Source organism: Ruditapes philippinarum, unplaced genomic scaffold, assembly GCF_026571515.1.
Source record: "Ruditapes philippinarum isolate M1 unplaced genomic scaffold, ASM2657151v2 ctg2580_1_1_1_1, whole genome shotgun sequence".
In the NCBI taxonomy this organism is placed as follows: domain Eukaryota; kingdom Metazoa; phylum Mollusca; class Bivalvia; order Venerida; family Veneridae; genus Ruditapes; species Ruditapes philippinarum.
In genome coordinates this window covers 1-72,089 of record NW_026855060.1, presented here as the reverse complement: position 1 = coordinate 72,089, position 72,089 = coordinate 1, and the positions used below count along the sequence as shown (strand labels likewise).

Genomic DNA, 72,089 nt, shown 5'->3' with positions numbered 1-72,089 from the left:
AACACGTAAGAATATTAGAGGAAGGTTTGGTGAAAATGCTCTGAGTAACATGGTTTTATTTTTAAATTAATTGTTTAAGCAGATTATAAAAGGTTCAAGAACAACAAAATATTATACATAAAGTATAAATGTTCATACTTAATCACATAGATCATTATATCATTATAATTTTTCCCAAGCAATATTATATAAGAACCGATAAATGATACATTTGTTTCTATGAATATTTAAAATACTGTATTCCTTTATTGATATACTGTCACTTCTTACCTCGTTTTGTGCCGAGTCTTTCCTCTAGATCAGTTCCATGCTTGAAGCTCTCGCTGTGGTCTTGTGTGGGGTTTTGTTCTGCAAACTTCGATTTGTCTTGATCTTTGCCCTTGTATTTCTGCAGTTTAACAATAGCACGTTTGTGATTTAGTCAAAATATCAACCTGAAGAAAATACCGTAACCCAATGCTTACCACGGGTACAACACTTTTATTTAAATTTTGTTGGAACATTTTGCCGAGTCTTTATTACCATGAAATTGATAGTTCATGTATGTTGCACATTATCCATGTTACTTGTACTTTAGATATGAAACTGCCAATATAATTTCATTTTTTAATTGTTAAGTTCATCAAGCAATAACTAGATATGAATTTGGATTGCTGAAGGAACCAAACATTTGTAACATTTGTCCTTTGTGTGGATTCTGTTTGGTACGAGAACCGGTAAGTTACATCTTTTCTTATAAACTGGTTTTTAAAACCAGTTACAAAGGAGATTCAGACTTCACTGAATTGCAGCCGGGTCTGCTCTACAATTGAATCACAGCTTGCTTGTATTCATATAAATATATAAATCTTTAATTTATGCATTGATATAAATGTTATCAGTTTGAGTAATGTTAGTCTGGTAGGTACATTATGATATTTTGAATATTCAATAACATAAATAAATAAAATTATTTGTACCTTACAAATGTTTAAACATTTTTTTTCAGACCGGAGTAGGACGTTAAGCCGACAGAACTACATACATTGCATTTTCAAATGTAAATAACCTAACTGTGCAGTATAATATTTAATCAGTGTATATAGATTGTGTGCAATTCTCTTACAATCTAAAGGTAATGTGAAGCAATTATATATGACATTTGTTTCTCAGAAGTTCAACATAAACTTACGTTTGAGTTATTGACAATTATTTCCTTAGCCATCCATAAGTTGTCTACATTTGTTCTATCTTCTGTATTTATTTAAGGTCTCTTTTTTGTCCTAACATTTTTACAGAAGGTATTTTAAGTTTCACATTAATAACAATTAAATTTTCGTTTACATTAATGCTGCAATTTTAATGAGTGAGGAAATAGTAACTGTTGTTAATTACATATTAATATAGACGATATATATCAAACTAATATTAACACTACAGAATATATAGAAGCAGATGCCAATTAATTACATATTTTTAATATAAGTTCCGAGTAAATGAAATTTAACGGATACTATTTGTTAACGAAGTAAACATTTAAAGTTTTAGGCCATTATGTTTATGTTTTGCAGATTTTTTTTCTTTAAGTAGGTGAAGATTTATGTATATCGATGTAAGAATGATTTAACATGCAATTGAATATAAATGAGAAAATGAAACAATATCAATGTTTAGTGTTCACCAATTTTTTAAGCCAATCACCGACGAGAATTTTTCAAATTTTCAGGTTTCAAATCTTAATAGAACATATTTTATATAAACTGGACGTTTTATATTATATTATACAACGCAAGTGGGCGGAGCACTAAGCCGGTTCGAGTGCATATTGGATGTTCTTCGTAAATAAGAAAGCTACAGTCGCTTCGCAAGCTCCGCTCCTTTTTAGCTTTCTTATTCACGAAGAACACCCAATATGCACTCTAACATATACATTATATATGTCGTATGTTTCATATTTCTGTTATCAATACTAACTACTAATATTTTTGTTATCATAACACGTTATGTTTGCAAAACCTGTCAATATGAATACTTAGACCATAAGCATTATTTTTCTCAAAATCATTTTAATTTAACATTTTTATTTGTTTCATATTATGCAAATTTCATATTAATTGCACACAGAATGGATGTATTCATCTTAAATCCAAAGTAAATATTAAACTAAGAATATACTGAGGTTACATCCTTTCAAAATACAATTTTATAAGCAATTGCAAAGGAGTAAACTATTTATAAAATTAATGCAGTCAGTCATTATTTATGTATTATTATTATTATTTCAAATGGCCCGGCCACCCTTCAAAGCAAAGTTATTATATATTTTTTCCAATAGCTATGCATGCGTCTGATCAAGTTGAAATGAAAACTTTTATAGGATTAAGGATATTGTTAAGATGTTAAGGTTTTATTGAACATTATCGCATTATAGTTGTCGACACTGATATTAACTGAACGTTCAAATATATCTATTGTAATTCATGTACTAAATCTAGAATTATTTTTAACTAAAATCTGTTTAACGCTAAAAACCTGTTGTATTTTATTTTGTTTGTTTAACACTATAATCTTAAATGAGTTTTATATATATATTTACTTTAAAAAAAACGAGAAAGAAGTGTAATTGGAAAGGTGTTATAGCAAGTGTTCAAAATGATATCAGTGTATAATATGATGATTCCTTTAGGCGACTTAGGTTCGTGAAAAAACTGGCGAGACAATATTTCAGTTTACATTTTCCATGTATGTGTGTTTGATGTATCTAATAAAATTATAATCATACGACTTACTTATTGTATTTTTAATTTGAGATTAATAATAACAATTTGGTAACTAAGGCTGTGCTAAATATAAATTATTGATTTCATAACTTAAGGGAATAAATCAAAACTTCAAAAAGCAATCGGTAAGACAAATGGATGTCTTTATGGTTGCGATTTACTTACATTTAGTTAAGCAAGAGTATTGACGTTTCTCTTTAAAATGTAAATGCAGCTTTACGTTTCTATTCAAGTACCACATGTTTTAAATTAATAACAACTGGGAATATATCAAGGTCATTTGTGTCTCCAGGATTTGGATGCTAAATTAAAGGTATCCACTCATTGAATAAAATGTATCTTGTGTCAAGGGCATATACTGTGTCTTGAACAAAAACCGATTATACCTTAAAAGTGTTTTAGTATATTTTCACATATACGATTATTCTTCCCGCAGTATCGACATACTCATTGTGGTTGACTTGCATACCCCCAGAAGATATCATCATTTTAAATTAGAAAATAGTTCTTGCGAAATAGAGATTTCCCGATCTGCGTGTAGAATGCAAACATTGTGAAACCTTCTTTTATTTTCTGGAATAAAGAAGCTATCTATTTCAGGGTACTGCCAAACACTCTACTTCATGTCATGTTGTTTTATTCATAGTGTCGTCTTGTGTTCAATTAATTCAACAATTATGATATTGACTATAAATGTTTATCCAATAAAAAAAAATATTTCAAAATGTAGGAATTATAAAACCGTTATACTATATACATTATGCATTATAATGTAAGCATAATAGTATATAGAGTCCCGATAATTTGATTTTAGAATAACTTTACGCAGACAATTAATTGACTAAGAAATGCATTTAATAAAGTTGTTTAAGAATCAGATTTCGCCAAGGGAGATTAATCCGGATAGTAAATAAGTTGAGTTAAAACACAATTATCTCTCTTCGAATAGCTAAGCATTTCACATGACTAGTAAAATCTTTAAAGCCATACAGAGTCTAACTTTTACACTGAAATAAACTTGCAAACCACTTGATTATAAGTATCATGTTCCATTAGAAAATTTATGAAGTGAAAACGTACACAACATCTTAAGACAACTTGATCTTTCTCATGCAACTGTTAGAATCATTGATCTCCGCGACACTGTCAAATATTTCATTTCAACCAAATGCAAAGCTACGGTTTATTCTTGTACTCATTATCGGTTTAATATTTTGAATGAAAAACAAGGAAACAAAACCAATAAAGAAAAAAGTTAAATATAGCAAAAAGAATCAGCAGGATAACTAAACACTACTATTATAGATACAAATGAACGGCGGTTCTGCAATTACAATTTTATATATACTATTTTACTGAACTGGCATTAAGTTTGGCTAAAGATGATTGAATCTAATATGCTGTTCGCTTACCAACCCTATTACAAGTAGAGAAACTGATAGCGAACAGCATTGATCCTGATCAGACTGCGCGGATTATGTTGGTTTTGTCATGACGCGGCACAATTATCAATTATTAATTTTCTATTAATTCCAAAATTGTTATTTGCTTTAAATTTTCTAATTCTCCCCGGTTTAATCTGTTTCCGGCATTCATTGTCTGACGTCTTGATATGACATATTAAGGAAACATTCAATCCACAAGTTATTAATTTAAAACCGTCACGCGTACAATTTTGAGAGTGTAAAGAAACGTAGCTTTGATAGTCATAGCATAACTTTACATACATGGACACGGCATAAGTCATTAGAAATCACAGGAAGTCCCCAGTACATTATAATTATATCGAGCAACCCATATATTAGTTACTGTTTTAAGAATACGATATAAAACTGTACACATTGAATTACAAAATGGAAAGAAAATATGTTCAAAATTACAATCTTTTATTTAATTTCAGCATGTTTTGAAAGAGAATGACTTTTAAACTTAAATGAAAATGTCCTTGTTTTCCATTTTTCACATGTATATGTAAAATGTAAAAAAATACAGTAGAACGCCACGATCTCTTACATTGAACGTTGTAATGTACATGATTTACATTGTAAACTGTAAGGCCCAAAACGTCATCATCGACAATGTTGTTGGCTCCCTTTCATTGAGCCTGTTAGTTGTTATTTATATGTTCATTGGACGGTACAATGACAATATAATGATCTTAATCTGAAATCAAAATATGATAATGAATATTATAGTCATATTATAAATACTCATATCACATATAAATACATGTACAACTTGTTGAAGATATAAACTGAATTCTCATAATTATAATCATAATTCTTTTCTGAAACTGTTGATATGAAATAACCAGTTGAACAATTGGAAAGAGAACACGAAAATGAATAAGGATCAATCCTTCTATCCATCATGTAAACAAAAATTGCAAAATAATCTTAAAATCAGCAATGTTCTTTCAGACTGAAAGGTAGCGATGTAAAGCATCAATGCTGGTTTTGATGGAGTAGACACTAAAATCACATCTGTTATTTTGCACGTTTAGAATTCAATGACATTTAAATATTAGACACATTCAGCAAAAGTCAACGAATGATATAAAGACAACAACAACAACACAAAATAAATAATGATAAGTCAGCATTTTGTTTATCAAAAAATAATATGTAAAAAGTCCCAACTACTGGTATGTCTGAAGATTTAGTGTTCTGTATTCGAGAGTACGTCCTAATGCATAGACGTAAGAAACGCACGCCGACGTAAATCTTACGATTTGAGCTTGAACGTAGATCAAAATTTTTCGATACGATTTCTGTAACCGTACGATCGTTGATAAGACGAGCCCCTGTAGTTTGTTATGATATAATGCAACATTTTTTTTACTTGCATTATTGGAATATTATCAAAGCTCTGTGTATTATTCTTCAAAGTTGAACAATATCAATATATCAAGCGTAACAGATCAGACATTGTATTAGGTTTCTAAATATTTAGAGCAGAATTAAACCTATATAGAGATATATTCCGATTATATAGATCTAGTGTGGGTAATTTGCTCTTTAAACTATTTTCATGGGGCAAATATCTTAAAATACAATATATCATCAACCTTTAATATTTTAGCTGACGTTGGAAAAACGTTTTGACAAGGAGAGACTTAGTTTTAAGGTCACAGTAAAAGTCTATCAATCACAAAGCAATATGTTAGGTTATCCATATTCAGAGATTCAATATAATCAACTGTAAACTCTATGATTATGTGACTCGTACTTGTTAAACTGTTAAACTGTGAACTTTTTTCAATGGTCTGATATTTATAGGAAATAATTGCAGTGTAAGCATGTATAAGGACTCAGTTTTTCTGATCAGCCAAAACTTTTTAGATTTATTATGCACATATGTTTAATCAATAAATATAACGAATATGGTGTATATTTATTAACAAATGTCAATATGTCAAATATGATATTACTAAGCAAAATGTGCTTCATTTTGTAAGAATATACCTATAATATATATATTTTCATTGGTCCACCAGTTACGTAAATTCATAGATCGCTTTTTATATCTTTTTATAGTAAATCGCTATCCGAGAGTAAAAATGTGAAATCAATTTACTAGGACAAAATGTTTCTATTTTTGTGCACACTTAAAGTGTATAAAATTGTATATCTGATATAAAAATTATTTTAAAAAGGCTTGTATGAAATAAATATCATATGGTAATTTATTGCCTAAAGCGAATGGCGCATGCACAAAATCATTGCTAAACGGGTAAACCCCTACTTAAAATAGCAAAATATATTTTGTTCCGGAACATTTTATTCTGCTTACGTTCATTATTCGTGTGTATAAAATAACAGAGACATTCTATGTTACAACCTTTTCGGGAATTAATCATATTATAATGTAATTAAAATAATTCTACTGTTGATAAATTTTATAACAATATTTCATAAGATATAGATTATTACCATTTAAATGTATAATATTGTCTACATTATGATGGGATTAATCAAGTGCTCGCTCAGACTGTGGTAAGCTTAGGTATATTAACAGTCCGAGAAACGAATGAAATTACTGTTCATGTTTGGATCCGAATCGTTGTTTTTCTTTTTCATGAAAGAAAGTTATTCTTCAAATTACAATGTCGGCTATATAGAATAGTCAAAGTTAAGTATTGACACGAAACCAGGGTCTCCGTCTCTTCCTTATAAAGATTTCGAATGACTAGGTGTAACATGAAATTGCTTATGAACGGAAGGGCATAGACCGCCATGGGATTTTTATGGTAAGTTTAAATATATTTAAACTGTATTGTTATATTGTTTCGGAAACACCGACGCACATTTATCCAGCTAAACAAACATTATTGCATAAGAACTGCACACTAAATTATAATATAATTATAAACGGAAAAGACAACACGCATTTACAAATAAAAACATGTCATCAAGTACAATTGTTACACGCTTTAAAATATGCCATATGTACATGTAATAGCTTACATGAATAAAGAACAAAACATAACTGGTATTATGATTTTTGATATTGGCTTGAGCTTTTACACAAATATATAGAATAAACAATATTGTACTTTTGTTGACACAAAATTTCGGCTACATGCACTAGCTCGGAATTAGCTACAGAGAGATTTGACGTATATCTGTATAACAAACAAACAGATGGTCCTTCTGTTGTTTACCAGACGTGAAAATAGCAATTCAACGTTTGTAAAATCAATCTTAAACATTCACTTTTCTTTATAAAGCATTATTGTACAGACTTTCATTTCCAGAATGTATTGTTGCAAACTAAATATTATCTTCGTTTGGTAGTGTTATCTTACTTTATTTGTTAAAAAGTCCATGTCTTAAATACAACAATGAATAAACACAGATAAACTCACTGTTATTACATTTCGTATCTTTAATACCGACAAAGTTAAGAATTAATTATGAACAATTAAAAATCAAGGTATCTATTGAAACTTCATTTTTTAACAAGATTAAATTTAAAATTAATTTCGGATAATGTCTCTTTAAAAATGAGAATTAAGCATCACCCCCCCCCCCAAAAAAAAAAAAAAAAAAATAGTTAAGACACTTATATTTAACAATAATTTTGTAAAAATGTTTGTGTCATGCACGTGAAGCAAATGTTAATACTAGAATTTATGTCCCAAACAGAAGCATCTATGACGTTTACATGGAGACTTATGTCATAAATGTATCCTTGTCAATAATCTTCATCCTGTTAACACTATTTACAACTACTTAGTGCTGTTACCTACAACTTGCAAAATTGTTGTTCTTAGTTTTCCTTGCATTATTATAGATTTACTCAATCTAAATGTAATCACCTAAAATATGCAACTTTTCTGTATCATAAAATGAGGTAGAAAGCAAACGTCATATTTGTTTGACTATGAAGCGTAACAGATAGCTCCCAGGGATAATAATATAAGATTTATTGTCAGATAGGAATGACGCCTAATAAAAAACAGAAATATTGATAAGGTAATTGGAACTGTTATATTTAGTAAAAAACTATCAAACCATAAACCTGAATTAGGAATTTGACATTAAGAAGTAGCTCGAAATTCAAATAAGGTCAAACAGCTATATATGTGTACGTTTGTACTATTACAGATCAGATAGCTTTTACATGTGATATTGAGCTTATGATTACGAGACATAAGTTGCCTTATAATGGACGACATCGGAAGTGAATTAAATGAGGTCGTTATATGTGTTTGTTTAGAATATCAACACACTCTCATTACCGTAAAACCAACATGGTTCCAGATGAGCAGAATATTTCATCAAGGTAGCCTGAAGGACAGCTAAATCCTTTTTCGCAGCCGACATTAATATGTACTTTTTACATTTAACCAACCATGACCTTGATGTTGTGCCATGCATATAATAAGTACATTGTCCCATGATGGCGATTATTTGTGCCAAGAAATTAAAAATCTTCCATAAAGTCAAAAGGTTATGGAGAACATATAACCTTGACCTTTGGGGTAGCAAACTGATGTACGTGCTTTGTTGTACCTTTCTGGAAAATATTGACTTTTGAAGGAAACGTCTCCCGACCATATGAATTTTCTAAAAAACATTAAAATCTCGCGGATTTACCCCACTATTACAATGGATTATCTTGTAAATGCACTAATATCTGGAACAAGTGATCCCTCGGAAGTCGATCAAAGCATAAAAATGTCATAATTTCATATGGAAAAAAATATTTGTGATCTGTTTCAATTCATGCAAGAAATGGAAAAGTCACGGATAAGTTGGCTAAGGAATCAATAAGAAATTACAATACTTTTCTTCGGAGACCTCTGTTGAATGGTTACCGCAAATATCAAACTTAATATGGCTTTCTTAGTCCCATTTGAATTGTACGAAAATTAATTTCAAGTCTTCACTTCAGTGTTGTTATATTTTCTGGTCCTTCGGGATCATTGATGCCAACACTATAAAGTGTTGAGAATTGAGTACCGCTCTTGAGTACCGCTCAAGCCGGTGCTAGGGGGCGTGAGGGATGTTGCACTTATTCATTATCCCTCATGTACAGACTCAATCAAACCGAGTCTGCAATTCTTATGTTATTTTGTTGTGATTAATGCTTCCGAGGGATCACTTTGTTTCCAGAATTTTATGTATTGACCTACTTACAATAGATTGAGATATGATTATATCACTATGTTTGGCAGGATAAGTGATATCAATTCTCTAAGGCAAATAGTTTCAATTTCTGTGCACACCCATTTAACACAATAATGCCTTTATTATTATTATTATTATTTAATTGATCTCTAAGTTGCTAAATATATCCAATCTATGTCCCTAAGGTGACATTTAAATAAAATAACGTTTTTTTGTCTTAAGAATAAATGGCATGGCTCTTTAAATACAAATTGAAATATATGTATTTATAAATAAAAGATACTTTCAAGGGATAATTCAATAATAATAAAATTGAAAATATTTAGCTTATTACTAAATAATAACAACAACTGCAGAACAAAATGTTAGACATTTAAGTAATTAAAACATTTGTTGGAGGAAAACATCTAACGAAACATTGTTATTATTACATCGAAATCACAGTTTTAAGCAAATTTGATAAATGTCAAACATATTAATTCAATAACTATTTCAATAAAAAGTTTATTCTGAACCAGCCCAAATACTGACATACAATATCACTTATCTGAATATCGAAGATTTTTAATAGCATTTAGTATTGTATTATTACAAATAATGCGCTACATATGCAATTCAGTATTGCTTATTTTATAAAGCAATTTATAGAAAATCAATGGCACATGCAAAGGAATAAATGAAAATGAATTGAATTATTTAAAGCATACACAAAACTTTATAATAAAGTCGAAAGGTTAAATATTATGCGTAGGCGTACACAAGTTATCAATTATCGCATTACTTTAACATCTTTTATACATGTATACATGGAAAAAACTATCTCTAAACGTTAGAATCTTATTGCTGTTTTGAAATAGTGAATTTTGGGTTCTTTTTCATTAATTTGGACTTTAAGATTGGAAATATTAGTGATATAATTGTTTACAGTGTCTTTTTCGCAGGCAAAACTTTTAGAATACGCATTAGTACTATTAAGTTGGTTATGCAAAACGTAAATGTAATGGATACATCATACAATTATAATATTATAAGGCACCTTATCCGCTGGCACTAATACAAATTTTGAGTGAAATGCAAGAATAACCTTTCTCAGATGTTTAAAAGTAAGTTTTGGTTAAGGTTGCAGAAGATGTTCATTTTCACGAAAAAAAAAATTAATACGTGAAACAATAATTTTAAAAAATGTTACGTTTCTATGTAACTATGTAACTGGAGCATTTCTATCCGCACTATTTGATCGAAACATTCTTAAGTAGACTCAGCAATCTGACTACGAAAGGCGATTAAATCAATTTCAGAAGGAAGTCTGTATTTAGGTCCTTACAAGAATATTATTATGTTTGCAATTATATCAACATTACCAGTTATAATATGGCCAAAATCTGAACTACATTATTAAGAAGTATTGCAGTCTCAAGTTGTTGGAGTATGAGACTGAATATGTAAGTCAGACATCACTTTGTTATAATTAAATATAATATTTTTAACAGGTTTCTCATATTTATAGCAAATAATTGGAATCTCGTAGTTTTTGGATTATAAAGGAACTGAATCAGGACATCAGAAAATGCCTGTTTTTACCGATATGAGGTCTTAGGACGTGAGTATAACGTTGAATAAGATATGCTGCTGTTACAGTATATAAAGGATTATCAGCCCCCCGCGTCTAAGATTTTCAGAGATGATAATGAAAGGGAAGTAACACACACAGAGGATCTTTAGAATGATTTAAAAAGCGGTTTTAGATCACGCTTGCTGCTTTTCAACTTTTTAACTGAAGATAGAAGTGATGAATATTAAATAATTTGTCATAAAAGAAGCGAAATATAAACATAGCAATTATTTTGACTACTATACATAATACTAAATCACTAAAAGAGAACAACAGGTTTTGAAGCAAACTATTCAGGTTTTCGAAACTAAAACATCAAAAAGCAAACTTTTGAAAAATGAAAATAAAGGAAACATTTCCGTGGCGCAATTGATCTATTACAGCAACAAAGAACGGCTCATAAAAATGTCTATTTCATTTTATTTTTTTATATGTCTCTTTATGTAATTATACATAGTTAATTAAAAGCATTAAATGTGCACACATACAGCGATAAACTAAAAAAGAATGTTTTTTTTGTTTGTTTGTTTTGGGTTTTACGTCACATCGACATAGTATAGGTCATATCGCGACGTTCCAGCTTTACTGGTGGAGGAAGACCTCAGGTGCCCTTCCGTGCATTATTTCAGGCACGAACGGGCACCTGAGTAGAAAAAGAATGCCCGTATTAAATTTCAAATACATTATATTCATAGAACATACTCTCTGAACTGTGTCTGTCATAAACAAGAACACGATTTGAACCGGATGATGCTCCCAAAATAGTTTTTTGACACAGGAAAGTTCACCTCTTGTAGTTTCAGAGTTATATCCTTGGACAAAGTTCAAAGTGCAATAATTCCAAAATAAGGCAAGGCAGATATAAGGTTCTTTGCACTAGACCTCTAATAACTTATAATCGACATCTATCTACCTACAAGTGTCTTGTTGATACCATTTATGGTTTCCGAGTAATGTCCCTGACAAAGTTTAAAATTTAAAAATAAACAAAGGACAATAACTCCAAATAATGCAAAGCATAGTTACCTTTCTTGTGCAATGCACATTTACCTATTGAGATCTTTCTACCTACAAAATTTCATGTTGAAATAACTTATGATAATAGTTATGTGTCGGACAAGATTTTTCTAAAAGGGGAGATAATTCAATTACAGGGCTAACCAGACTTATGGTTCTTTTGCACTGCACTTCTACCCAATGAAATCTGTCGACATACAAAGATCCATGTTGATATATCTGATGTTTTAGAGTAATATCCTGGACAAAGTTCAAAGAGTAAAAATAATGAAAGGGCAATAACTCCAAAATTAGGCAAAGCAGAGTAACTGTTCTGATGCATTGCACATCTAGTCATTAAGATATCTATCTTCAAAGTTTCATGTTGATATCTCTTCCAATTATATTATGTGTTGGACAAGATTTATCTCAAAGGGGAGATAATTCCTTTACAGGGCTAACCAGAGTTATTGTTCTTTTGCACTGCACTTCTACCAAATGAGATCGACTTACAAAGTTTCATGTTGATATCTCTTATCATTTTGGAGTTATTATCCGGACAAAGTTCAAAGTGTTAAAACAATGAAAGGGCAATAACTCCAAAATAAGGCAAAGCAGAGTTACGGTTCTTATGCAATGCACATCTACTCATTGAGATATATCTACCTACAAAGTTTCATGTCGATATCTCTTTTAATTATAGAGTAATGTCTCGCACAAGATTTTCCTAAAAGGGGAGATGATAAAAAAAACGGGGCTGAACAGAGTTATGGTTCTTTTCAAATGCACTTCTACCAAATGAGATTTATCTACCTACACAATTTCATGTTGATATCTCTTATCATTTTAGAGATATGTTCCGAACAAAGTTCAAAGTTTAAAAATGAACAAAGGGCAATAACTCCAAAATTAAGCATGGCAGAGTTACAGTTCTCATGTACTGCACAGCCAGCTACCCATTGGGTTTTATCTCCCTGCAAAGCATTATGCCGATCTTTTATAGTGTTAGAGTTATATCCCGACAAAATTCTTCTAAAAGGGGAGATAATTCAAAAACAGGGCTAACCAGAGTAATGGTTCTTTTGCCCTGCACTTTCACCAAATAAGATATATCTCCCTACAAAGTTCATGTATATATCTGTTATCATATTAGAGTTATGCTTCGGACAAAGTTCAAAATGTTAAAATGAACAAAGGGCAATAACTACAACATAAGGTATTGAATCGTTACGGTTCTTATGCAATACACAGCTACCCATTGAGATATATCTCCCTGCAAAGTATCATTTCGATAGTTTTATATATAGTCGACAAGGTGGCGACTATATGCTCTCTCTTTGGGGAGCATAAAAAAGATTGATTGGCTGATTGCCTGATAGGCAGAGTTTGGCATTTGATAGAAAATGCTCCTCCAAATATTGCAGTGTTGGACCAGCAGGAGTTTGATATTACCCCCTTAGCGTCAAGAGAGCTGCCTTTCATCAGGTCTGGGTTGAATATCTTCCTCTTAAAAAGGAAAGGAGGAAGCGACTGACAAAGGACGTTCACACAAATCGAATAAGAGTTGTGATTGTGCTTCTTGTACCTTAGAATATGGGTTAACAACAACATTAGAAAGACGGTGGTATTGATGCAAGCTTGCTTCATCAAGGTTATAAATAAACCGTCCCTTCCACCTTTTTAGGAATCATACAACTATTTGTTGTGCATTGGCGTATTTGATTTTTTTTTTCAATCCATTTAAAAGGCAATCTCTCAAGCTAGATGCCTCAACTTGTTTTGGAATATCCGTATCCCAACTGTGTCATAGTCTCAACATGACTAAAAAGGACCTCTTCCTGTTCATGTATGAGGGTAGACCAGTTCTTCAATTATTAGGTTCAAAAGCACCATACATACGATCTCACAGGGTCTGAGCAGGTACGTCAAACATTCAGACTTTTCTCTCTACAGATTTGTATTTAGTATTTTTCTAGGTTTTTTCATACTTTCCGGTGAATATTTCCTGTATTCCCGATTATTTTTGTAGGATTTCCCTGGAAGAAAGAGTGTAGAAATAATTGGGTAACAAATGTTTTATCTGGATTATATTAATTTAGTTTACTTCATTAAGTATGAAGAAATAATTTTCAAGGAATTATAAAGTGTAAATAAGCATAAAATTGCGCACTGGCAGTCAAGTAGTAAAATTCTTAATATACACCAAAAAGGTCTATTTGACATTCTTAATTGAATTTTTATCGGACATAGATTAATATGATGCGAGAAACCTGCCCTGTCCTGTTTTTCTCTAGGGTCGGACTGGGCTCCTTGCCACTGGTTTTTGTTGCTGGGTCGTGTGGGTGTTGCGTTCATTGAACGCCACCTTTACTTGTTGATCTTGTTGATCATATTTCGTGGCGCAAAATACAAAACCAAGTATTCACTTAAATGATATTGCAAGGTAGACAACTGTGGCAGATGAAGGCTGTTGCTAATGTTGTTAACTTGTTGTCCAACCCATTTGCACCATATCTGTTTGTGAATATTTTTTTTTGTATTATTCATGTAACCTTACATGTTTTTATGTAAATGATATTTGTAATGAAATTTTACTAATCTAAGAAAGAGGACAGAAACGGAACGAACCTGAAAGAAAACAATTGACGTGATTTCACAATGTAATCAACGTGGCAATTAAATAAAAGTTGTTTTTTTACGCACTATAATACTCATAACTTGACTTTCAATAAACATTTCAACATGACATCAATTGAAAATAAATGAATGTCTAAAAACTGATTTCAAATGAATTTCACCAGATTCGTGATGCTTAAACAAACACAATAAAACGATGTAAAACTAAATAAAAGACAAAAAAGGACAAATGCACGGCAGATATGACAAAATGGCAATGATGGCGCTTACATAGCTCGTCTTATAATGAAGGCTCAATTCAAATATCATAGATATTTGGACTGGCACTGTATTCTCTAGAGTGCAAAATCGGTTTTCCATATTTTGGCTGTATGACCTAGTTCTTGACACAAGGTGGCACATATTTAAACCTAACCTTTAAATCATCATAACTTTCCTGAAGAGGAAAATTGGACTAAAACAGAAGCACCTAGTGCGTTAACAAGTTTTTTTCATATTTGTACTGTGTAACTTTTTCCCATGATGAACTATATTAAAAGTTGACTTGCAAATCACCTAAACAACCTTTCTAATGCTATGTTTTCACCGCCGATCAGATCAACTTGATCGTCCCGATCACATTAATTCCCCTATGAAGCCCGACCAAGCTGGATAAAATGCACATTTACGACTCCTACACGACCTCTTGTTGACCCTACACGACTTCTTCTCGACGACAAGCCGACCAACATCCCAACTTCTTCTCGATCACCCTGACCTATACGCGAGTCATACACGATCTCAACTAGACTAACTGGACCTCTGCTCGATCGTTGCCAGATTTCCATCGGAAAAGATCGTAAAGATCTTAATCGAGTCGTGAATAGTCGTGAGAAACTAGATCGTTACACGATTTATTCTCGATCAACAATATCTTCTACTCGATCACTATACGATCGCTTCCTGAATTTTTTTGACATGAATAAAAATTCGGGTAGGAAGCCCGAGCCATGCCGACCAAGGTAGACCGCTCCGACAACCCCCGATCTCACATGCAGACCGAGATACACCGATGCCCGATCGCTTGATCGTGCTTGATCGAGTTGATCTGATCGGCGGTGATAACACAGCATTACCAATTTCCAGGATATTTTTGATCAAAACAATGGTCTTAAGAGTGTTCACAAGTTATTTTCAATATTTGGGATATGTGACCTAGTTTTTGACCCTTAGTGACCCATATTCGAATTTGACCTACAGATCATCAAAACAACTTTTCAATTAATTTCAAGGATATTTGGACTGGAACAATATCGGCTAGAGTATAAACAAGGTTATTTTCAATTTGGGCTTTTGTCTTAGTTTTTGACCTCAGGTAACCCGTATTCGAAGTTGACCTTGAAATCCTAAAAAACAATCTTTCTGATTAATCTTCAGGAAAATATGGACCGAAAAAGAAGCCCCTTGTGTGTTAATAAGTTTGTTCATATTTGGGCTGTTAGACCTAGTATTTTACCGCAGGTGACCAATATTTAATTTGACCTAAATATTACAAAAAACAAACAACCTAATTGACCAATTTCCAGGATATCTGGATCTAAACAGTAGGCTTTAGAGTGTTTACAATGTGTTTTCTTTATTTGGGGCTGTGTGACCTAGTGATTGACTCCAGATGACCCACTTTCCAACCTGACTTAGAAAACATCACGCAAGTTTTCTGACAATTCTCCTGGATATTATGATCAAATCAGTGTTTTCTAAGTGTTTTATCATTGTTTGTTTTCAATAATTGGGCTATGTGACCAACTTATTTTACCCAATTAACACGTTAAACTAGTAAACGAGGGAAGTATCACGATAGAATAGGAAAGATTAACAAGATTGATCAACGGTCACTAAATGTAGCCACACAATGTCAAGACAAATGTTTAAGTTCTTATTCATGCCCATTATATTGAAACTCCGCCTTTTTCCGCCCACTGACAAACATTCTGTTTTCTAATGAATAACAACTTGTGGTAAACAATAACTCAAGGTTGAAGGTTTGGTGATAAGTTAAACATTTGACTAATCCGTTATCATAAGTTTAACAGCTGTAAAATCTTAAAGAAGGATATCGGTCTATTGAAAGTTTTAGAAACTGGAAATGAAAGGTGAGCTTATAATTTCCAATTTTTTTCTTTCTTTGTCATATAGAATACAATTTTAACTAATATTGAAATATTGGAACAATTCATTTTATTCACGGTTAAAAATTTTATGTCGTACCACAAAACAGAGATGTATTGTCATATTGTGCATATGACTTTCATTTGTCATAACACACTTTTTTCTACATCAAAAATAAGTTGTTTTTTGTTTTCCCACGTCAATGACACTGTGAGAAAAAGCGTGAAATGACACTTTAAACTATGTAAAGGATCAGACACTTAAACTTATTTACAGATTAGTTTATAGTTATTTATAAACAAGCTTAATATGTTCAATGTACCGATTACATTTTTTTGCTGATCGTGAATTCTATTGAAATGGACAATTAAAATACATGTAGTATAAAATATTTTCAATTCCTCATGTCTTTATCAATTCTCATGGTACGCAGAAAATATCCGTATTATCTCTTTAATATGCATGTTTCAAGCATTTAAAAATAATGCTACCAATAATTATTATTATCTGTTTATAATTAACATGCTTCGTTACATAACTATGTAGCATAGTTTAACGCAATAAACCGACATGAAACGACATTGTATAGTATAATTTGTTCATTATAAATATCTTTAATATACAAGGTAAAACCCAATAAATAATTCAACGACTTAGTTGATAATGTACTCAGAATTGGGACTTTCTTTCTCTTCTCTTTCCTCTTGAAAGTTATTAAAATCCTATATGTATGTTCCAGCTTTTTATATTTAGGTTGTTCTGGTATAGTTTATAGCTTGTTTCTGCATATCATACATTATATTGATTTAATGCATTCAGTTATCTGAAAATAATACTATTTGATATCCTCTTTTGATCGCATACTTTACTAAGTGTGAAACATTTTGTAATATTTTAGATTATTGGAACAAAGAACTATCAAGATGTTAAGGCAATTATATGTTGTTCTATGCTGTCTCTCGACCGCCTCTGGGTAAGTGTTCCAAGTATAAGGAATCATATAAAGTGCAAACCGTCCTTAAATAAAATGAATCAATTATCACAATCGTCAACGGGACATTTCGATCAATCGCTTTTAGCCCTATAAATGGTTCCAAAGCGTTACACTTGTTAATAATATACATACTATACAGCGATACCTTTATGTGAAGCACACACAATTCAGAATGATTACTGATTTCAGCTGATGTACATATCATCTTAAATGATATGCTTAAATTAACGAGTCCTTTTGTTTTTGAATCTATCAAGTTATAATACAACAATACAACATTTTGACAAATAATGGTGATATTGTCTCTAAATGACGACTTACGAAAGAGCATAGGGACGGAATGTTGTTCATTTGATTTTTTCCTTTAAGGACATATGTGGCATATCTTCCAAATTCTCTGATACCTGGTATTCCGTTGAAATTTCGAGTTCTGGTTCAAAACTCTGGAGGTCCAGTTTCAGTTTGCGCCGGTTTAAAATTTGCCAACAACGACTCAGTTGTTGCAGAAAAATCTATCTCTATGAACAGCGGTAAGTTCATTTCGAAAACTTTTATTAAGATCTTTAAAATATATTGTCATCGATATTAAATAATATATTTATATAAAAGTAAAATTGGTCTAATTTTCCAATGTTTTAAATTTTGATAAAATATTTGTATTGTATCATGTGGATATTCTTTAAAAATATTACATAAAAATGTATACATTAGAAACGCTTCGTGACATGGATTAAACTGAATCAGTTAAGTACGTAAACGCATGCGAAATTAGTATCATAATTATTAACAACGTTGCTCACATTTATATTTTTATAATCAGTTTATTATACAAACTTTGTTTGAGTTTATCGTGTCAGTTTTAAAATATAGAAAAACAGAATCCCTAAAGAAAGCCCAACACGGCAAAATTGAAAATGTTGCAGGCTCGGTTTGATTGAGTCTGTTCATGGACGGTACTGGAAAGTGCAAGTTAGCACCGGCTTAAGCAGAATTCAACATTTAAACTCGAAAAACCATCTTATATGTTACGACTTATTGCACGAATAGAAATATACAAGTACGGTTGTCTTGGTCAAATGAAACGCTGAGTGAAAATTAATGAAACCAAGCACTGAAATGCGACCATTTAGTCAGAATCACTCAATTTTTATTCAGTTTTACCTGATTATCATCCATTTCCGGGTTCTTTCAGCAACTTAAGATGCAACTTGTGACCAAAACTTGCATTTTCAATAAACGAGTTTAACAGCAATTATTTTTATAAAACAAGACAAAATATTCGTTTTGTTTTACACCTAAATTGTATATAAAGCAGGACAAAAAAAAAAACAAAAAAATTTCAAGCGTCTAACACACTTAACCACTTCACATAACACTTTTCTATTTTGAGTGTCCGATATATTACATAATGGTATCCACGTGATGTTTTATCTTCCTTATTCCATTTACATGAAAGTGTTATTCTGATTTATATATATCAGTCTAGACATGATATAATGGATAAGAAGAAATACTTGAACAACATCTTGACACTCGAAGTAAAATTATAATTATAAGAATAAATGTGAATACTTTTTAAGTACTTAAAGTAAGCAAGCCCTGAAAGTGTTTCCTAATGCAATATGTCAAGAGACGTTTGAATAGATGAAATTAGATTTGTGAACAATTTTCCTTCAAATTCTCTTTTTTATGGTACTTGAAATATGATCGAGCGAGTGTTAAGAGGGGTTCAATGTTCAACAAATGAGTTTAACAACGGAAAAAGGCCAACATTGCGGTGATTTTCTTTAGTTCAGTTTTTGTCTTAAATTGAGAAATACACTTAACGGAACTAAGGACATGTACGGAATAATAAAATATCATAAAAATAAATAAATATAAATAATAAAATAAATCAAAAAAGAAAAAAAGTAAAAATGAAAATTGTGAGTGATATACTCTGAGTAATACTTCGCAACAGCACGTGTCAAGTGCCGTGTGGCCGCTGTAAAAAGTTGCCCCGTACTTTACTTCAGTGTTATTATATTTTTCTGGTCCCTCGGTATCATTGAAAGCGGCACTATTAAGTATTGAGAATTGCGTACCGTAGTGTGTACCGCTCACGCCTATGCTAGGGGGCGTGAGGGATGTTGCATTTATTCATTATCCTTCATGTACAGACTCAATAAAACGGTGTCTGCTATTTTCATGTCATTTGTTGTGATTAATGCTTCCGAGAGACCATCTTGTTTCGAAACCATTATACTTAACAACAGCAGGTGTCGTGTGGCAGTTGTAAAACGCTGTGCCGTACTTCACTTCAGCGGTGTTATATTTTTCTGGACCTTCGGGATCATTGATGCCAAACACATTGATGCCAACACTACCGCTCAAGCCGATGCTAGGGGTCGTGAGGGATCTTGCATTTATTTCGTATCCCCCATGTACCGAGTCTACAATTTTCATGTTATTTCGTTGTAATTAATGCTTTTGAGGGATCACTTTGATTCCAGATCTTTATCTCACTTAATAAAATCCTAAATTATCACTAATAAGCATATTAAACTATTACAACAGTTTGACAGAGTATATCTCAAATAACAATGATATCTGATATTGGTAGCAACAGTATTGTTTGAAACTGTAGCGCAATGGGATTTGGATTAGTGAGGTACGATTGGATTCTTAAGTTAATAAACATCTTTTATACTGTATCTCTCTTTTTAATAATCACTGTAAAGTATCATTATGATAAACATAACAACAACTTTAAATTAAATTTAAGAGGATTCACAATAAAAAGAAATAATAGAGAATATAAGAATCCCTAACGAAAGCCAAACACGGCAGAATTGAAAATGTTGCAGGCTCGGTTTGATTGAGCCTGTTCATGGGCGGTACTGTCAAGTGCAAACTACCGTCCACGCCCCTAGCACCGGCTGAGCAGAATTCAAAATTTAAAATTAACTGGTACAATTTTGACAAGCATACATTAACCTTTCGATCACATCTTCCATCGCAATCGTTCATTATTTGCTGTTCAGCCAAAAGTATGGTAGAAGGTGTTTTGAACATTAAAAAATACAAGAACAAAGATCGACAAGGCAAAGACAACGTTCACTGGAAGCAGCCCCCCAACACACCCAAGTAGGGCACCAAGAAGGTAACAAACAAAAATCCGGAGCGGACACAAGGGTGGCGAAAGGAGACGGACATGTAAAATGTGAAATAATATAAACTTAATCGGGCCCATATGGGAATTAAAAGGATAAGGGATGTAAGGGTGAAAAGGGGAGGTGGTGAAAATGGGAGAGGAGAGGGGGTAAAATGGGAGGGGGGTGGTTGAGAAAATACCTACCGTAAACGACAATCCAACAAGGCAGATATCACACAAGATAACATTTAAAAACAAGTAACAATACATACATGAAAAACACGCGAAGGAACACAGAGGGGTACCGCCTTGGAACAGTCAGTGGTAGTTAAACCCCTTGAGAGTATAAATCGGTTTAAGGCGCAATATGTTCCTGAATGACACGAAAGTGTAAATAAAATAAATCCCCGCCAAGTAAAATTCTTACAATGGTCATGGTTATATTAGACGAAATAAATAAAACACATAAAAGAATTGTGTAACTATGTAGAAAAAGGTACAGCCTTATGACCATTACCAAAGTATTCGATGCCTTAGAGGAAGGCAGAGCAACAAGAAAATCACCTACAAGGGCCCGACGAAGCAAGACAGAATACGAACATTAAGACAATTCAGTCCCAAAGGGCTTTAAGAACTGTCCATCATTAAGTCTCCCACTTAGTGTGTCTGATGTAATTAAAAGAGGAAAACGTAGCGTCCAACTGTAAAATGGTTGAACACCAGGCATGCAGTAAACCTTGCGTCATAACCTTTTTTAATAAACCGTTTGATAATGTTAGTCAAGACGGCAGAAAAATTACTATGACTGACCCATGATCTTACAAACTTTGTGAACCAGATCTCCATAGAAATCAGGTTTGCTAATACCTAGTCGTTAAAGAGTTTTCAAATAACAATAAAATTTTAAAACTAAATCTGAATTACGATGGTAAACTTAATAAAATATTTACGCAATTTATGATAGCGATAACCTTGTTTAAAAAGTTTGTTAGTTATAAATAAATTGCGTTCATTAAAATCATCAACACGACTGCACACCCTAGCAATTCTAATTAATTGAAATAATTGCACCCTAATGATATTTAATAGATATTTATTGTTGTTTGAACATGCTACAGACTCTTTTAAATATCCATCGATGTTTAACATGTTCTGTTCAATGGCGGTATTATCACAATGCATTTGAACTGTAAATAAATACGGACATTGCATCGTTTTAAAAGCTTATTCCTGCAAATGTCTAAAAATGATAGATAAGATGTTTTATTTCCTGAAAACTGCACAGCGTTGATGGAAAAGCGCATGTCACATCATAAAGAAATATTGGCGTCAACTTTGACGTCGTGTTTCTATGATTACGTGATTTGATCATTTGGAAATGTCTTGTCACGGCTCATAAGCGTTTAACAATGAAATCAAAAAGATCTATGTGTCATCATGCGTGAAATGTATTTTTAGAGTGTATTGTTACAGTATTAAAAGGTCTAAGTAAAACGGCTCACTTTCTTTGAATAAGCTGAACGAAGAGCTTGCTGTTCTAGGATGCTTATTCATGGACTGAATATATTAAGCAGAGTAGCGCCGGAAGGTCGGCTCTCAAAATGAATAATGGCCCCGAGACCGATAATCACTATCAGGTCCGTCTGTGATGTGTATTAATGTCTTTTATACACTTGAGCATAAAAAAACTCGATATTTATTTACTTGAAATTCCTGACTCTGTAGGTATCTACAAAACAGTACAGTAATTTCTACATAGTTTCTTCCCTTATTTGTATTGATAAAAGTCCACTACAAATAGGAAGAACGTGTTCTTTTCTCCGAATGAATATCGTTTTTATACTTCATATTTCAATAAAACTGTGTGTACAAATAACGCTTAAGTTTATCATAAAATAAAGCGATTCATACTTTAAACCTTCATTTTGTGCAAGCAATCGTGTTAAGAGGGCCGTTTATGATAAGAAGTTTACGGCCCCGGGCCTTAGACTCTTAATCGGTCACGTGACACTCATATCAGTAGAAATATACTGTAATAGGTAAATTAGTTACTAAATATGGTAACATCTGTTTTTAGACGATTTGTATCATGAGCTATCAAGTTCTCATTATAACCTTTTGATTGATAACCATAAATAAATAGTATTCTTATAATACATCCAATATAAAAAGGAAATATAACTATCGAATGCTTTCTTTAGGTGCTAGACACAAACAAACAGAGCCTGCAAGTTACATAAAATTTGATGTGATTAATGCTGCCGAGGCATCACTTTTTGTCAAGATTTAAAAAATGTAGAGTCCTCTAAGATCATACATACAACTTAATTGTACGTGTATCACATAGATTATCGTTACACAGGTCAAAATGCACCACATGTTTAACGTATGTGACACACATTGTTTACATATGGTAGAAACATATGGTGTCTCCAAGAAATGTACCCCATATGCTCAACTATTCCTTTTTCTCATACAATCAAATTGCCTTATTATCAACATCATCATCACAACCAATATCATCACATGATGATGATGATCCTGATGAAAATATTGACCGTCATCATGATCACCATTTATATCATCTTAAATAACACTAGCAGGGTTTCTATGTTATGGAACACACACTGGTCACAACTACCATACAAAAACAAAGCACAACTCGGTACAAACTATTAAACATTTATTTACAAAATAAATGAATCAAGTGAATGTGAATGGTATGAAATGAATGAAAAGAAAAAAAATAAATAAAAGTTCCGTGTCACGTTTCTTATGTCGAAAAGCACTTTTTTCCGGTGGTGTAACTCAAAACAAATATTCAATGATGCTCGAGATGTGACCCATCAAAAACAGAGAGATCGATACTGTAACTGTCTACAAAGTGTAGATCCAAGACTGTAGATGTGGGATCGATCGCTACATCACAATCTCCAGATGTGACTCATCCAAAGCAGAAAGATCGGTTCTGTACTGTCTACAGAGTGTAGATCCAAGACTGCGGATGTGGGTTCGCGTCGCTACGTCACAATCTCCACTATCCTCGCTATGTTGAACACATGCGTGATTCAAAATTGAGGGTGAATCCTCCGAGTAGAAGCTACAAAATATTAAATATGGTAAATATCCATGGTACACAAATATAAGGGTATAAGTATGTCCCTTTGGAATAGCCGGACCTTTGACGGATTGCTATAAACAAAGCTTCTAAAAAAATATAATGTCCCTTATGGAACGCCATACACACTGATGAAACAATTTCAACGTTGATTATATATCGTAGCACGTTGTAAGATAAAAAACATGAAGCCAGACCGGATGGCACCTAAATATCGTCAAAATCTTTCCTTGAATCGAACCCATATTATTTCGTACAAAAACAAAAATAATGATGACGATGTGATATGAAAATTATTTGAAGAAATAAGAATTATATAAAAACGAACATCTGCAGCAGACTTAATCATAAACTGACTTTTACTGTATTAAACAAGAACATTAAAACTTATTTTAGTAAATATAAATGAAACATATGCATGGTAAAATAACGTGCACGCAAGGCGTTAACGTAACGGCCTTGCATATATAATAATAACTATCAATGATAATGAACAGATTATCACTATTCAAGTAATGAATGAAACACTAGAGTCATAAATTTACAGGTGACGAAAAATTAGAGAACGAAAAATTACTGTCAAAATGCAAATTAAAATTTCTATGAAACGAATTTTTAATAAAAAAATTAACTGAATTACGATCTTCTGAAATAACAAAAATTTACTAAATAAAACAACAAGAAAAAACAAATTTACCTTGTGCAAGCTTCAAATTTTACACAACAAGAGTAAATATGTCGGTCATTATGACCTTGTGTGTCTTTACACATATATATGTGAGTCCCCAAAGAAGATTTAAAATTCGTGCATTATATAGGTATAGTTACCCTGAGTGGAAAGTGTGAAATATAACTTTCACGATTTTCTTGCATTCCAGAACGCATGAATAACAAAATATACAGGGCCGTAATATCAAATTTATAGAACATAAATAAATTTGCACTTTATCACAAAAATATAACTTTGTTATTACTGGACCGAATTTTATGAAAAATATATCATAATGCTTGAAATGATACCAAGAAATTTTAGCAATCAGTGAAAACACTGAAATAAGTAGTCTCGATAACTCTGAATTTTACAAAAAAATGATACAATAATCTATATTGGATTTAGTATAAAACTGAGGTTCGGCATGAAAATAGAATACTACAAAATCAAAGTATTGAAAGTACTTCTGAGCATTTATGAAATGGTTTACTTTGTGACACTTTCCACATAGATTTACTACATTTACAAGCTGTACGTAGATGCAACAACCAATAATCTTTTAAGAATTTATGGACAATCAAGTAGAATCTAATTAAGACTGTTCAAAGTGTAAATCTTGCAGAATCTATGATCATAAATTTATCATATGAAAAACACATGAAAGTTTACATATATTTAACATATGAAAACATCTTCATATGAAAAACATGTGATAACCACGAGTTTAACATATGTTTGTTGACACATGTTTTTAATATGGTCCTGTTTAACATATGTTAATCTTACATATGAAACACATATGTTCTTAAACACATGTTTTTCAAAACGCATTAAACATATGGAAAACATACATGTATGGTGTACCAAACATACAACAAACATGTGGTGCATTATACTTGTAGCATTACTAGTTTAAGCACAATCATATGTAGCATGTTACAAAATGCCGACAAATAATTCAAAAACGATAATAATAGTACCGGTTCACTTATCATTTCCGATCTTAACAATGATTTATCATTACAATGTGCAGAGATACGAACAAGGGTTATGTTTGTTTTTTAATTTAAACATATACACATAGTTCCTGTCTTAAATTTATCTTCCTCCACACTTGCTTTGTACCTACTTTAATTCCTATTTGCTGTACATTTGGTAATTTTCGTGAGAAACGGTCTTTCATCTGTCGTTACTCAATTACAGATTAATCTATAGTAAGAAATACTTTATAATGTGCGTCGGTTTAAAGAAAACAATTAAAACTATATTAACCATGACCTTATCTAATTATTATTTTTCTTATTTTACTAAAACTATTAAAACAGCAATAAGTAAATTATTATACAACATATAGATTTCCATACATGACATCAATTTCTGATGTTTCTTTGCACTCCATAAGAGTCATTCTGTAAATGACATCACTTGAAAAAAATGTTTTTGTATAACAATAAATTAGATTCCGACTCGGTTGTTTACTTTATACATTATCTCTTTTTCTAGGAATGTATTCGAGTATATCTATTAACGTAAGCTTTATTTTATTTATCTACCATACAAGAACTTGATAATAAGAATATTATTCATTATATTGTTATTGAAGGCTAATTTATTGTTTCCAATAGATTTATGATAATGTTATTCCTACACGGATTTTGTTATCGCTTGCTCACATATCAAAAAACTTACATAATGTTGTAATAAAAATATAGCGTCCGGCAATATAAGAATTTATTTTTACATTTTATAATTCCGACTTTTGAATTATTTTGATACTTGTTGTTTGTGTTTTCAATTGAAACATAGGTATTATTATATTATGTTGTTTATTTTTTACTAAGGTTCCAAGTACATTGCTTCCCTCAAATTATCGAGCATTTATAACGGGATCTGGTGCATTGGTCTTCACAAATAGTTCAAGTATTCACTATAACGACAGGAGCTTGATGGTATTTATACAGACAGATAAAGTTCGTTATTCTGCAGGTCAAACAGGTACGAATAAAGTGCCTCTAGATGTACCATGCATTGAAAATTTGAAATAAATCTATACTGCACTCCATGTTATTACACTATATTTCATTAACATAAATAAAAAGGCATGTTAAAACAACATATCTATGAAAAGAATTGACATTTAGATGTGTAAAATGTTAAGATCTTGGTTTCCAAATAACGCACATAATAAAAGTTGAAGATTTACTTATGTATCTCTCGAGACGTGCGTTTGATGACCATTACTGTGCATAATTTCAGTGAGATATCGGGCAGTGTTTCTTCTTCCTAATCTTATGGGCTTTCAGGGAGAAGCCACCGTCATAATTCAGGTAAAAATATGATTCTTCGTCATCGATAAACACGAAATGAGTATATATACTTCATATATATATGTATATATAAACATACATAAAAAAGTATGTTTTGGGAAATGCAGAGTACAAAGTTCGTTAATTTTTTATACGTTTATTTCTGTAAAAAAAAATTAACGAACTTTGTGTACTCTGCATTTCCCAAAACATACTTTTTTTATACATGAGATCCACACAAGGAATCGAACTTCTTTTTTTGTAAACATACATATATATATATATATATATATATATATATATATATATATATATATATAATATATATATATATATATATATATATATATATATATATATATATATATATATATATATATATATATATATATAAACATGTCCGCCTCTTTCTCGAAATTCAGAAGATATATGTAAAAATGGCGTCTCGTTCATTAATTCAAAACACTGATGTTACGTTTGTAATGACGAATATAGAAATATTTAATTAATAATTTCAGAACAATTCTTTAAACTGTACAATACAAATTGATTAAATGAAGTCATACAAAAGTATATAAAGTTGTAAACGTAAAAAGTAAACTACATAAATAACAAGTGCATTATATGCACCATTATAGAAAATAACATTTTTTGAAAATGATTGCTCCAGGTTAATCTTAAACAAATTTAATATGTACAATTGAATAATTGGTAATGAAAGTCAATGAAAGCATTTGAAGCTGAACATATACACATTTACTGTATCATAAAGGATGGACAGGACCATAAAATCGAGACAAGAGGGCCACATTTGATTAAAAATGGGGTTATTTCTGGAGAAATAGAGCTCAGCAAATACCCCGTGTTTGGGAACTGGACAATAGGCATTGATGTTATGGTAAGTTGTAGAAACATATATATAAGTAAGATATCTAATCAGTTTATATATACATACATTTGATTAATTTCTTAACGTGACAGGTATCACCCATATACAAGTAATCACTATACATCATTCAAAAATTGTGTTTAGAAACAAAGAGTACATGTATCTATCATAGTTATTAAGTTATATAGTTACATGGAAGTCAGATATATTCTTAAATTGAATTGAATACATAGAAAGAAAGAAACATAGAATCCAAAGGAATTGCTTACAGCAAAGGACAACATTGTTAAAATATTACGATATAGTGGATTTATATTGTAGGGGAGAACGCACACCAAATATTTTGAAGTCAATGAATATGGTATGTGCTAATTTTTATTTAAGAGAGAGAGAGAGAGAGAGAGAGAGAGAGAGGGAGAGAGAGGGAGAGAGAGAGAGAGAGTTAATTGCTTGTTTTCTCTCTAATTTCAAATTTTATTAGAACGCCGCATTACTTGATATATATTTTAGCTGATAGCGATTCAAAGATAAATCTGAGAATATGTTAAGTTTATATGATAATTGGAGGACGAGAACTACTCTTTCAAGGCAATAATCAACTTAAAACATAACTATATAGTAGCATCACCTATGGCGTATCAAAAGTTTAACAAAAATATAAGAAAAAAAAAGCAAATATCACATAAATGTTTGAAATTTATCAAAAGTATCATAATGTGGTACAAAAAAATAACAAGCAAAAATCAAATACAACGTATCACATAATATGTTGACATTTACAACTAATACGAATATTTATCCTATTTTAACCATGAATTTAAAAAAATAACAAAGTAAAGAGATAATCATCAGGAGAATATAAGATAATATCGTTGATTTTTTTTCTAAAAGATAAAATGAAGTTGGTAATGGAAACCCTCAATGAACATGAAATGCAATGAAAACAAAATACATTTTTTTTCTTTCTTTTGATAATATCAATTTATATTTTTGTGAAGTAATATCATTTCCTTTTTTACTTACAGTCAAGCAAAGATTTACCGTTGAGTTGTCAATACCTCCTACAATAAATACAACACAAGAGATTTTCGTAATAGGTGTCATGGCAAGGTATGCTTGATTCCTTTTTTGAAATCCCTTTGGTCTAAAATGGCCTCGCCCCAAGGGGCATTGAATTTTCTGATAAGATAAAGTATAAACTTTTAAAACATATCATCTGAATTAACAGAGGATAGGTAAGACATTTGGCATGAATCATTGAGTAATCAACCTCTGTCAAGATTCTTCAGATGATAGTCCTGGGGTCAAAATTAGCCCTGCCCTTGGGGTCATTGATTTTCTTTGCATACATACAGTAAAAACTTAAAAATGATCTTTTTGAAGATATATGTCTTAGAGTTTTTATATTTGGTCAATGATATCATCTACATGTCCTCTAACAAAGTTATTCAAAATTTGCCTCTAGTGTCAACATTACTTCCCCCGGGCAATAGGTTTCCAAATATCCAGGATATTGGTAAGAAAGGTTGTTCTGATGATTTCAACGGCAGCTTAGAATATGGGTCATCTTGGGTAGAACAACGAGGGCACACAGCCCAAATATGAAATCCCTTGCTTACACTCTAGAGGTTATTGTTTAGCCCAAAGAATCGGAAAACCTTGCAATACTATTGAGAAAACTGTTTATATCAAATTATCATAGAAATAAGTAAAAATTGTTGTTTATGTGCTTTAAATATCATGTTTGAATATGGGTAATCATGGATCAAAAACAACCCAAATCTCGAAAGAATATTGTTTACAATCTAGAGGTTATATTCTGAAATTTTGTCAGAAAGGTTGTTTTGATGATTTCCAGCTCAGCTGTGAACATGCGCCATCCATGGTTAAAATATAGTTCACACAGTCCAAAATTGGTAAAACCGTGTTGTCACTCTAGAGGTTACATTTTGAGTTCAAATATCCTGGAAATTTGTTTTTATGATTTCTAGTTCAAGTGTGAATATGGATGTCAACAAAGGTCACAACACATGACAAGGCATTTATGGAAACACCTTATTGACAATTTCAAGTGCAGATATAAATTGTATTATATCAATTTTAGTTTATGACATTTTATCTGGCTAACAACATCAAGTAAAAGCCTCAATAATCAGTTGAGCTATATAAGGGCCATCATGGACCTCATATTTGTAATGTTAGACTGAATAATATGTGTAGAAATAAATGCGAACGAATGAACACAATGTGACGGCAAGTTTTCGATATTTCTTTATTAACACCTCTATTAAAAATTACATAATTTTGAAAAGTAACACTTTCTATCTAAAGTTAAAACTTATGACAACATCTTAAACACAGCTACTATGGATGCTTTTTTGCAGTTTTACATTCAAAGCAGATGTAAATGGAAAATGCACTATTCAACTGTATAATGAAGGGAAGACTTCGAGGAAGTTTCAGCTCTCAAATAATGTAAGTTTGCTTACAATGCAACATATATACCTAACATAGCTAACATTTCATTCACATTGCATAGCTCAAATGTCTTATAACATAGCTTAAATTTGTTTAAAATACTTCGGTGAAAAAGCGTTGACTATTAAAATAGAAAACAAGATTGCATTTGAGAAAAATGCTATGCCACCGCATTAATACAACACTAAATAGTAGTGTAGGAACAGATTTTTTTTTTGTTTCTGTACAATTTTGAAGATTGTCATAATGCATAGATCCCTGATCTATCTAATTCTTAATATCAGATTAGTAGTTAAATCTGTTGTTAACTCAATAAAAGATCAGAGTAGGAATATATCAATGCACTCGAGTCTAGTGAATTTGGTGGTGAAGGTCATATTTCACACAGCCTAAATTTCATGACTACATCAAAGGACAACACAGTAAGACACTTTGTAAAAATCTAGGTCAGCTGAAATCAAAGTTCACTTTACATCTTAATCTGTGCACATGGTTCAAATTTCATAGCTGTACATCAAAGGACAAGAAAGTAGGTCACATCATCAAAATCTAGGTCACCTGATATCAAAGTTCAATTTTACAACTAAAACTGTGCACATGGTCAAAATTTCATTGCTGTACATCAAAGGACAAGAAAGTAGGTCACTGTCCCCTTGGGCAAGGCAAACTTTTGGACCCATGGATTTCATTCAAAACAATCTTGATACAGTCCACCAAACAACATTTCAAGTCAAATATCTAAGTTGTAGCTTTCCCACATTCAGAAAACATTTGTTTTATTTTCTGTTTTTACTATGACTTGTGTACATAATGAGAATCACTGCCCATGGGCAGGGCCAATTTTGACACCAGGGGAAAATTTGAACAACTTTGGTAGAGGACCTATAGATGATATTATATAGCAAACATCAAAGCTCTATGCCATGTACCTTTAGACAAAAATATGTTTTTATTATTTTGACTATATGTACATAATGAAAATCAATGACCCCCGGGGCGGGACCAATTTTGACCCCAGGGCTATAATTTGAACAATCTGGGTAAAGGTTCACTTTGCAGTCTCGTGCCATATATTTAACCTCTAGCCTTTGTCAATTCAGAGAAGAAGATTTTTCAATTCAGAGAAGAAGATTTTTCAAGTTTTTACTTAATACATATAAGGAAAATTTTAACACTAGGGGCATAATTAAAACAACTTTAGTTGAGGACCCATAGATAATATTCTATACCAAATATCAAAGCTCTAAGGCTTACCTTGAGACAAGAAGATTTTTTAATTTTTACTATATGTACATAGTGAAAATCAATGACCCCCTTGGGGGGGGGGGGCAGGCCAATTTTGACCCCAGGGCTAAAATATTGCTAGAGGTTCACTACATAATGTTTCATGAAAAATATCTTAACTCTAGCCTTTGTAAATTTAGAGAAGATGATTTTTTTTTAAGTTTTTACTATATACATATAAGGAAAACCTATGGCCCATGGGGCGGGGCTAATTTTGACACTAGAGGCAAAATTTGAACAACTTTGGTAGAGTACCTATAGATGATATCATTTAACAAATATTAAAGCTCTAGGCCTTGTACCTTCAGACAATAAGATTTTTTATTTTTTACTATATGTATATATTGAAAATTAAAGACACCCGGGGCGGGAAAATTTTCACCCCAGGGCTATAATTTGAACAATCTTGCTAGAAGTTCACTACACAATGTTTCATGCAAAATATCTAACCTCTAGCATTTGTGAATTGCTAGAAGATTTTTTCAAAAAGTTTTTACTATATACATATAAGGAAAACCAATGACCCCCGGGGCGGGGCTGATTTTGACCCCAGGGCTATAATTTGAACTATTTGGGTAGAGGTCTACCAGACAATGCCTTATGCAAAATATCTAAGCTCTAGGCATTTTTGGTCTTTAAAAGAAGGATTTTAAGTTTTTACTATATGCACATATAGTGAAAATCAATGACCCCCGGGACGGGACCGATTTTAACCCCAGGGCTATAATTTGAAAAATCTTGGTAGAGGTCTACCAGACAATGCCTTATGCAAAATATCTAAGCTCTAGGTCTTTTGGATCTTTACAAGAAGATTTTTTAAATTTACTCTTATAATTCCTTTTGGTTGCCATGGCAACCAGATTTCTGCATGGAATGAAATTCTTTGAACAACTTTGGAAGCCCTTCTCCCAAGGATCAATCCTGCCAAGTTTGTTTGAAATTAGACAAGTGGTTCTTCACAAGAAGATTTTTTAAGTTCACTATATAATCTATAACACACACACACACACGCACGCACGCGCACGCGCGCGCGCGCACACACACACACACACACACACACAGACAAACAAACACACACACACATACACACAGGTGAATCGCTATATGCCACCGCATCGCAGATGCTGCGGTGGCATACAAAAACAGATTAAGCTTTCACTACTGCACGAATCTTTCAATGAGCAACGAGGGATCACTTTCTTCCAGATATTTATACAGCACAAAAGCAGGTGTCAATTGTTGTGTGACAGCCGTAAACAGTTGTCCCGTACTCCACTTCAGTGTTGTTATATTTTAGTGTCTTTCGGGATCATCAAGTCCAGATTTTGAGTGTTTAGGAATACCGCTCAAGCTTGTGCTAGGAGGCGTGAGGAATGTTGCACTTTTAATAATCCCACTTGTACAGACTCAATCAATCTTGGTTTGCATTTTCTTGTAATTTTGCTGATTTTAATGCTTCCGTAGGATAACCTTCTTCCAGATATTTATCAGTATTTGTATATAGATATAATTTTGATGATACCGAAAGGTATATTCTTTTAATCTTCAGATAAAAGGTTCAGCAGAGTTTATCATCCAAATGGCGAAGCTTACCTTGGAATTAGATATAAACAAAAATATAAATGTCCGAGGTATGGTTACCGATAATGCTACAGCACTGACAATGGTGGCTGAACGAAGATTGAAGATAGCTTCAAATAAACCACACCCAATCACTATAACAAAAATTAATGCTTATGAAAATACCTATATACCTGGAATTACTTATCGTACGAAGGTAATAAATGGTCCTATAACGTTTCAATAAAATGACAAAAAATAACAGAGAACTATTCTGTTCTTTAATAGATAAGACAGTCAACAGAAATATAAGTACGATCAATAGTATTCTTATATTAATATAATTGTCGAATAACTTTTTTTGCAGAAACATTCATAAATCGCTGATATTGATATTTATTCAGTTCGGTATGTAAAGTCGTTTATAAAGTTATAACTTTTCTTTTGTTTTTCAGATCTTTGTGGGAAGAAATGGTAAATCACTAGGAAGAAGCGGCCAGCTGGAAGTGAATCCAGATGTTGTAACGGCAATATTGCTAGATTGTGATAACCACACTGAAGGAATTTTAGACACAATTCGCAGAAAGCCATTTATAATCCATTTTAACGAGTCTGGATACTCTGACCTTGCATATTTGGATAACACTAAAAATGTACAGGAAATATCATTTTATGTTAGTATATCATATGATGTCCTTTACTTTTTTTTCTAAAATAGACAGATTAAACGTAATAATGGAATGCTTGACAAAATTGCTTGAATCGAGCCAGTTCATTAACCACGGTGGTTTATACATGCAAATGGTTATGTCACTTGCCAACGGCGTATGCATAATACCGCATAATGAAAATAACTATCAAATTTGGTCCGAACACTCGACCCATATTGATGGGGCTTCAAATCCCGCCATGGATTTAAATGTTAGGAAAAATGTCCAGCTCGATTACGGCTTATGTGTAGTTCTAAATAAATCAGTTATGTTCGTTGTCCTTTCTGAACACATGAGTGCTTTTTCTTTAACCGTTTGATGCTTCCTTGAAATTAACAATTAAGTTTATCGTGATATGGATACCTTGTTTTAGATCGTATCGTCTAAACGAGAAATTCTGCTAAAACCAGTGTTACTGAACATGTACCAAGCCAAACCTGTAGTAGTTTTAAGTTTGCCATACGGAACGACTTTTAATGTTTCCTTTTAAATTTCAAAGTTGAATGATTAAATAGAAAGATCATGAAATGTCCAGGTAGTTAAAAGGCCATCTTCTAAGACCTGCATTAATTATTGCAAAAACCCATGTACAATGTAATACTTACTTATTTTGAAAAGGCTTTTACGCCTTTAGTATATTTTAGAATATTACTAATAAACCATTATTTTTAGATCACATTACAAGACGCAATTATTCAGCGTACTATTGCTCATAAAACATTTGTCATTTATCCTATTTCGGATCATACACCTTTTCTACGGATGAATGTTAACAAGTTCAGGGCAAAGGTAAGGTTCAATGTATATCTTTATTTTCTAGTTGGGTTTAATTTATTTTTCATGAACAAATAACTTACATGTTTTTATCATTGTTTGTAGTACTTACATGTTTCCATTATTATTTGTTTGCAGTAAAAAGGTATTGGTACTTTTTGGCTTTTTTGGTTTATATTTAAGGTCGGAGAAAGGATTGTTATTGACGTATCGGCAACGGAAAACCTAAACGGAGCGTTGACATTTGAAGTAAGATTTCTAATTTAGGCTTTAACAGTTTTGATGAAGATAAGCACTTATGAAAACAATATTTTACTTGATAACTAAAGGGATACTTAAAATAAAGTCAACATTTTATTAATCGTCATTTAATCATGTGTTCCCAAAATTACAAAAGACCTATTACTCTTACATGGTTTAATTTATTTTTTTAAAAATGCATCATTGTAGGTGTATGCAAGGGGAATGCATCTTATATCAGAACGGGTAGCCATAAACGATGCTATGACAACGACACATTATATGCCAGTAACGAAGGATATGATTCCAAATGCGTTTATTACAGTTAATCATTTGACACAAATTGGTCAGCTTATCGCTGACTATGTATATATACAGGTTGAAGGAAATCCATTCGAAAATAAGGTATTTCTCTGTATTCTAATGTATCGCTTTTCTGCTCCTTGTATTTAGTATTAGATGTTCTTGTATTTAATTTATCTATTTCGAACTTGACATTAAATTTATTTTTATTCTTATTTATTATTTAAAACAAGACAGTTGACATTATCCTTATTTTTATGAAGAATTAAATCTTTTGCCTTCATATTCCTGACTCTGTGAGAAAAAAACTTGCTTTTTAAGGTAGAACTATCATTCAATGACTCACAACCACAGCCTGGAGAGACGGTAAACATGCACGTATCTGCCGATCCACTCTCAACTATTTATGTCTTAGCAGGGGATCTTAGGAACCATGTCTTTGGTGTTGATAACGACATATATTGGAAAGACGTGTGTTATTTATGCCATTTTATCATGATCGTAAAATCAATTAAAATATTAAAATTGCAATCTGATATAATTTCACAGTAAATTATTACTTTAAAAAAAAACAAACAAAAACAATCTATTTCTGCTTCTCCTCTTGTAGTATTTTACTTTAATGATGTTAAATTTAAGGTTGTACAAGAGATTGTGGATGCAGGTCAAAGTTTAATGCAAAATATTGGAAATCATGGAAACAGAAAAAAGGTGTACTTCATTTTAATTTTATCCTCAATTATCAAAATGTACTTTATCGACTAGCCACTGCTTTTATTTATAGTTTGTTTGTTTGCTGTACATGTTTATATATATATATATATATATATATATATATATATATATATATATATATATATATATATATATATATATATATATATATATATATATATATATATATATATATATGAAAGAAAGTCATGAGCGGGAAATTATACTTAGAAACATCGCACAAAAAATCGGCACGCCGCAGTCGAAAATCGAACCACGGGTCTCTGGATTGCCGGTCCAGTATGCTTACCACTACACCACTGTCACAGCGACCGTTACTTTTTCTTCGTGCTAATTGGCCTTATATATTTAAGTTATTTTAATATATTTATATATATTTTAAGCTCATTAATAAACGTATTCAAAATTTCTTAATATGAATTTTTTTTTTTAAATTCTAAACAGTAACATTTTACATTAGACGTGGTTATTACTTATGTTCTTTTGATCATCCGTTTTTGTACTAAAATGTTTATCAACATTATTTCCAGCGCGCATACCATATTAGACAATTGCCTAAGCGGTCAATTGGGGATCCTGGAAACTTACAAGACACATATATTGTATTTATCAATTATTTATTATCGTTTTTTTTTTTGCTTAGTAATTTACAAAATAATAGCTCATCCTCTTCATGGTATTAAATGATTTATCTAAAGTATACAAAATCAAATCAGTCTTTTATTATTTCTTCCAATAAACCTAATTTTCAAGATTTAGCGATTGCGTTGCATTCAAGATTGTACAATCATTTCTTAAAACTGTGCCTGCAATCATCTATTTCTATGTAAGGGTCTACCTATATCAGAATTATATAGTTATAATATGATACATCTATTTGCTTTAAACTTATCTTGAAACATCAATTTAAACAGAAGCGAGATAATGATCATTATATCAAAAGATTTTCTGACATCGGTACATTACCAAGTTAAAAAAGGGTTCATTTGCAAATTATCAATAATAAACTTCAGCTGACTATTTTATTTTAAGGAAAGCGGATTGATAGTTCTTTCGGATGCAACTGTTTTCGGGAAAGAGCAAAACTTACTTACTATAAAAGGGAGAAAAGAAGAATGTTATAAGAGTAAAAAATTTGATTTTCATCGTATTGTGGCATCAAATGCTATGATTTTCCCAAACTGTTATTGGAAGTACCATGAAGGAGATGAAGATAATCTTGAAACAAATCTTGTTTCTGTTAGCATATGGTGCAGGCATGATGCAATGATATAAAATGATAAAAAACTTAGGCTATGAATTTCTCTATAAAAAAATACAAAATTAAAAATATTGCTTCATTGACCTGTACCTTCACAACAAAGATATATACTTTACAGACACTATAAAAGTGCTCAGAGTCCATGTTGACAAAAATCTTAAATTGAAAACACAAATTCATATAACTACTTAAATGCCAGGAAATAGTTCTATTTGTCTTTTACAATCGAACAGTACATCGTTTTTAATGCATATACTCCCGTACATATTTACTACTTTTGCACTATTTAGAGAAAATGCACAAATTGTCAAATTTACAAGTTGGAAAAAAGTTACTTTTCAAGCATGTTATTCTAACAAAGCTTTTTATTACTTACGGCATTGTAAAACATTATACTATGTTGACCTGTGACGAAATTTGTAGAGCACTCTCTTTTATTTTAGACAACATTTATGTCAGGTTTGGTAATACTCTATTTAAACAGATCATAGGAATTTCTATGGGTACTAATTGTGGACCCCTGGTCGCCTATTTGTTTTTGTACTGCAATGAAAGAGACTTTATATTGAGATATTATAGTCGCATTTAATAATACTTATAATAATACCAGATACCTTGATGATATTTTTAATTTAGATAATTCTTATTTTGATCAAGTGGTGTCTGACATTTATCCCCATGAACTACAACTTAATAAATTTGGATGGCAACGAATACCAAAATCAATACTCGAGTACTCGGTCATTTTTCCGATCGAGTACTCGGTTACTCGGATGATTTCCAATGATCTTTAAAGTTTTATCACACAATATCAACACCGTCTGCATGCTACTTTCGTTTTCTATTTTAATTCATAGAACTCGTAACTATAAAAAGGACTGCAAGAAATACATATATAAATATAAACATAAGAAATATCAATGACAGCATTTATTATATACCTACAAATTTTCTCTCTAAAATACAGGATGAACTTGAAGCGCAAATACGCTTCAACGGATAGAAAATTCCGTATTATGTTAGTGCATATATGGAAGTGCCGGACAATTTTTGACGCTGGTTCCGATCTTAGCTGTGTATAAACGTAGCATTTGGAAACGGAAACCAAAATTATAAAAGGCGTGGCCGGTTTTGCAAATATTACGTATTCATCCGCCGGTCATATTTTATAATTTATTTCTTGAGAGCTACATTTCATTTTCTGAAATTTATTATAGAAGTGTAGTATAATGAAAATCATTTATAATTCAAACGAAAAGGTATATAATAAAAGGAAAATTATGTTGTAGCCTATGCATTTTTCTACTCGCAATATTGGAAAATTGATATTTCGCTCGACCTTCGGTCTCGTGAGATATCAATTTTCCACCGCTGCTCAGCTACAACATAATGTTCCGTATATATTTACGTTTTTATAATTAACAAGTTTCGGCTACAAACTGTCAAATATTTAAAGGTGATTAAATATCATAAGAGGCCGAACGACGTAAACGACACAGGACTGTGTTTAATCCCATACGCGTGTCGAACTGCTGATCGCCTCGTTAAACTTACGATAACATTTTCTCACCTCTGCAAGGATGTTTTGATTGCACTTAACAAGTATTTATACAGATACGTGTACATTTCCGAATTTCTGAACTAATCTTTCTAAATCGCAAAAAAGTAGAAATTAAATATTTTTTTCCGAGTAATCGAATTTCAATTTTGTTAACCGATATTCGGACGTTCGATCGAGTACTCGGGTAACCGGTTACTCGTTGCCATCCCTAAATTAAATGAAATGAACTCTTGAAATTTTGTACATTATTTTTAGATCTTGATATTACTATCAACAACAATTCTATTCGCACGAAAATCTATGATAAAAGAGATGAATTGAATTTTGTATAGTAAATTATCCGCATTTAGATGGAGACGTACCCCATGCAACATCTTACGGGGTGGGGTGTATGTTTCTCAGTTAATAAGATTCGCTAGAGCTTGTAGCAGCGGAAAAGTTTTAACGAGCGGAATATTCTCATTACCAATCAATATTCTAAAACAGGACTACTGGGATCCTTCATATTTACCGGATAATCAGTTTATCGGACAAAATCTATTCCTGTAAAATAAGGCTTTATACACTTCCTATTTCAATGTAAATAACAACAATACAACTCTCAGGTATATATTATTGATTCAGTTCTTTATTTACTAACATACCCTTTTTGTGTCGCATCTACGGAGTAGTGGCGATATATTGGGATCACTTCTCCGTCGTCTGTATGTCTGTCCATCTGTCTGTTCGTCCGTCACAAAACTTGTCCGGACTACTCCTCATAAACTACTGGTGCAATTTCATCCAAACTTTACAGGAATGATCAGTACCAAGTCTAGTTGTGCATATTGTCAGCATTTTCCGGTTCAATGATTTTTTTCAGAGTTATGCCCCTTTAATAATTTTCATTTTTAAAGTTTGTCCGGACTACTTCTCTTATACAACTAATGCAATTTCAATGAAACTTTACAGGATTGATCTGTAGCTAAAGTCCTTGCGCACAATGCACGGGTTTTCCGGTTGAATGATTTTTGGCCGAGTTATGGCCCTTTGATACAAAGGTGTTTTTCTGTGTGTTGCCAGACACACAAAAGCTTGTCTGGACTACTCCTCATAAACTACTGGTGCAATTTTATTCAAACTTTACAGGAATGATCAGTACCAAGTCTAGTTGTGCACTGTCCGTCTGTCACAAAAAGTGTCCCAACATGAAATTTGCCATCATGAGGCGACACATGTGATCACTGATGGCTCTTGTGTTTACTAATTATTTCATGACCTGGTTATGCGGGGGAAATAATCTGTTCTGCGCATGCCTGAATATTGAGGCCCTTAATGGGTTATCTTATATAGGTTTTACTTTTAATTCTTCTCAACGTTATCACAGGAGGCAATCGGAACATATTTAAATGATAAAAAGTAATTTCAAATTTTGTTCAAACAATATCACGTTGTTGTCTTTTATTTGTTTGTTTGGATGTTTACGGCACGTCAACACATAACTGGCCATATCGTGCCGAATGCTATAATAGGCTTAAAATGTCATTTAAAACTTTTTAAATGACAATGAAAATGAGCCAATTAGATCCTAGAATACAAGTTTATCTCTTTCAAATAATCAATGATGTTTTTTGATGGAATTGTATTAAAAAGTTATAAAATCTATTACGGGCCTGTGAAAAATCATGACATTCAAGAAGAAAATGCTTGACAGAAAGGGGCATTGTCATTCGTGAGGAGATAAGTGGGTAATTTTAGTGTGTCCAATTTGGCATCGAAGAAGAACTGTTTGATTATGGCGGTTTGACAGTGATAGAGATGGTGACACATCAAGAGATGGGAAAATGTATGGCAAAGAACAAAATTCCATTTGAATATCAAAATGTTTCATACGTTAAATGATCATGAAGAATCAATACGTTAATAGAGTTAATAGTTTTAAGTTCAATTTCACCCCTATATTGGCCTCTTCGTAACAAGCATGGTTTAGTGACATACTGGTATGGAATGCCATAGCTGCCTCATGTTGTTACATTTCAATTTATTTTTCCCTAAAAGAGTCTTTTCATGTATAATAGAAGAGTTGGCTTGAGAACATGTCTTAATGAAGTCTTATTAGGTCAAATATTCATTCTCTCTTGTCAAAAAGTAGTGCTGACTTGCCTAAACACTGTCTAATTATTTCAAAACGTCATGTTATCATGTGCAAATCCGGTGTTAACATTCCGAATAGAAGTCTTAATATGTCTAAAATGTACGCCATCTTTTCGAATTAAGATTTTAATATGTCTGAACACAGACTTGTTTAAATGTCATGAATTGTCTTGAAATTGTCTCATCATGTGAAACAGTAGTGTTATCTTGTCGGAAGTTGGTGTCATCTTGTCCAAATGTGATCCTGGTTTGTTATCACACTGTTGTTTTATGTTATGTCGTTTTGTGGTATTGACTTGTCTAAACACCGTCTTATTTTGTCAGACTGCCATGTCATTGTGCTCAAATTCGGTGTTACCTTGCTTAAAGAATGTCTTTTATGTCAAAATAGCATGCTGTCTTGTCAAACTGTGGTGGTTATTTGTCTAAAATTGTCTTATTATGTGAAACAGTAGTGTTATCTTGTCGGAACTTGGTGCCAACTTGTCAGACTCATGTCCTATTATGTCGGCTAGAAGTGATATTTGTTCAACCGTTATATTGGCCTGGCTGAGTGATGCCCTGTTTTGTCAAACTGTTATGTTGCTTTGTATGAGGTGGTGTTATTCTGTCTTATTGTGCCAAAATATCATGCTTTCTTATCTAAAACTGTTGTTATTCTGTCTAATATATACGTATTATGTGAAATGCTAATGTTGACTCGCCAATAAATTTTGTTTATTTGTGTTAACGTAATTTCATTATGTCAAACAGTATTGTTGTTTTGTCGAAACATGGTATTGACATGTCTAAACACTGCCTTATTTTCTCAGATCGCCATGCTTTTTATCCAAACTTTATGTTAACCGGCCTAAACACCGTCTTATTATGTGAAATAATGGTGGTATCGTTACAAATTATGGTTATGAACTGTTAAAACGCTAATTTTAATTTGTCAACCTGTCATGCTATTATGTCCAAATGCAGATTCAACTTGTCTATATTCGTCTTATTATGTCAAATCGTCATATCATCTTTTCGAAACGTGGTGATGACTTGTCTAAAATTACTATCTTTTTTACAAAGTGTCCTTTTATTTTGTCAAGGTTCAGTGTTAATTTTACTAAACATCGTCCTTTTATGGCGAAGTATCATTTTTCTTTTCAAATGTGGAGTTTACTTGTTGAAACACAGTATCAGTATGTAATACAGTGGCGTTGACTTACCAGTTTATGACGTTAACATGTCTAAATACCGTCTCATTATGTCAGATAATTGTGTTATCCTATCCAGATGCGATGTTTTCAAAATTTAGTATCACGTGACAAGAGCACGCGCGGCGCGTGAAAAGATAGAGCAAAAAAATAATAAAAATAACGGGACAGTTTAGCAAAATCAGACAGCGCTTTCTCAAGACAGAACTAAATTTGAACCAATTTACACTATAAATAGACGCTGTCTGATTTTGCTAAACTGTCCCGTTATTTGTTTTTGCTCTATCTAGCATTTAAACACCGCATTTTGACAAAATAACAAAGTAAAGCTGTGCTTTTACAAGTCAACACCAAATTTCGACAAGAGAACACTACTGTTTCAAATGATCAGACATTCTTTTGACAAAACAGCTGAACAATTTGACCAAATAGCGCGATTAGTTGACATAATATGACACATTTCAGACAAGCCAACACTAACACTATTGTTTGAAATAATTAAACAATGTTAACACAAGTCAACATCAAATCTTAAAGAGATAAGACTACTGTTACGCATAATAAGGCAATGTTTAGACAATTCGACAACTTACAATGGCGTTACAACGCTTATATTTGACATAATAAGACGCATTCTGGGCAAGATAAAAAGAAATGTAATATCATGAGGCAGCTATGGCGTTCCATATACTGGGGTTTTCCAGTATCTTAACCTTGCCGTTCGTTACTCGTAGTTTCCTTGCTGATTATTTAAAGATTAATTTCAATTCACGACTTCAAAACTTTTTGAAACACAATGTCCTGTAAATTGAGTTGTTTACACGATTTTTTTCCTCTTATAATGCCGTACTTTTAAGACACATTTCTCAGGTCAAATGTTTAATTTCATGTTTGATAAAGAAATGTTTACGTGTACCCAAAATTATGTGGGTAAAATTCCATTCTTTTTTTATTACTTTAAATAAAAGTTACACCGAAAAAATATCATATTTTGTCCGGTAATATGTAGGACCCCAGTACCGCTATCATAAATTACGGAAATGTTTTACAAAATTTAACAATCGTAATTTTGATTTAATTTCCAAATTCAATAGTGATTTAAAAACTCTTCTGCGACAAGGGATTAGCCAGTCTGGTTTTTATGGCGATGTGATTTACAAACTTCGTAAGATGTTTGCTCATGGTAACTTTTCTGCTGTTTTTACTAAAATTATTAAACGTTTTTTTAAAAGAGGTTATGTCCCTACAATGTTCAACCCTTTTACAGTTGAACATTACGCTTTCCTTTTTTGATTACATCTGACGGACCAATTGGGAGACTCTATGATGGACAGTTCTTAAAGCCCTTTGGGACTGAATTGTTTTAATATTCGTCTTCTGCCTTGCTTCGTCGGGCCCTTGTAGGTAATTTTGTTGTTGCTCTGTCTTCCTTTAGGACATTGAGTACGTTTGGTTTACTTTTATAGGCTTCTACATGATCATTTTCAAATTGGTGTTTTTCTCATTTAACCTTTTGTAACCATAAAAAACTGTTGGAATTTCACTTGGCGGGGTTCATTTTATTTACAATGTCTCGTTTAAAGGAACATGGTGGGGCTAAGACGGAGGCTTGGTGCACCCTTCACCGGTTTAAACTTCCCAGCAGTACTTGTGCTGCTGACCGTTCCAAGGCAGCACTCCTCTGTGTTCCTCAAATTTTGTCTGTTGTTTCATACTGTTTTGGTGACTTTTTTTGCTTGTGTCCCTTATTGTTTTCTTGTCTACGGTAAGTATCTTCCCCTTTGCCCCAGTTTTTATTTCTTTAATTTACCCCCCCCCCCCCCGGGTCTCCTGTCCCTTTCCCCTGTGCCCTTTTGCTTTGTTGGCCTATTATTCGTTTTTTTTTGTTTTCTTTGAATTCCTTATCAGTTACAAATTATTTTCTGTTATTCAATTATTTATTTGTTTTCTTTGAATTCCTGATCAGTTACAAATTATTATCATTTAGTGATTAACTTGTCCGTGCTCTGTCTTGTGCCCTGTCATGATTTTGTTTGGGGTCGGCCGGGGCTACTTGCCACTGGTTCTTGTTGCTGGGTCGTATGGGGGTTGCATTCATTGAACGCAACCTTTCCTTGTTGATCTTGTTTATCATATTTAACAAGCATTTGATAGTATTGCGGGCAATACAGTAGTCCCCTACCGGTCCCTCAAAAAGTTCTTTAATTGTCATACACTCCTGTGTATTGCCATTTATAATGAATTTGAGGATGAAGTCTGTATTTGAAAATATCGACCACAAAACATAATAAAATAAGTTTGTCTATATCACAGTAATGTGTTAAGTTTCCATGCTTAGTAAAGAAATTATGTTTATACAACCTTGTCATATTATTACGATGTGGGATTTTAAAGTAAATCCTATAAGGAATGAAGAAGTTGGAGTGAAAATACCAGTTTCTCAAAAAAAATCTAAGTTCAAGGGGGACATAATTCTGGAAATAGTCTTGCTAGAGTATTTAACCTTCTCAAAAATGTCGAGTGATAATAAGAAACATATATATGAAGTTTGAAGTAGATACATTAGGAAATAAAGAAGTTATTTAAAAAAGACAACATTTTTTCCAGTTCAAGGGAGGTAATACTGATATTTTTTGTGCTAGAGTTATAAACCTTGTCACATATGATGTGGTTGATGACCAGAAACTTATATTTAAAGTTTGAAGTAAACACCTTAAGAAATAAAGAACATATAGTGAAAAAGCTGAAAAATTTAAATCAGAAATCTTGAAATTCAGGATATTTGTTGCCATAGCAACCAGAATTTTCAACATAGGAAGAAAAGAAAAAGATGTGCATAATCTCCAGACTGCCATCTACCCATATTTCAAGTTTCATAAAAATATTTTCAGTACTTTTTGAGTTATCACTGGATCCAGTTTATGTGTTAAATTTGCCATATTTTCAGACTATTTGTTGCCATAGCAAACAGAATTTTCAACATAGGAAGAAAAAAAAAAGACGTGCATAATCTCCATACTGCCATCTATCCATATATCAAGTTTCATAAAAATATTTTCAGTACTTTTTGCGTTATCGCGGGATCCAGTTTTGTGGACGGACGGACTGACAGACTGACAGACAGACGGACAGACAGACGGACGGAGGGTAAACCTAAAGTCCCCTCCGATTAAACCGGTAGGGGACTAACAAAAAGAGCTAAGAAAACGTCTATGTAACTCTTTGATACAGTGTCACTTTGACTATGCTAGCTCACATCCATATTGTTATGATTCCACTTCAGCACCCGTATCCTCTTTAATCAAAGTCGTGTGTGAAAGCTGTCCAAAACGTAAGTACATTTTTTCATGATAAAACGCTAAAAAGATGGATAAGTCTCTTTCATAGATTGATCTCTTTTACTTTAAAATTCGTGACCGAACAAGAAATAAATTTATTACACTAATTATTAACGTTCCTTTATATGTTTCTAATATCGCTTCTGAAATTGCAATAATGACATAATATAGTTTGATCTTTTTTACCTTGAGTAAAAGTAGTTACACATAATCAGTATACGTTCTTCGATCTAGGAAACGCGTTGTTTTAACTGTTACTTGTTTAATAATGTACATTTATGATTATTTTGTTAAGCCCCCGTTCCCTCTACGAACAAGAAAAAGTTATTCTACAATATTTTTCTTTTGTTTTGAGTCTTATTTCTCTGTTTTATCACGGTCTTGAGATATTTCATTATAATATCAAGTGTACTTCATCAATAAATTTGCAAATTTGCTCGTTTCAAACGTTCAAAACTTAACGTTGTTATCAAGTAATTTAGTTTTTTTTCAACCAAACTTCCATCGGTATACTAAAACAATTTCATATTTAAGCAGATGCTTCATACCATTTTTACGACTCCTACATAAAACCAAGTACATACTCCACATGTTTAGTCAATTTGCAAAAACGAAACAAACAAAAATTATTTTGCAATTAAGGCAATTTAATTATTATTTCCATACGTTTACTTGCTACGTAATTCAGGTTTTCTTGGACCTTTGTTTGGTCTTCAAACGATTTATTAATGTATTTATTGCAATATATAGGTTCAATTATATACTATATGCTAGTACATTCAATACTACAAGATATTTTGTATCTTTTCTCTTGCTTTGAGTTTTACCATGGTCATAAGTATTTTCATCCTAATATCATATTAATTTTCACAATAATTTATCATTTAATTTGCAGCTTTTGCACGTTTAAGATGTTCAAAACATTGGATTATTAAGTAAATAGTTTAATTTAATTGTTTGTTTGGACTTAACGGCACGTCAACACATAAATGGCCATATCGTGCCGAATACTATAATAGGCTTAAAATATTATGTAAAAGTCTGCAAATGAAAACGAAAAAGAGCCAATTAGATCCTTGAATACAAGTTTATCTCTTTCAAATAGTCGATGATGTTTTTGATGGAATATTAATAAAGAGTTCTTTGAGTGAATTTACATTATAAAATCTATTACGGGCCTGTGAAAAATCGTCTTTTATGGAGTAGTGGCGACATAAGGATCACTTTTTCGTCGTCTGTCCGTCTATTCACCTATCTGTCTGTCCGTCCGTTTGTCACAAAACTTGTCCGGACTACCCAAAAACTACTGGTGCAATTTCATCAAAATTTTACAGGAATGATCAGTACCATATCGTCGGCATTTTCCGGTTCAATGATTTTGTCAAAGTGATGGCCCTTTAATATTCTTCACTTTTAAAATATGTCCTGACTACCCCTCTATACCACTTATGCAATTTCAATAAAACTTTAAACGATTGAGAGGTAGCTCAAATTGCACAAGTTTTCCGGTTGAATGATTTTTTGCCGAGTTATGGCCCTTTAATAAAAAAAATGTTTATGTGTGTTGCCAGCTACACAGAACATTTCCGGACTACTTTGCACAAACTAATTTTGCAATTTCATCGAAAATTTTTAACAATCACAATCATCGGTACCAAGTTTAGTTGTTCATATGATTGAATGATTTTTGTCTAGGTGATGGCCTTTTCATTGTTTTTATTTCCAAAGTTAGACTGGACAACTCATTTAAAAATTTCAATGCAATTTCAATGAAGTTTTACAGGATTGAACGCGATGTAAATCGTTTTTACATACTGCACATTTTGCTTGAATAATTTCGGCCAGAGTTTAAGTTCTCGAATAAAAATATGTTTTTGTGTTGCCAGCTACACAGAAACTTGTCTGGACTGCTTCTTAAAATAACTACTGGTGCAATTTCATTAAAAACTTTACTTGCATACTTATACATCTCGTCGACATTTTTGGTTCATTGCTTTTTGTCATAGTTATGGCCCTTTAGTGATTTTGAGTTTAAAATTCTCCCGATTACTCCTTTTATACCACTTATACAATTCAATGAAACTTTACATGTTTGATCTGTTGCTCAAATTACACATTACACAGGTCCTTAGGTTGAATGATGTTATGTCGAGTTATAGCTATCATTAGGCGACACATGTGATAACCGATCGCTCTTTTTTATGTTATCAAAGTCAACCAGAATACTTATTTCTCAGTTGCATATTTTAGTGGATATTGTTAACCATTATCGAATTTTGATCCATTTTATATATGTACTAACATGTGTTACTTGTATTTCATAATTGCAAACGATCAAAAAAATCCGTGGAATGTAATTTTGTAATCAACGTAATAATGTATTTTTTCGACTGTAAAGCAGGTTTTTTTTTTAAATGACCAACATTTACTTTGCAGGAAATGTATTTGAAGCTTTAAGTGTTCTTCCAAAAGGTGAGCAAATAGCTAAATCAAGAAGTTAAAGTGATTCTGTACTGTTTGAATTACAAGAATATGTATTTTTAGTTATCATAATATTCAATTTTTAAAACATAATTCGCGTCACAGTTTTGTCTATCCGCTTTACCATGTGTTAAAATATTTTCAATCATTTGCTTTAGTACAAAAGAGCTTTGCATCAAAATAATTAACTATTAAAATTTAAGTTGATCATAAGTTTATCTTTTCCATATTTTGACTTTGAAAGCTTCACATGTAAAAGTGTACTGTTTTCAAAAATTATATTTTGATATTTCTTAAAATTTCAATATCGTTTTGCTTCTTAAAGCGTGTTGATAAACATTAAGTAACTTAAATATATTTTTAACATCTGACAATCAATTGTCGTTACATTATTTACGTGACATCGTTTTCACCACCAAAGTTACCTTTATGTTATAACCCGATTTATTAATAAATTTCAAACCTTTCACGTCTTTTTAAAATAAATAATGTTTATATGAATATTATAGATGATAGAGAAAGCGACCCTGGTAAGTGATAATTCATAATTTATACTGAATAAAACTGAAGAAAACTGCAATTTATAATTTTTCTAAACTTTGCATGTTGTAAGAATATAATTGCAAACTGTTTTCATAGAATAAAATGGGGTGGGAGGACCGACCCTGTTATCGAGTTATGCTTAATTTTTTTCTGTTATCTTATAATGAGATAATGCAAAAATTAAAATAAATTCCCTTATGTATTTTTGCAATGTATATGGCTATAAATATTACCCTAGCATACGCCTTTATTATTCGACTGAACAAACACTTGCTCTGTTATTTAAAAATTATCAACCCTACCATTAAGTGAACATACAAGATTAATGTCTTGTTGACTGGTTGATTATATGATATTTAGGTATGGTTCAAATATGAAACATTGTAAGCCTAAATGTCCTACAAATTAATCAAAAGTTTGTATAAATAATTTCTTTCAAAAGTTTGATTTAGGGTCACTAAGTCAAACAGGCAAAATATGGAAAAACCTTGTTTATACTAAGAGGCTATTGCTCTGGCTACAATATCCTTGAAATTTTTTAGAAAGATCATTCAAATAATTCCTAGGTCAACTGTGAATAATTTATCTGAAAGGTTGTTTAAATGATTTCGAGCTTCTTTTTAGGTATGGTTAAAAAATTGAACACCTGGGCTCAGAACCTAGGTCACAAAGTCCGCATATTTCAAAACATTGTTAACACTCTAAATATCCTAGCAATTCGTCAGACTGGTTGCTGATTGATTTCTAGGTATGGTTCAAATATGACGCATAATAAGCCTAACTGTCCTACAAATTAATCAAAAAGTTTGCATAAATAATTCCTTTCCCCAAGTTTGAATATGGGTCACTAGGTCAAACAGGCAAAATATTTTTAAAAAACTTGTTTATTCTCACGAGGCTATTGTTCTGGTTAAAATGTACTTAAAGCTTATTCAAATATTTCCTATGTCAACAGTTACTGTAAATATTGGACATCAGGGGTAAAAAAAACTACGTCAGATGTTCAGATCATTTGTAGCTCAAATTTGTGTATGGTTCATATGGTGTCATAACTAGGTCACGCAGGCTAATCTTTGGAATAGCGTTGCTATCACACTTAAGGTAATATTTTCCTTTGAAATGGAAATTTATCAGAAAGGTTGCTTCTATGATTTGTAGGTCATGTATCTTCGGTCATTGTTCTTTGCCATTAACAGCCTTAATTCGTCCTATTATAAGCGCTCTTGTATATATTTGTTTTTCGTAGGGTCGTCCCTAGAGGAAATTGTAAGAACGAGGTTTCCTGATACCTGGCTATGGGACGAATATGATATTGGGTAAGATAATTAATATTAAGAGATTCAAGCAGCAGTCTTCAAAAATTGAATGTATCAATAATTATGTAAATAATAATAATGATAAAGCATAAATTTTTACAAAAACAACATTTATTTTGAGATCAGATTATTGTGAAAAGAAGACTGTGAATGAAATCAAAACATAAATACCGTAACGATATTCCTTCGGAACTTCTATTTCAGTATGAACGGAGCAATTGATATTGCTCATAAAATTCCTGATTCAATGACGCTATGGGTAACCTCGGTATTTGCCGTTAACCCAGGAACAGGTTTTGGGATTGCCGAAACAAAACCAAAGGTATGTCATGTGCCCTTTAAATAGAACCAAAACGGTGACTTCATTTGGATAAATTTGTTCTTGTTTACCATTTGCAAAAATATCATTTATTTACGATTAAAACATTCAAGCTAATTGAATATAATCTACATGGATGTGCGCTCGCTTGTGTGTTAGCGGCTCGCTTGTGTGTTAGCGCGCGTGTTTGTGGGTGTGTGTTTAAATGCTTCTCATTCAGTATGATATTTTATTCCTAAATATACTTTCACATTTTATGTGTTTAGAAACTGTTTTATTTTGAGCTTTAGGTGCAATAGCAACATATCACCATACAAACGCTAGCTATGGTGCATAGTGTTAATGTATCTACAGCTTTGCTCATAACAATGCTACGTAGACCTCTGGTAGGGCCGTTATTATGTTAGACTCACCGGACCTATGCTCGCCCAGGCGCATGCTCGAACAGATTTTTATTTTTATGATATAAACTTATGAATAAAAATATTATCTGAATCATGTGTTGTTGTTTCTTGATGCTGCAAGTGTCCTAGTTTCTCACCTTGTTTTTGAAGAGTTTACCGGAAGTTGTTATCATAATAAAGCAGACGAAAACGAAAACGGAAGTACAAATGAAAGTCCGTGATGCTAATAAAAACAACGAATCATGTATGACTTTTTAATAAAATCTTAATAAAAATCAACTTAAAATAACAATTAAACATTGTTCTTACTTTTTGTAAAGTTTAAGTCGTTCCGATATATTTAAAACAGTCATAAACTGGTATTGACACCAGCTGTCATATTGTTTTTCTACATGCAATTTCCAGGGCCGCCACAATAGTCGGCTTTTTCCATTAAATCTGTCGCTTTTGGTGCATTTATGATGTATTTTTTGGTTAGACATTGATTTATTAATAACTTAGTTGATAATTAACGAAGACTGCAGCTTTAAATAAAAAATTAATTTCTTTTTCTTTTTTTATCAGAAGTAACTAAAAATAACCTAGGTCTTACACCACTAATTTTTTTCCCGTATCCTCGCCCATATCCTCTTCAGAGTGATCAGTATGCCCAGGCAACAAAAAATCATGATCCTGAGACATTTGAAAAAGGCCTGAAAGCTTTTAAAAGAGGGATATGACAAGTGCTGCCACTATGAGTGCTTGCCATCTAATGTGCAAACAGATGTAGATCTGAGTTTAGTTACCAGCACAAGGTGGTTTTGTAGATATTGTGAAGAGGAGTAATTGTTGAAACTGTAGACCACACACTGTTGTTTTTGTTCTAGTTTATGTTTCTACTTTACTTTTTGAAATTGAAAAAAACTTATGTACATGATATTTAGTCACAGAAACTTTTTAGTCACACCTTCCAACAGCAGTTGACTATCTTTTGAAAAAATGAAAAGTCTTCATAGTAAGTATATCTAAATAAGATTTTCTCTGAATAAATATAATTATAATGCAAAATATAAATACCTGCTTTATATTAACAAATCAGTCTAAAAATATGATGAATGGTTCCAGGTAATATCCGTTTTATATTCGTAATATACCGGTGGGCGAGCATGGGTCTCCTCTCTTCAACATTTCAGAATATTAATTTGGTAGTGTTTGACCTAGCAGACAGTACCCGGATGTCAGTTTTTATGTTTTAAATGGGTCACATTACGTACCAAATATGACCAGCTATAAAACAAATTCGAAAAAGTTATTTTTAAAGTGAAGTCAAAGTGTATAAAATAGTATTCAAATAATTGCCTTTATTGGGCGAGCATAGGTCCGACGAGTCAACATCTAGCTGCTTCAATAGTTCTAGGGATCCTATAAAAGCACGGACAAGGGAACAAATAATTAAAAATTGCATTAATCAATTTCATTGAAACTGATTAGTAGAGATACTGAAAAAAAGTAGAATCTATCCGGCATCCAGCGCCTTCAAGTGGTATAGAGCGTAATCCTTTTCTCGCGTCACCAGACGTAATTCTAATGGTCTACTCTACAGCCATGGCGGTCCTTCAGCAGATAAACAGAATGTTGTTACATAAAGTTTACCTACAAGATTCCAGACTCTAGACCTTAACATAAGATTAAACGCGAATTAATAATGGTTAAATAACGAGATAACCATACCTTTTGGCGAGGATAAAATGTTGATGCACATACTGAAACTCATTCAAATGAGGATGTAAGTTCTTTAAACCTTGAGCAAGTTATAATTAATAACCATCGCCATGTTAAAGGTTTAAGGTGGTTTGACCTTTGGTTGTTCCAGTATTCCTACTTGAAGCCGGTGCTAGGGGGCGTGGACGGTAACTTGCACTTTCCATTACCGTCTCAATCAAACCGAGCCTGCAATTTTGTAGTGTTATTTGTAAAAAGTCTCCCCGTACATTTAATCAATGATGTTATATTTTCAGCACGACTTTATTGTTGCTAGAGGTAAGATACTTTGCATGAAACATTGTGTAGTGAACCTCTAGCAAGATTGTTAAAATAGCCCTGGGGTCAAAATTGCCCCCCCCCCGCCCCAGGGGGTCATTGATTTTCAATATATACATATAGTAAAAAATCAAAAAAAATTGTCTGAAGGTACAAGGCTTAGAGCTTTAATATTTGTTAAATGATATCATCTATAGGTACTCGACCAAAGTTGTTCAAATTTGCCTCTAGTGAATAAATTAGCCCCGCCCCGGGGGCCATAGGTTTTCCTTATATTTATATAATAAAAACTTTGTGTAGTGAACTTCTAGCAAGATTGTACAACTTATAGCCCTGGAGTTGGCCCTGAATTGGCCCCACCCCCAGGGGTTATGATTTTTACTATGTACATATAGTAAAAAATTTAAAAATTCTCTTGTCTGAAGGTACAAGGCTTAGAGCTTTGATATTTGGTATATAATATCATCTATGGGTCCTCTACTAAAGTTGTTTTAATAATGCCCCTAGTGTTAAAATTGCCCTGCCCCAGAGGCGATAGATTTCCTTATATGTATAAACTAAAACTTGAAAAATCTTCTCTGAATTGACAAAGGCTAGAGGTTAAATATATGGCATGAGACTGCGAAGTGAACCTCTACCAAGATTGTTCAAATTATAGCCCTGGGATCAAAATTGGTTCCGCCCCGGTGGTCATTGATTTTCATTATGTACATACAGTAGAAAAATAAAAAAAATATTTTTGTCTGAAGGTACAAAGCATAGAGCTTTGATGTTAGCTACATAATATCATCTATAGGTCCTCTACCAAAGTTGTTCAAATTTTCCCCCTGGTGTCAAATTGGCCCTGCCCGGGGGCAGTGATTCTCATTATGTACACATAGTAAAAACAGAAAACAAAACAAATGTTTCCTGAATGGGAGAAAGCTACAGCTTAGATATTTGACTTGAAATGTTGTTTGGTGGACCTGTATCAAGATTGTTATGAATTAAACCCTTGGGTCAAAATTTTGCCTTGCCCAAGGGGACAGTGACCTACTTTCTTGTCCTTTGATGTACTGCAATGAAATTTTGACCATGTGCACAGTTTTAGTTGTAAAATTGAACTTTGATATCAGGTGACCTAGGTTTTGATGATGTGACCTGCTTTCATGTCCTTTGATGTACAGCTATGAAATTTGAACCATGTGCACAGATTAAGATGTAAAGTAAACTTTGACATCAGCTTACCTAGATTTTGACAAAGTGTCTTACTGTGTTGTCCTTTGATGTAGTCATGAAATTTAGGCTGTGTAAAATATGACCTTCACCACCAAATTCACTAGACTCAAGTGCATTGATATTCCTACTCTGATCTTTTATTTGATTAACAATAGATTTAAATAAGAATTATATAGGTTAGTGATCTATGCATTATAACAATCTTCAATTGTATAGAAACAAAAAAAAATATGCTCCTACACTACTATTTAGTGTTGTATTAATGCGGTGGCATAGCATTTTTCTCAAATGCAATCTTGTTTATTATTGTATTCGAAGATACATTAAAATCTTCAGATGATAGTGAAGAAAAAGTTTTTTCTCACAATGGATCTTCCGCCGTCAATTGTTCATGGCGAAGAATTTCTCCTCCAAATATCAGTCTTCAATAACTACCCTATAAATAAATTGGTAAATATATTGTATATGTACGTTTAATTTTGAAAAAGTCAATTCGTTCGACGTCACTACGATGGAACAAATGTGACATGTGTGTGATTTCATTTATCTTGTGCGCACGAAATACTGTGTCGTTGCCACGAGTTACTTAGTCGTGACCATGAGATAGTTAAGTATTTGGAACGAGATACTATGTCGTGGCCACAAGATAATTAAGCCGTCGGCACGAGAAACTATGTCTTAGCCACGAATTTTTAAGTTTGCATTTTTGTAAACTTAAAAAATTTTCTTTATAAAGATTTACGCGTCCTGTGAACGTTGCCGTTGCCTTGTTGATCTTTATTAAGCAAAATTTATCTGTATTCGACAATACATGATTCATGTCCTCGGGTTCATAATACAAAGTCACCTTCTAAGGCCCATAGATCAGACATTAATTGTGACTAATTATAGCCCTTTGTGAGGACAATTCTGTGATGAATTGGTCAGTTTGTACGAACAACCGCCTGCTAACATTTTTGTACGATAATTTGAGAAGAAATAAGACCTGGTTTATTTAATTTGGGAGGGACATTGCCTTTGGACAAAGATAGCCTATAAGGATGTTTGAGGTCAAGGTAACCATGACATTTCATGTAAAATCCTTGTCTGATGAATATTTTAAAAGGAATAAGCAATGGTTTATATAACCTAGAAAGATCATTGTCCCTGATCAGTAGATGACATCTAATAATTTTGAGGTCATTTGGTCAAAATGTAGGGTCAAAATGACGCTTAATTTAAGAGCATTGACTTATCAATGAATAGTACAAGTAAAAAAATTGCTGGGAAATGCAGCAATGTGATTGTCACGGCGAAAAACAAGAAAAAATACAAAAACAAACAAACAGTTAAGTATAATGTTAAGGTATCTCCAAATAGCATTGTGTTGAATTGACAGGTTAACTTGTTAAGAAGGTTTTAAAGTATTATAATGTAACTTGTTACAAGAGCCATGTATATGTAGTAGAGCATAATAATTTATCATTCTTGTGTACTGCATATCTCTTGAGTGAGATCTATCCACATATGTAGTTATACTCTGGACAAAAATAAAGTATGAAAAGTAACAAAGGGCAATACCTGAATAATAATGCCAGGGTAGGTTAAAAAGTCTTGTGTGCCGCCACTCCTCCTCAATGAGATCTATCCACCTATGAAGTTTTCACGTTGATACCTCTTAACACTGTTTGAGATAAGCTCCGGACAAAAAGTTTGAAAAATAACAAAGGGCAATAAACTCAAAAATTATAAAGGGTATCATTCTTGGCGCAACAACATTCCTCCTCAATATGATCAATTCCACCAATGAAGTTTCATGTTGACATTCTCAAAGACCTTTTGAATTATGCTCCTCTCAGGGTGAAAAAATTAAGTATTGAAAAAATACAAAGGACAATAACTTAAAAACTAGGGAAGGATTTTTTCCTCTTTTCCCACTCCCACACCTCATGAGTGAAAATCTTCTACCTATGAAGTTTTTGATCTAAAAGGCTTTTGTAGTTTTTAAGTTGAAACAATTTTGAGTTTAAAGCCCCGGGGAAAAAAATTTATGGAAAAAAACCCCAAAAAATTATAATGGTTTTAAAGTTACCCTTTTTTGTCCCAAAACCCCTTTCCCTCCTTAATAAGAATCTATCCACCTTTTAAAAGTTTCATTTTGAAAACCCAAATTTTTTTTTGGGTTTTTATGCCCCCACTCTGGTAAAAAATTCAGATAAAAAAGTAAACGGGGGGAATAAAAAAAAAAAAATTTTGGGGTGGGTTATTCACTTTTTTTGACTGCCACCCCCCCTGAGTAAAAATCTATCCCCCTTTAAGGGAAGGGTTCATTTTTTGATATCCCCAAAAAGGGCCTTTGTAGTAAAACTCTGGGACAAAAATTAAGTATGAAAAATAACAAAGGGCAATAACTGAAAAACAATGCACGGTAGGTTATCATTCTTGTGTGCTGCACTCCTCCTCAATGAGATCTATCCACCTATGAAGTTTCAAGTTATTTCCTCTAACACTTTTCAGATAAGCTCCGGACAAAAAGTATGAAAAATAACAAATGTCAATAACTCAAAAATTATAAAGGGTAGAATTAACATTCTTGTGCACAACATTCCTCCTTAATAAGATCTATCCACGTCCTATGAAGTTTCATGTTGACATTTCAAAAGCTTTTTTAGAGATATGCTCCACTCAGATGAAAAATTTAGTATGAAAAATAACAAAGGGCAATAACTCAAAAAATTATGAAGGGTAGAGTTATCACTCTTATGCACTGCACACCTCCTGAGTGAGATCTATACACCTATGAAGTTTCATGTTGATATCTCAAAGGCTTTTGTAGTTATACTCTGGGACAAAAATTTACTATGAAAAATAACGAAGGGCAATAACTGAAAAATTATGCACGGTCGGTTATCATTTTTGTGTGCAGCATCCTCCTCAATGAGATCTATCCACCTATGAAGTTTCAAGGTGTTACCTCTAACACTTTTTGAGATATGCTCCGGACAAAAAGTATGAAAAATAACAAATGTCAATAACTCAAAAAATTATAATGGGTACAGTTTATCATTCTTTTGTACAACATTCCTTTCCTCCTTAATAAGATATATCCACCTATGAAGTTTCATATTGACATCTCAAAGTTTTTTTTAGTTATGCTCCACTCAGGTGAAAAATAAAGTATGCAAAATTACAAAGGGCAATTTCTCAAAAAATATGAAGGGTAGAGTTATCACTTTATTTTGCACTGCACAATCTCCTGAGTGAGATCTATCCACCTATGAAGTTTTTTGTTGATATCTTAAAGGCTTTTTGAATTATGCTGTGGACAAAAATTAAGTTTGAAAAATAACAAAGGGCAATAACTGAAAAATTATGCAGGGTAGAATCATCATTTTTGTGCAATGTACTTCTCCTAAATATGATTTATCCACCTATGAAGTTTCAAGTTAATACCTCAAATAGTTTTTAAGATATGCTCCGGACAAAAATGGGGACGGAAGGACAGGCGGACGGACGGAGACTAATTTTATATCCCCCACCGCCTTTTCGGCGGGGGATAATTAAACATTCTCCAGCTCATATCTAAAGGAAACTCAGAATTTTGCTCACAATAATGAGACATGAATTCTGAATGAAGTTTGATGTTGTGTAAAAGACTGATTTTTGGACCAAATTAAGTTATTGCTTACTGTGAAACGCATATGTAAAATCCAAGTCTCATTTAAGAGAAAAAATGTTTTATTGCGCAAGAAAATGAAATTATTTTAAAAAAGACAATTAAAGCTCTTAATTGCAACTATAGAAACTTAGAAATGTAATGTTCAATAGATATTTTATACGTGAAAAAGATTTTGATTATCCATACAAACAAATACACAAATTAAAAAAACTTGTGAATTTCTCAAGTGTGTCGAAAGGATGTGCGGAAATGTGTTAATATAAAACGCTGATATTTCGCGTGTTGATAAAAATACTGTTTAGATTCTATATGATTTGAAGAAAAACTGTTTCTATGTAACTTTTCACGGAAATCATCCCAACCATCACTGGTTTCACCACGGTTGAGCTAAGGGTGATGCCGGTATTGTCCGGGGACGCCCCGGTAATGCGCCTAAGCTTCCCTGTTCAAGTTTATTAAAAACTAGAACTCCACGAGAGGGATGTGTCCCCTTGTGAACAGTATAGTTTAGGAGAAATGGCTAGTACAAAAATGAAACATAAAAATTAACTAAGGGCAATAACTCTAAAAAGGAGTGCAGAACAGCAGTTTCTGTGCACTAAACTTGTTATCAATAGGATCTATCATCCTATGAATTTATAAGTCCATAGCTTTTATAATTTATGAGAAATTATAAGCCCGGACAAAAATAAAGTATGAAAATTAATAAAGGGTAATAACTCATGAGTACCGGTTCTTGTACACTGCATTTTTTCTTAATGAGATCTATCATCCTATGAAGTTTCAAGTCCATAGCTTTTATACTTTGGACAAAAATAAAGTATGAAAATTAACACAGGGCAATAACTCCAAAAATAAGAAATGCAGAGTACTGGTTCTTGAGTACTGCACTTCTTAATGAGATCTATCATCCTATGAAGTTTCAAGTCGATAGCTTTTATACTGTAGGAGAAATGGCACGGACAGAAATAAAGTATGAAAATTAACAAAGGGCAATAACTCAAAAATTAAGAAGTGCAGAGTACCAGTTCTTGTGCCGAAAGGATGTGCGGAAATGTGTTAATATAAAACGCTGATATTTCGCGTGTTGATAAAAATACTGTTTAGATTCTATATGATTTGAAGAAAAACTGTTTCTATGTAACTTTTCACGGAAATCATCCCAACCATCACTGGTTTCACCACGGTTGAGCTAAGGGTGATGCCGGTATTGTCCCGGGGACGCCCCGGTAATGCGCCTAAGCTTCCCTGTTCAAGTTTATTAAAACTAGAACTCCATGAGAGGGATGTGTCCCCTTGTGAACAGTATAGTTTAGGAGAAATGGCTAGGACAAAAATGAAACATAAAAATTAACTAAGGGCAATAACTCTAAAAAGGAGTGCAGAACAGCAGTTTCTGTGCACTAAACTTGTTATCAATAAGATCTATCATCCTATGAATTTATAAGTCCATAGCTTTTATAATTTATGAGAAATTATAAGCCCGGACAAAAATAAAGTATGAAAATTAATAAAGGGTAATAACTCATGAGTACCGGTTCTTGTACACTGCATTTTTTTCTTAATGAGATCTATCATCCTATGAAGTTTCAAGTCCATAGCTTTTTATACTTTGGACAAAAATAAAGTATGAAAATTAACACAGGGCAATAACTCCAAAAATAAGAAATGCAGAGTACTGGTTCTTTGAGTACTGCACTTCTTAATGAGATCTATCATCCTATGAAGTTTCAAGTCGATAGCTTTTATACTGTAGGAGAAATGGCACGGACAGAAATAAAGTATGAAAATTAACAAAGGGCAATAACTCAAAAATTAAGAAGTGCAGAGTACCAGTTCTTGTGCATTGCACTTCGGGTCATTATAAGAAGCATGCAGTCAATCTGACTTATAATGACTGACTTACGCTCTGGACAAGCTTAAGGGGACACCGACAAAAGTAACCCGTATATTGTTGCCTTTTTCAAGGCGACACAATAAAACTGCTGGACATCATTTACATCAGTCATTTGGTAAAAAGAGGAGGGCTGAAATAGAAAGGAAAGGGGGACAAAGTTGGGAAATCTGTGCATACAATGCTACAGAGGTTGAGGGCTGTCAGGAAAGCTCGCCTAAGAAGAAATAGCAATAAATAATTAGCCATTCTTGGTTTTCATCCAAGTAGCACTTCAAGTTCTTTAATAAATTGCCTGTTATCAGCATGAGGTAGTAATGCCACCTTCTATCACCAAAGCTTATTTCATTAACATTCTGAATATCAAAAAAAAATATTATTGGATGAATCCTGTTGCAGGATACCTATAGGTATGGACTAATTGAAATCAACTCTGAAGTATATTAAACAGCCAGTCACACAAATATATCCATTATTCCATACTATTTATTAATAAAAAAATAATAAGAAAGTTTCTGTTATAGCCTGATAAGCACACTGCCAATAACCTAATTGTTTATAACACAGCTAGAATAGTCTGTCTGAGATAGATAGAAAAGGACAAACAAATTTGGTAAACATGAGTTGCTCTTAAACTAGAGACAAAAATGGAATTTATTGTTAAATACATGCATGTAACATGCTTGAGCTCAATGAGGTGTCTAGTATTTACTGTATTAATTTGAATAACTTAATATAGGGAAATTGACACATTTCTAGGAATATTTTTTAATTTTTTGGGGTTGCCCTTGCAAACGGGCCCCTTGCTTATTTGGGCTAAAGGTTAAAAAAAATTATGATGCACCTATCTTTAACCCGGGTTTGCACATCCCCTTTTGGGGTTTTAAAAAGGTATATTTGAGCAAATTTAATTTTTTTTTTCTGTTAATTTGGGGGGGGTGGGAAATGGGAATTTGGGGAGATGGCTGCAGATTTAAAGTCAGTACACCCCCCATTTTGGTGTTCTAAATTTGTCCCGGGTTGATTTGGGGAAAAATGTAGAGCCATGGTTATTAGCTGAGAAGTGTTCTCCTCATAAAAAAAATAAGGGAAGTTCAATGGGGGCCCGGGATGTCACAGTTTTAAACTGTTAAATGTTGGGGAAAGGGGATATTAAAGGGAACCCTTATAGCCCCAGTTGGAAAAGGTTTCCCGGAATGGTACCCAAAAGGTGTCCATGCAACCCTTTAAAAGGGTTTGACCCCAAAAACTTCGACTCACATTTAAATTTGGGGCCCAAGCCCTTATAAAAGGGGGAAAAATCACTATTCATTTTCATCAATTTTTTAAGGGTGATTTTTTCAATAAAGTGGGGCCCTATGTTCATTTTTAAAAGTGCGGTTTCACAAAATTTAATTTAAGAAAAAAAATTTTTAAAGGGTAGACCCTGCAGTATTTGTATTAAAGGGGGTTTTCGGGGTTCATACGGTGTCCCGGGGTATTGGTGGGGCAGTATCTTGGGGTCTTTTTTTTTGATGACTCGGGATGGGCCCTTTTAAGGGATAAACTTTTAAAATTTAAAATTTATAATCCCCAAGGGGTTTTTTCCTCCACGGGGTTGTAACCCGGGAAAAAATATATTTTCCTCTTAACATTTAAAAAAACCCAATGTGAAATTTGGGACTTGGAAAGATTCATACTATATCACCTATTCCACAGGGACTGTGATGGTACTTAAACGATGGTATAAAGTCCTAATTCACAATTGTACCCTTATTCAAGGACAAATTTCAATAAAGCGCTGCAGGGATTATGTCATGGTTCCAAACTGTCCACTATTTTGATAGTTCAGTTGGTTGAGCTGCCGAATGGTTCCGAGGGTCCGGTGTTCATGTCTTTGTAAGGCAGCATATTTTTTAAACTTGTGACAGTAAACATAAAAAAGATAGGTACTAGGCATTTAATGTTGCTTAATAATAATATAGCATATTAATACATATGCGCATGTCAAAAAATTTCAATTTTTAAGTGATATGAAGAATATTTTCTGTTGCGCTGTCTTTGTAAATCTAAATAAATTTACATTTTACACATGATTCAGTCACAAATTCTTGGGAGTCCCACACTTGACTGACCTTCCCATCTTGCACTAATGGAGGTGCATGAGGTTGACCGGTTTCCTTATTTTCCTCATTTTTTCCCTCTCGATTACAGTTTCAGACCCTAAATAAAAGTGCATTCTTAATATGTATATATACTCGTATATTGTAATGCCCTAGAAATTTTACCTTTCTTGTGATTTCACTGGATTTCAGTATTGTTAATTTCTACTTTCACTTTCGTTTAGGGAAGCTTTCACTGGCGACAACGCAGTAAAATCATGCGGTGTCCCAATGAAACATACAGGACATCAACTTAAATCTACGCATTGTGCCAGCAATTTAATCCTTCCTGATTCTGGAAGCTTTTCTCTTAATGTTATCCGTGGTAGAATCCGGGTGTTTCGTGACTTCTGTCAAAAATAGTTAATTCCTTTATTTTACACTCAAGATTTTAGAGTTCGATTGTTTATGATGCAGCCACACTTAATATATAGATTTGCCTCATAAATCCATCTGATTTTAATTGTTAGCACTGTATATTTATGATAATTTGCAATGCACTTTTAATTCCATGTCGGCCATGTTGCGGACTATTACGTTCGGCCTACGTAGTGAATGCAAGGGAAAGTCAAGGGATAGTTCTTTATCCGATTGCGCATTAAGATGAATTAGCGCATGATAGCTTGTAATTTTAAAAAAATCATTAGTTTGAGGCTGTCACAAAAACAATTTTGGTGCTAGGTTGAGTGCATTTCAGCTCAACATTTCTAGCTATCGCTCTAATCTACTGTACATGTAGCTAAAGTTGTTGAAACTTAATATGATTTCGATATTTTAATAAAGGTTTAGAACTTTTTTCATTTTGCAATGCGTTTCAGCGTGCGTATATCGTTTAGCGTATTTCGTCTAGCGTATATCGTTTTCGTATAGCGTGCGTATAACGTTCGTTCGTATACATGTAGCATGTAACGTGGCGTGCGTTTTTTCCAAAGCGTGCTTTTTGCTTGTAAACTGAAACGTTCACGTACCCTACTGTATGTCGTCCCTTCGTGTTTTCGCATTTTGAGGCGAAGACGCGAAAAATATACGGATGGCGTAAATCAGCCACCATACATAATCCATTCGAGGCGAATTTCTCAAGCATGATCGAAAGGATGTCCGGAAAATGTGTTAATATAAAAACGCTGATATTTCTTGTGTTGATAAAAAATACTGTTTAGATTCTATATGGTTTTGAAGAAAAAAAACTGTTTCTATGTAACTTTTCACGGAAATGACTGTACAATGATTGCGTAAAAACAATAAAATGTCGGCTGCAGAAATCGAAAGGCAGTTTTGTCACGTGACTTTTGCCCATGCTAAACCGAAAAAATACCCCTACCCAAAATCCCCGGGGTTGAGACGCCGGTTTAAATAAATGGCAAATTTTACGGGGAGGTAAGTGGGATCCTTGGGCTACAGCACATGTCTATTTGGAAAAATTATATAAATACCCGTAATTTTTATTTTCTCGTGCGCCATTAATTTCTCGATCCAAAAATTTCTTTTAAATAAACCCCTGGCCCCCGTCCCTAGTATATCGGGTTCCCCCATTTTTTAAGACGTGACCCCCCTGTTTTTTTCGTTTCCCCCAAACCCTTTAAATTTTCTCGTGCCCCACTTTTTAAAAAATTCCAAGACATGGTTTTGTCATGGCCATGACAAGTTTTCGTGGCCCTACTGTATTTTGTTTCCCAAGAAATTAATATTCCGTGGCCCCAGACTTTTTGAACTCGTGGCAACGCATAATTTTTCGTTCCGAAGAGTTATTTATCTCGTGCCTACGACTAGGTAACTCGAGGCTGCGACATAATATCTATTGGCCACGAAATAGTGTCTCCTGCCCACGACGTAATTGTCTCGTTTCCACGACATAGTATCTTGTTCCCACACACAAACTTTCTCGAAGCCACAACATAGTAACGCGTGGCAACGACATGGTATCACGTGCGCAGGAGATAAATAAAAACACACACACATGTTACATTTGTGCCATCGAACGTCAGAGTACGAGGGTTGTTCAAACAGTAATATGACTGCAGTTCTACTGTTCACATTTTTAATAAATGTGCACAATTTTATGAGATTATAATATCGGAAAAAATCATCTATATACAGTGCAAAAATCAAAAAACATTATTGGTTAAAAAATAAACGATCCTGTTGAAAACATACCTCTAATGACAAAAGGGGATGCGCACCCGGCGCCACGCTAACCATTACAAAAATTGACTTTATGGCGCGTCTCCGTAAATAAAAAAAAAATTAACAAGCGTCATTCCTTCTGAAAGTATTCTCCCTATTGCTCTGGGTATCTGAATTTGTAAATTTGACCATACCTCATAAGTGGAGATGAAGAGGGAAAGAAAGCGATCTCATTCTCGCTCCACTGTCCGAAAAAAAAGCCCGATAGCCGGTCACCCTCCGTTTTTTTCTCGTATTCTTATAGTAATCTGGGGTTCCACTGACATGAACTTATGATTATAATTAAAAAGCAATTTATAGTATTAATTTACACAGATCATCGTATATTCTTGATACAATATGATTATGTTAGGAAAATAACAATAATGATCAATCAACTAAGGACGGGCTATCATTCATGAAAAGAAGATCACGGACAATAATATTGATAATTACCATTAATCATTATTATATCTATTTATTAATAGCATATATATCTAGTTAAATGAAATAGAATAGTGTTTGAAGCGAATGTCTCATATTAAATTATTTAGTCAGAACTGAATCAGTAGACCCTATGCAGACATCAAACATGCCAGACTGTTCTATGACTGTATACCGTCAATCTTTTTGTAGCGTTTTTACAATTGACATCACTGACGTCCCGTTAATGCCCTGCTATCATATTCACCCTATCCCGTTTGTTATCTCGTAAATGCCGTTTTGAATTGCTTGTGAAGCTGAAAACGAGTATCCTGAAAGCCGATTAATAGTACTATGTTAATGTAATATTTTCGTGTGTTTATGAAGAAGAATCGCAAATGTTCGATTGCACACAATTTCAGTTTTTTAACGAACGTCAATTTTCTACATTCAACGTTATGACCACTGCGGTTAAAATAATTGATAATGTCGAAATTTCATGTCTGAATGAAGCCAAATCTGGGTAAGATGTCACTTGAAAATAATTAGATGTGTTTGTGGAATATATGGAAAAATAGAAAATGAATTATGAATAGATTAAAAGTACAACTTAGCTTCAATTACTTTGTTGATGTGCTGCGCCGGGTGCGAGTTCACATGGTTATTCAATATCGCAGGAAACACGCGTAAAGCACAAGAATGTACTAAACTTATGCTTAAATTAAAGAAAACGTTTTACAATCGCTGCTAATATAAAAATATTCTTAATTGAATGGAATATGAAGATGCAAGACTTTTAGTCCTTTTACTTTTTGAACAACCATTGTATATGTAATTGTATGCTAATTAAATATTGAAAAATATTTATTTCCAGCTATTTGATTTTATACGTTAATTAATCGATGACATACACATTCAACATACGACTTTTATTTGTCACACAATATTGATTTACATAGATTCAAACTTGAAAACGTACTAAGCAATTTGTTCGTGAAAAATGAAATATTTTAAATATAAAAACATATCAAAGAGCCTTAATATAAATTAAAACCATATAATTAGAAAAAAAGAAACAACAAATAGCAGTGCCTGTAAACAATATTAAATATTATTCCATTAAAACGTGTAGACTTTACAACTTACAATATATTCAATTTAAGGTTTTTCTGCGGATAACGCTGTCTGAAAACCCGGACAATCCTTTACCAGCTTCTACCGAAGTAAGTTTACTCTTTAACATTTACACACTTGTATTACATTATCAGAAAGTTGTTGAGAATGTATTTTAAAACAAAAATTCTACACGCCCGAAAGAAGCTCAATGTTTTTAGTTTATACCACATATTCACTTCTTTACTTCCCAAGTCATACTTTATTAGTAGTATCATTATATTATTGATTTTTTAGCTCACCTTGCACATAGTGCAGGTGAGCTTTTAGAATGGCCAATCAAATGCGTCCGTCGTCCGTCCACATTTTATTCAAACGACATCCTCTATAATACCACTTGGCCAATATTAATGAAACTTGGCAGGAATACTCTTTGTATAAAGCTCTATCAAGATTGTTCAAAGAATGCCATTCCATGCTAAACTCTGGTTGCTATGGCAACTAAAAGAAAAAAAACCTTAAAAGTTCTTATACTTCAAAATGGAAAGGGCTAGAGCTTAGATATTTCTCACAGGGCATAAGCTTGTTGGTGTCTACAAAGTGTCTAGAGTTGAAAATTGATATCTGTTTTGGGGGTTAAAGGGTTTGTTTTATTGCAAAGTTATATAGACTTTCTTTGAAGGGATAAATTGAGATAGTGTATTTTGTATTTTTTTGTCTCAACAGACATTGTTACGAAGATTTTTCTGCTTAAGCATTAGAAAGATGAAACTTTTGTTGAATGTGAATGTTGATTCAAAACAGAGTCAGTCAGAATAGCACAAATTTGAGAGCTACAGTGAAGTTGATTTCTCTATTCAATAATGGATTCTTCCATTAATTTCGTAACACCATCAGAAAGGAGATTGTGTCATTTCCGAAAGACAATGTAAAATATTTCGGTTCTTGACAAAGACTTGCACATTTTATGTGTAAGATATTTTGCACAAAAAAAAAACGAAAGTGAAAAAAATGGTATTTTTTTCACAAGAATTAGTTGATTAAGATAAAAATTTTAATTTACAGTACGGATATTACTTTTTACTGTCTTACCGGGTTGCGGGGAAAAATCAATATTTTCAACATCGTCTACACCGGATCTTACTGATGAACGAATTATGTCGTAATATTTCATTCTGAGAACAAACATACAATTCAAATCATTAAATAATGCATATCATTTAACAACTTTGCCTCAGAAAACATCTGTATCAATCTGACCTCGAGTTGAGATTATAAACAAAACTAAACCGGAAGTAGGACAAAATGGCGGCCTAACCAAGAAAATTGATAAATTTTGTAACAAAAACTCGAATTTCATAACAAAGAAGTGAAGATGAATACAATTATCGATGTGCTTCGTTGAAACAGGTATTTTGTTAACTATTTGAGAAGTATTAAGGCTATTGACCTCAATAAATGTAAGTGGAAATGGAACAATAATTATGGTTATTATCCATGGTGCTAGAAATACTTAATTATCTTTATCATTTTGTTAACTAACCTCACAATAGTTATCAATTTAAACTTGAAAACCTACTCAAAATGACTTCCAAAACATTTGTCAAGATTTAATTTTACAATTAAAACTGTGTATAGAGCCACTCCTGTGAACAGGAAGAAGTTTTTGTTGAAAGGAGTGTTCTAATATGATGAACCACATGCTTGGGGGTTTTATACCCCTGAGTAAACACTATCAAAAAATATATTTTAATATTTAAACACTAATGGGATATCTGTTACAACTATAATACTTGTTTTCGAAAAAAAAAAATTACATTATTATATGCAAAAAAATACTGTTAATACCATCATGTATTGAGACTTGATTCCGGGCAGGCAGGCGAATTGGTTGGGCCATTTTTGGTAAAAGTTTTCTCAGCAACTACTTATCAAAAAGCCTCATGATATTTACTATACAGCATTAATACATTGATCCATACCATTGGATTCGATTTCAGGTCTGTCACTCATCCACTTCATGTTTACTGACTTAGTTAAATTCATAATAATGGTCAATGGTATTTTTCGTAACAATTTTCTCAGCAACTACTAACACAGCCTTTTGATATTTGGTATACATCATTAATATGTAGTCACATACAATGGGATATGATTTTAGGTATGTGGCTCATCCACTTCCCGTTTGCTGACTTAGTTAAATTTTCGGCATAAATTGTAAATGGAAGGAAATTTCGGTAACAGTTTTCTCAGCAACTACACATCACAGCCTCTTGATATTTGGTATTGTGACTGCATTAACATGTGGTCAAAAGTTCAGGTCTATCGCTTATCCACTTCCTGTTTTCCGACTTAGTTTAATGTTTGACATTAATGGTCAACGGTAGGAAATTTTTGTAACATCACAGCCTCATGAGTCGTGTTATTTTGTATACAAATGCAACCCGTCCATTTTTGTCTTTGACCCATTTTTATTGAAGTATTATCAAAATTTGTACTTCGTCTTGTTAATTATGATGTCTTTGTTAAAATGTTTATGATGTAAACACGCTACAGGGGGTGTATTTTTTAGCAACCTGTACGTTAAAGAAAAGAAAAAAGAGGAATTTATATACACTTGTTTGCATTCCTGTTGGTGTTGGCCAAAAATACTTTACATTTGACACTAACCTTTAAATGACATTAAAGAATTTTATAAACCTGTTGCTTGTTTTTAAGATCTATTCCTTAAGGTGAGCGATATAGGGCCATCATGGCCCTCTTGATATGATTATAATTATCATAATTAATATTGAATGTTGTTGTTTTTTTATCTAGGTAAAGGGAAATGATGGTCAGTCAACGTTCATCCGTATCCAGCCCGAAAAAATTGGAGAATTGAATATAACAGTTACAGCCTATATCATGGGTTCTTTCGTCTTTACCATACCAGATCAAATAAGGAAAAGCGTAACAGTACGGGTATGTTGGATTTAGACCAAATTATTTATGTCAAATTTTTCTTCGAATAACCATTAACTACTTAAAAAACTCTAAATCGGTAGAAAAATCACGAATAATTCAATTGGTCAATGTTTTAATGTCTGTTATGTATCAAGTTAATAATGCATTTTGTTTAACCATTTATCATATTTTAATGGCCTGTATTTCCTTACATATATGCTATTCTGTCACATCAAACATGTCTACAATTGAAGGACGTAACCACAGGCTATATTATTGAACAGTTTGAATTAAAAATTCACGCAAACAAAGGTATTACGAGTTCAAATGCTGAAAATGAGGATATGTGCCAGTGTCTTGATACTATTAACATGTATCATCACGCATTTTTTTATAAATGGTAGAAAATGGTGTTTTTTGTTTCATTTGGGTATATATGAATGCGTTCAAAATCTAAATATCTTCTACGTCAACCCCCTTTTGGCTTAAGGATTGTATTTAAGTGTTTAGGCATCAGCATTGCAGCCATCTGTTTATATCGGCGTGATCGTAAGAGCAATCACTGACTTTTTAGAATTCAAGCACGTCTTGGTTCTGTTTCAGCCAAATGGTGTATTCAAAACAACCAATGAGCAACATCTTATTGATGTTACGCCAGAGTCAAGTCAAGTTATAAAACATATCGAGATAGTTCATCCAGATGATATGGTTGATAACTCTAGATTTACTAAAGTCATCATTACCGGTCAGTGTATATGGATGTAATTTTGATCTTATAACACCTTTAAGTTCAATCAGGCGTGCTTATTCATTTAGTTATTTGATGTCGTTGTCTTTGTTTAAACTCATATTAAAAATGATTTATAAAAACATGCATTGAAATGTTATGGCCCAAAATGTTTAAAACGCAGTTAAATATGCCCAAACCATATCAGTCTATGAATTAGGCTAATTTTCATTATTTATGTTCACTTGATTTTATAATACTTTTGATATTCTAGTGATTTACAGGTATGAACATTGTGAAATTGTCACTTAAATGCAATTTATGTGGCAATATTATGCCACATGTTTTTTCCGTGTTATTTCAGGAAATTTCATGGTACCTGTTATAACTGGTTTAGACAATTTAATACAAATGCCTCATGATTGTGGTGAACAAGCTATGATGAGATTTGCCCCAGCAATATTCATCCACGATTATCTAACTACTGTTGGAAAATTGACACCAGAGATAAAAATGAAATCAATGAAAATTCTGAAGACAGGTAACAGTTTGTATGTTTTAATGTTACAATTAACTTTGTATCGTCTAACCTTAGATTCCTACACAATCTACACAATAGGATTGTTATTCACTTTAGCAAGAAACAAGTTTTGCCTTTTATATGCCTGAAAATTATAGATATTGATATTGACTGATATAATGTGCAGATAGCAGGTTTAGGCTTCCTCGAATCAAGGTAAAGTCACACTTACTCTTTCAAAGTCCTTAAAATGTGCATACATAACAAAGGGAAATAACAATGTATGAACTTATTATTAGGTTCCATCCCTATAACTATATAAAATATATATATTTATTTCCCAAAATTTATTACTTTATTAGTAGGAATATTGGAACCACCCACTAGAAAATGCTGAAGAGTTGAAACTAAAAATACCACAAGCACAACAATAATGTCGTGCTGAACGATCTTCAAGGATCGAAAATATGACATCATTGATTAAATGTACGGGGAGACTTTTAACAGCCGCCACACGGCACAAATAACACGGATGTGATCATAAAATAGATAAATACAGAATCCGTAAAGAAAGCCTAACACGGCAAAATTGAAAATGTTGCAGGCTCGGTTTGATAGAGCCTGTTCATGGACGGTACTGGAAAGTGCAAGTTACCGTCAACGCCCCCTAGTCTTGAAAGTCTTGTTTGTATTCAATTGAATAACTTTCCTTGCCAGGTAGGCAACAGTGAAAGCATTTTTTCAAATTAAATATCTGGCCCCTCTTTTTAATTATGGACAGTGCATAAGATGAGTATAATTATGCAAAAAATGGTTTACAAAACATTCGGAAAAAATCTACAATAGTACTTAATCTGAATATAACATGACCTGTGCATAGGAATAATTATGCCCCCACTTCCAAGAAGAGGGGGTATATTGCTTTGCATTTGTCGGTCCGTTGGTCCGTCGACCAAATGGTTTCCGAGTGATGATAACTAAAGAACCCTTAGGCTTAGGAACTTCAAACTTTGTATGGTGATTGGTCATGACCAGTAGATGACCCCTTTTGATTTTGGAGTCAAAGGACAAGGTCACATTGACCGTGGGAAAAAAAACCGTTTCCGATCAATAACTAAAGAACGCTTAGGCCTGAGGAACTTCAAACTTGGTATGGTGATTGGTCATGACCCATAGATGACCCCTATTGATTTTGGGGTCAAGGGGTCAAAGGTCAAGGTCACATTGACCTTGTAGGTAAAAACGGTTTCCGATCAATAACTAAGGAAAGCTTAGGCCTAGGAACTTCAAAGTTGGTATGGTGATTAGTCATGACCAGTAGATGACCCCTATTGATTTTGGGGTCAAAGGTCAAGGTCACATTGACCTTGTAGGTAAAAACGGTTTCTGATCAATAACTAAAGAACCCTTAGGCCTAGGAACTTCAAACTTGGAATGGTGATTGGTCATAACCAGTAGATAACTCCTATTGATTTTGGGGTCAAAGGTCAAGGTCACATTGACCTTGTAGGTAAAACGGTTTCTGATCAATAACTAAAGAACCCTTAGGCATAGGAACTTCAAACTTGGAATAGTGATTGGTCATGACCAGTAGATAAACCCTTTTGATTTTGGGGTCAAAGGTCAAGGTCAATGGTAAAAACGGTTTCCGATCAATAACTAAAGAACGCTTAGGGCTAGGAACTTCAAAATTTGTATGGTGATTAGTCATGACCAGTTGATGACCCCTATTTATTTTGGGGTCAAAGGTCAAGGTCACATTGACCTTGAAGGTAAAAACGGTTTCTGATCAATAACTAAAGAACGCTTAGGCCTAGGAACTTTAAACTTGGTATGGTGATTGGTGACCAGTAGATGACCCCTATTAATTTTGGGGTCAAGGGGTCAAGGGTCAAGGTCACGTTGACCTTGGAGGTAAAAACGGTTTCCGAGCAATAACTTAGAACGCTTAGGCTAAGAAACTTCAAACTTGTATGGTGATTGGTCATGACCAATAGATGACCCCTATTGATTTTGAGGCCAAGGGGTCAAAGGTCAAGGTCACATTGACCTTGTTCGTAAAAACGGTTTCCGATCAATAACAAAAGAAGGCTTAGGCCTTGGAACTTCAAACTTGGAATGGTGATTGGTCATGACCAGAAAGATGACCCCTATTGATTTTTGGGGTCAAGGGGTCAAAGGTCAAGGTCACATTGACATTGTAGCTAAAAACGGTTTCCGATCAATAACTTAAGAACCTTTAGGCGTAGGAACTTCAAACTTGGTACGGTGATTGGTCATGACCTGTAGATGACCCCTATTGATTTTGAGGTCAAGGGGTCAAAGGTCAAGGTCACATTGACCTTGTAAGTTAAAACGGTTTCCGATCAATAACTAAAGAACGCTTAGGCCTGAGGAACTACAAACTTGGTATGGTGATTGGTCATGACCAGTAGATGACCCCTATTGATTTTGGGGTCAAGAGTCACGGTCATATTGACCTTGTAGGTAAAAACGGTTTCCGATCAATAACTTAAGAATGCTTAGGCCTAGGATTTTCAAACTTGGTATGATGATTGGTCATGACCAGCAGATGAACCCTATTGATTTTGGGGTCAAGGGGTCAAAGGTCACATTTACTTGAAGTAAAAATGGTTTCCACTCTAATACCCCCAAGGACGCTTAGGACTAGAAACTTCAAACTTGGTTTGTGATTGGG

The 72,089-nt window shown here is 32.9% G+C and overlaps 2 protein-coding genes across 2 annotated transcripts in view; both read left to right on the top strand.

The window, feature by feature from the left end:
* LOC132741985 (C3 and PZP-like alpha-2-macroglobulin domain-containing protein 8) overlaps nucleotides 1–2,760 on the top strand; it is a 21,666-nt gene extending 18,906 nt beyond the window's left edge. The window contains exons 18-19 of the mRNA XM_060730259.1: nucleotides 619–716; nucleotides 989–2,760. Of these exons, the coding sequence (XP_060586242.1) occupies nucleotides 619–716; nucleotides 989–1,006 (116 nt within the window). The 3' untranslated portion in view covers nucleotides 1,007–2,760. The remainder of the gene's footprint in view (nucleotides 1–618; nucleotides 717–988) is intronic.
* A 13,845-nt stretch (nucleotides 2,761–16,605) lies between these two features.
* LOC132741986 (CD109 antigen-like) lies at nucleotides 16,606–69,412 on the top strand (the record flags this gene model as incomplete). Its single annotated transcript, XM_060730260.1, has 29 exons — nucleotides 16,606–16,771; nucleotides 17,686–17,760; nucleotides 18,151–18,311; nucleotides 26,248–26,273; nucleotides 26,586–26,739; nucleotides 27,001–27,071; nucleotides 27,823–27,948; nucleotides 28,261–28,300; nucleotides 28,965–29,049; nucleotides 30,324–30,414; nucleotides 33,251–33,478; nucleotides 33,717–33,935; nucleotides 34,644–34,760; nucleotides 34,929–34,994; nucleotides 35,196–35,390; nucleotides 35,610–35,759; nucleotides 35,928–35,999; nucleotides 36,554–36,625; nucleotides 37,056–37,149; nucleotides 45,455–45,502; nucleotides 47,946–47,981; nucleotides 48,500–48,520; nucleotides 49,780–49,849; nucleotides 50,054–50,171; nucleotides 54,146–54,259; nucleotides 65,252–65,311; nucleotides 68,019–68,162; nucleotides 68,748–68,889; nucleotides 69,236–69,412. Coding segments are annotated over exons 2-29 (2,947 nt in total), but the record flags the coding sequence as incomplete, so codon positions are not given.
* Nucleotides 69,413–72,089: the final 2,677 nt, after the last annotated feature.